At 36.8% G+C, this 72089-nt stretch overlaps 1 protein-coding gene across 1 annotated transcript; it reads right to left on the bottom strand.

The window, feature by feature from the left end:
• Positions 1 to 61352: 61352 nt before the first annotated feature.
• On the bottom strand, positions 61353 to 65073 carry ATXN7L3B (ataxin 7 like 3B). Its single transcript, XM_070600628.1, has one exon. It carries the CDS (start codon positions 64690 to 64692, stop codon positions 64399 to 64401), a length of 294 nt encoding a protein of 97 aa, XP_070456729.1. The 5' UTR covers positions 64693 to 65073; the 3' UTR covers positions 61353 to 64398.
• Positions 65074 to 72089: the final 7016 nt, after the last annotated feature.

The following is a 72089-nucleotide window of genomic DNA, read 5'->3' as shown; positions in this document are numbered from 1 at the left end:
CCTGGAATCTTTGGAAATAGAACGGGGGGCAAGAACTATTCTTATAAATATAAAATGATGCATACTTGAAGAACATTTTTGTAATAGACATGGGCATTTTTAAGCATACTTTAAAGATAATAGATTTTTTTTCCCCAAAAGTTATGCCTTTTATCTTTTAGGTATCTGGTATCCTAAAGCATAGCCATTTTAGCATTTGTATCATTTGTTTTACTGAATTATTTTAAAACATGTACTTGAAAGTCTTTTAATTATTAATATTTTTATTTGCTATATTAACATTTTATTGAGAGAACAGATATATATTATCTCCATGAAAATATAGTTTCTTAAAAGTACTACCATAAATTCCAAGTCATTATTTAAATAAATAGACTTGTATCTTTATAAGTTTAGATATGTAGACTGTAACATGTTTAAAGCAATATGTGTATATACATATATATTGTGTATATGTATAAAATATAATATACACTAGTCTGTACTAACATATCACACACATGCAAAGGTTGTATTCCTGACAATCTCTTCCCTGAGAAACACACTTGTAATCCTGTAAGTGAAACTTGAAATCAAAGAAAAGAGTTCCTCAGATACTTTTCATGTGTTCTGTGGTCCAAGCCTATCAGCATGATTGAGAGTTAGATTCACCAGGAGGCTTAAATTGCATAACATTTGTAAGACAGTTTCAAAAGTGCTCTAGATAGAGACATTTGAAAAGGTCATGGTGTGTTTAATGTACTCTACTTCAGGAGTAAAGACTAGACTACTGATTCAGAATAAAATTTGACTAATTGCACCCTGTATAGCTACTCTCAAGATCCTAATATTTAGGTAGACTTAAAGGAATAGAACTCATAATACCAAATACTGTTAGCTAATTGAAAGCAACTATCTGGAAGGACTTTCATTCATTATTGGGCAGAAAATCCTGACCATGATAAATACTTGTCTAAGCATTTCACCAAAGAGTGTCTAGTATTTTTATTATAAAATCAATACCATCCTAACTACATATAGGAAATTATTTGAAAAGTATATTACCATCAATCATTTGGTTCATAGAATAAGTATTAGTAAAAAGCATAATTTGTGCAAATGTCTTTTTATTCTGAAGTAAGTAAAACAGTAAGAGTATCAATTTCTTTCATTTCAAATATCTGTTTTACCCATACGAAGGGACAACAATTCTCAGAAAATAAATAGGCTTAATCTAGCTGATATGTGGTTGAAGACATTCTGGAAAGTGAATTATACAAAAGTTTAATACTCTAGGTAGGGGAAGAGACAGAAAATCTCAAGTTATATTGTTTCTAAGAAATGTAATTCTTAGCATGCTGCTATATACTAGATTGGGTCAGAGTTCTTAAGTATCAGAAAATTACAATTGAATAAAATCCCAAAACAAGGACAAATGTTTTCTATTGGTAACACTGAGAATGAACAAATTTATAAGAAAAGAATAAAGGGAAAGGAAATAAGTGCCTTTGAGAAATCACTGTAGGGTGAGGGGATGTATGGGGAAGAAACTAACAACCAAGAAAAAGGAAAGAAAGACGATCATAGACCTAAAAATAATCTACTGCAAAATCTAGAAGAAAAGGTCACAAGCCTGTTGGTTTGTATCCTCAACAGAATTCAGAATGGCTTGACCTCTAAACCAGGAGTAAACAATCATTAGGACAGAAGACATTGAAATGGAAATTCTGCAGATTGAGTTGAAAAGTCAACTAGATGAAGAGGGTGCTTTCAAAATGAGCTGAAACTGATTATTTAACATAAATTTGGAACTTAACATTATTATGAAAGGTTGCAAGAATACCAACAAATGCAATGACAAAATTAAATTTTTACTGAAATTAATAAAAGGTAAAATTTACATTAAAAGAAATCAAATCACTGACCTAAAGGTCAAACAGGAAAAGTTATCCAAAATTTCAGAGTGAGAAGACAGAGACAAACAAGATGTAAGAACATGTTAATATAGAAAAGGGAGACAGAAGAGCAAATGTTCTAAGGAGAAAGGAAAACAAATGAAAAATAAAATCTAGGGGCCAGCCTGGTGGCATAGTGGTTAAGTTCATGCACTCTGCTTCAGGGGCCCTGTGTTTGCCAGGTCAGATTCTGAAGGTGGACCTAGTGCTGCTTACCAAGCCACGCTGTGGTGGGCATCCCACACACAGAGATAAAGTAGAGGAAGACGGGCACAGGTGTTATCTCAGGGTCAGTCTTCCTCAGCAAAAAGAGGAGGATTGGCAGTGGATGTTAGCTCAGGGCCAATCTTCCTCAAAAAAAAATATTAAAACAAAATAAAATCTGGGCAACATAGATCTAATATTTTTGAAATTAAATAAGATCTGTGTATTCAAACTGGTATTTCATCTCAGGATAAAATCGAAAAAACATGTTTGGAAGTATTTTGGAATGATTTTGAATGACAAGCATAATAACATAAAACTTTATAAGGAAGGAGATGAAAATGAGATTACTTTGAGTATTTTTAAGGAAGAGAAATAGCAAAGTTCTCATTGCTGTCTGCTCTTTTAGATTACTTCTTTAAAGCTTTTGTTTAGGGACTTAAAACTCACTCTTAGAGTAATATCTTACTATATCATGTTTAAAGTTTCCTTCATTTCCTTTCCTTCTTTCCTCAGGTAGTCTTCAAATTCAGCATAAAATTTCTCAAGCTATTCCCTCACACAAACATTTTTATCACCTACACTGATTTTAAGAAGTAAACTCCAGCCTCCTTAGGACAGCGTTCAAACCACACTACACTGTTGGATTCAAATGTGGAATTGGCGTTATTGTGTAAGTGGGAATCATCTCAAAGTATCTTCAAGATATTTGTAGTGACTCAAAAATATTATTGAGGAATACTAGAAAATTATGTTCATAAATTGACTAATTCTAAGAATGTGAAACTTTTAGGGGAAACTTAAAGGATTAAAAGGCTCAGAAGTTAGAACTGTAGGAATGAAAAGTAGAAAAAAGCAGAGGCAAAATCACACATACATTTTTTGCATTTTTAAATATTAAAATTCAAAAATCTCCAAACAATAAACTTTATTGTTTCTTATATATGGTCAACATATATCATTAATTTGTATCAGTGTGAAAACCTGATTTTTTCCTTATAAATTAAACTGTCACTCAGGACCTGACACATACTGGATACATCAGTGGATTAAATTATTTAATGTAAGTGTTCATTCCTTTCAAATACATTAGCTCCAGTAAAGTAAACCTACATGAATTTCGAAGAACATTAAATGATTGTTTTTTCTTTCAGCTATTTTTACTGATGCTGTATATTTTTTTAAAAAATAGAAAAATGTTAGGAAATGTGGCTTAATTGGTTATTTTTCTTTATAGTATTTCCTGATTGGAAAGAGAAAATCCTGTAGCTCTTAACCATGAAGAACACTAACATAATAGCCTTTATAACTTGTAAAAGCAATTTTAAGGAAAATTTACTGAAAAAAACGTACATTAGTTCTTTCCATTAAGATGATTTCTCATGAGTTACACTTGTTAACAGAATAAGACATAACGACCTTTTTTGCCAAGTATTTGGGACAGAATCAGTTTGCGCTCTCTCTCTCTGGGTTGTGTAACTGACCTCTCAGCTACATGACTGTAGTTAATTAGATCACAATTGACCTGTGCGTCTGATCCTCACTCCTCCATTTGCACTTGCCAACCTGGACTGATAATTTCCTACTAACAGGCAAATTGCATTTTGTACTCCTTCACCATGATGCAAAAAACAAACAGAACAAAAAGCGCACATTAAAAAAACCCCACAAATGGCACTGATGATGCTAGCAAACATATATTCTATGAGGAATCTTGACAAATCCTAAGTGTGAGAAACCAAAGTGGGATTCAGGCAGAGTTTAGGAATGGAATTTTAAGGGAATTTCATAAATGACATGGTACTAACAAAATAGACAGGAAGTAAGCAAGACATTGCTGCCTAAAATAATGCAAAGTTCTACTTCAGAGTTTCAATGAATGGATACTCTTGAGTATGATGTTTTGTATTTTCAAGTAATAATTTTATCTGATTTTAAGAAAGTACATTCTCGTTTAAAATTTGGAAGCTAAAATGAAATATAAAACAAGAAGAACGACAATGCAGATTAATATTACCAGTATACCACCATGCAAATATAAACGCAGTTAAATTTTTTTGTTTCATCAAGATAATAATTACTCTATACAAACTTTTGTTTTTGTTTTTAGATGTATGTGGACCTTTATCCACTTTTGTTTTCCTTTGAACACATGCTTTTTTAATCCCTGCTCATTTTCTATCACATGGACAGACCATGAAATGGTTCAAGTTTAGCACTTAGCATAGTACTTGAATTATAGTAAGCTCTCAAGAATTATCTATTATTTTTATGAGAATTTTCATTATTCAAAATTATCTGCTGTTATAAATAATACTTTGATGAAAATTATCAATATAAATATTTGTCTGAATGTCTAATTCCTTGAGATAAATTCTTAGGGAGAATTTTTTGGAAGTGACTAATTCAAGTGTCTCAATATTGAAAGTTTATTATCACATGTCCTGCTACTTTCTATTGGTATTATTTTTATATGTCTAAATTTATCTATGAAAATATAGGAAAAATATGATTTTTGTTTAATGTCAATTTCTCATGTTATTAACAAAATTAATTATAGAAAACTCACTAATTTACATTTTTATTTTTCTATGCATTGTTCATATTTGGAGTTAACTTCTCCTTTAGAGCAATGGTTTTCAAACTATGCTTGGAGATATAAGGATCCATCTTCAGTGGCCCCATGAAGCCAGGAGAGTGGGCGAAAAAGAGCTGGAGGAGCATAGTGGGTGCTCAGACTCCAGACTTCGACTGAGCAGGTGGCCCCTACCTACTGTACAATCTGGGCTTTGTCTAAGGTTAAATGTGTAGAAGATGTTTTGGCAATGACTTTGTTTTAGTATTAGTAATTGATTACTAATTCGTAGTAGCTTTATATATTTTAGACATCTTAACCCTGTATTCTTTATAAATTTTCCTGGTTTATCTTTGCTTGTGTTTGACAGTTTGCAATGACATGAAATTGTTATTTTTAAGTAGCAAAATATATGAATTCATTTCATTCATAATAACAAAAAGTATATAATGTCTAGCTTTACAAACCAAGACCATTAGGAAGAAAAGCACAAAACGTTGCCAAGAGACTTTGGAAAGAATAGTCTTGACTAGAAGGAGAGGGATAGCGTGTTTATAAGTGGAGATAGCAGACATTGATAGATCTTAGGCTGAGTTCCATTGGAAACTCAGAGGAAGATTTGCTGGAAGGCAGGTTATTGAGGAGCAATTTTGGTAACACCACCTGTGAGGAAATGGGAAGTGGGATTAGCGAGACAGAGACTTTGAACCTTGCTCCGGTTACAACAATGTCTAAGCCAGTCCCGCGGGAAGCTCTGAACCTGGGATGGTCTTTTAGAGGCAACTTGAATTGAGGCAAGGGGTCTGGACATTTGTCCAGACACTCCATATTAACCCAGTCATTGTAAATATGTGCCCTGGAGAGGTGGCTTAACCTTGAGCAACTTTTAGGGGAGGAACCCAGATGTAAACTATTAGTAACCAGCATGCCTAGTAGCTCGGGTAATGACAACCTGGGCTCTGCGAGGGGATCTGGGCTGCACATCTTAGCATCTGCTATTTTGTAAGATATCAATTACTCTCTTATAGAACTATTGGCAATATAAATTGGTATAAATTTTCTGTAAAGACATTTTGGTAATGTAAATCAAATTTTTCCCAGTTTGCATCTAAAAACTTTTTCTAATAAAATAATCGAATATATGGCAAAGATTTATAGGCAAATATGTAAGATTTATATTCTTGCTCTCTAACTATAAATAAATATTAATACATAATTATAACCAAACTGTAATATTTATTATAATATACTATGTCCTACAATATATCTAGTATATACTATAATAGTATAATGTACAGATATAATATATGTTTATATATATTTCATATATTATACATATACACATATTTATGGAAGAAAATGTAGCAGTCTTTATATAAATTGCTCCTTGATTATGGAATTTTGACTAAGTTTTTCCCTACTACTTATATTTCTGTGTTTTCCAAATTACCTATGAAAAGTAATAGTACTTTTTAATTAGACAAAATATTAGTTAACCATGATATTTAAGCTTTAAACTGTCTCTTGGCTTCTTCATATCAAACACACAAGTAGAGAATTTTTTTTTTGTTTGATTTCAATATTGCTCTTTTCCAAGTCATAATGGAAGTCATACAAACACATGGAATATATGTCTCCCTACCCTAAGATGCCTCACCAGAGGGTGCTGTAAAGCTGTTTCTGAGATGGGAGGTCAGTTATGCAGCTATTTCCCAAATTTTGATCCAATTATCTGGAATTGGCTTGTCACTGAGTTTAATCTTGTCAGGATGGGCAGTGTTGGTCGGGGTAGGGAGCACACGCTTTAGCATTTGATATATGTGACACAGACTCAGCTCTATATTTTGCCAGCAACGAATCCTGGAGAAAGTTATTTAATGTCTCTATCCTTCAGTCTCATCATCTGCTTACCACAGAATGTCGTGCATATTGAATGAGAGCGAATATATTGAGTGATTTCTAAAATTTCAGCCAAATTTGTGGAAATATGTTGACTGATCAAAAGTGATGGCTATTTTATCATTCTATGAATTTTCTTTCTTAGAAAGTCATTGGCTGTAATTTGAATACAAACTGAAGGGAAGAACTTATGAAGAGGACTCCAAATCACAGAATTCTTAGAGTAGTTTGGCCAAATAACTCATTTTATGAGTGGCTGTCAACAGTTTACTTTATTCAAAGTAGAGGAAAATATAATTTCTATCTAGTAATTTTGAGAAAATTAGATTATCACTACTATAAATTATTAAATTTACAGTATTAAATTATGGAGGGAAAATAAATATTCTGAAAATATCCATGTATATATTTATACACGCACACTTTTCTTTTTTTACTGCCATTGGAAATATGTTGCCCTTCTTTGTTGTCAGGTGACGGAACAATGATATATTTATGCATCGAAGTGGTATAAAAGATCTTTTCACACAAAAATATAGGTTTCCAGTACTCTGTGTCCAATGACCTAAGATGAGGAAAGAGGTACATATATTGAGGGCCTGGAAAGCTGACCAAAATCTTCATTAACAGCAAGTTACCAGAATTTTGACAAGCACAGTGCCACCTGAAAATGTATTTCAGGCAATCAAGAAATCATATCAAGGGATCAAATTTGTGCCTTTCCCTTAATTATTATTTAGCAAAGCCACCAAACAATTTTAATATAATTTTATTCTTTTTTCATTTTAAACTATTTATGACTAATTAGAATCATAGTCTTGTAATTCATAATGAGTTGCACATCTGTTTTACAAACATATTCATTGGGAAACTGAATATATTAGCAATATTGTATTTCCTCAGTACTTGTGCTAGATGCTTGAGCCTTTTCATTCTGGAAAGTGATTAAAATTGAAAGATAACCTAAAAGGCAATTTCACAGAGTCCCTGAGATGGACATTAGCAAAGCGTTCTTCTTCAATTAAATCTGCAGGCTAGTGAAATGAAAGGGTACTTCATTCATTTCTGTCTACCCTTTGGCTATGACCTGAGCAAATAAATTATCTGTCAACAAATGGAGAGTACATATCACAGTTGATTTACTTATAATGTTAAATTGTGAAAAGCAATTATTTTTTCATAACCCTTCTGGAAATGGATAAGAATTCAGCTCAGATTCCTACTTTATTTTCAAAGTAGCTCTTTGTATAATGTATTGCATAATGTATTTTAATAGATCTTGATGAAAATTATTCTATGCAAATATAATAATATAACTGCTGCTTCATTCATTTCTTCTTGATGGTTTAAGTTTTAAGGCACAGCCTATGTTAAATTGATCAGGTGGCTTAGTATTTACAACTGTAATACCACAGATTTAGGTCAGATATTCAAAAAGATCTTTTTTCTTTTTCTTGAAATATAGCAGTTTATTGAAAGGGAAACATAATTGGACTGACAATGAGGAGTTATGGGCTTGAGTCCAGGCTCATTTCTTTTCCATGTAATCTTGAATAAACCACTGGTTTCTCTGGGTTGTGCATATTTTCACTTAAGAAATGTAAAATTATCTTTCAGTTGTTCTTTTTCCCCAACTCTAAAATTTAATGATGTTATGAAGTGTATCATTGAATAAGTTATGCTGAAAATGTAATACATAGCAACCTATTCACTTTCAGGAAACACAGCATAGACAAATGCTGGGTTCCATTAGAATCATCTGGGGTTGGATCCCAGAGAGAAGCCGTATTCAGGGGGCATCTCCTTCTCTCAGGCTATTTGATCTGGTGCAATTGTCAACAGGCATAGGTGTGTCTTGTAACACTTTGTTAAATTTTTGTTGTCATTGCTGACAGGCTTTTTTGGTTAATAAAGATTTAATTTTGTTATGTAAAATTTTATGGAAATTTGAGAACTGGAAAAGATGTAAAGATAAGTGAGAAGTTTTTACTTGTTTCCTTTATTGTGCAACAAGTGATACAGAAATAAAGGCATCAGAGAAGCATCATTAATATGTCGACTCCTCAGTTCCTGCTGCTTTTGGAAATCAGGAAAATTCACTCATCTTTTAATTTCAATTTCCCTTAGGAAAATAAATTGTTTTTACTCTATGTTTTTGAAAATTCTTCCCTTAGGAAAATAAATTGTTTTTACTCTATGTTTTTGAAAATTCCCTTTAAGCCTACTACAAATATAACTTAATTACCTATCGATTTTTAAACGAAAGCTACAAAGACATTCTAATCGTCTTAACTGAATTTTATTTGGATATGAATCAACTTAAAAAAGTCTCACTCAGCCAAGTCTCGTATTTCAGAAGAAGGAGTAACAGAGCATAAATAGTAAGACTTGAAAGGGATCGCAAACCTGTGGCTAACAGCCATGGGCATCAATTCTGTCAATCAAATCAGTATACAATCTTTCTAACAATGTTTTAGAAAAATTAAGTAATATAAATTGTCATGTTTTAAAACATTATGTAAGCTATGAAATATCTTGCAAAGGAAAGATGTTTTACCAAATTTAAAACATAATTCAGGCTGTGTCTCCAAAAGCCCTATGTGACCAATTCGTCAGTTGAGCAGCACCATCTCCTGTCTGCATACCTCTCGAAATGCAACATGAAAGACAGTTATGAGATTGCCCTTGTGTTTCATGTCATCCTCATACTAATCATTTAGCTTCTGATGAAAATCCATTTCCTAAATAATTGTGGATCTATTCTACACTAATGTTCTAAGCAAAGATTTTAAATGCAAATATATACTTTAAGTGTAATGATGTTTTATTGAGAAAACAAATCAAAGAAAATATGAAATGTAAGATCATAAAGTAAAATGTAAATATAAAAAGTAAAAAGAATATGAAAAACAAAAATAAATATACCAAATCTGAACAGGCTTAAAAGCAGAAATGTTAAGAGTAAAGTTTGGAGAGGAAGCCTTGGTGGCAGAGCATGTTTTCGTGTACATCGAATCGTAGGATTAGCTAGAGGAGAATCACCTTGTGGTTTGAGAGCAAGGGGAAGCAGCTTAGAGTTTCTTGTTTTCAAGGAGAACAGAGTGAGCTACAGAAAAAGACTTGGAAAGAAGGGCTAAGCAAAATACTGAGAAAGATAGGAACTACCAAGTTAAAGAAGAATTGAATCCAGAGGAAATACAATGACTCTGGTGTTCAAGAATGACATGGAACCTGAGACAGCACGACTAAGCCGCCTGAGACGAGTTTAAGATTGCTGCCCAGGAAAGAGTCCTTGCACCTGAAAAATCAGACTACAAAAGCTGCTATAAATAGCAATTAGTAGAAGGAATTCTTTTCCCATTTCTTTACTTTTGTGTAATTTGTACTTAATTTTACTTCAGAGTTAAAATAATCTACTTTGAATGACATGGATTGACTTGAAGAAGCTGGTGACTTCTTGAAGAGAAAAAAGGAAAGAAGTGCAGTCTAAGGGCTTTGTTTCTTAGAACAGAGCGTTTCTGAACCCCTGTCAGTCTTCCGTTTGTGGTGGTAACACCCCAAGGATTGCCTTTTCAGATGTTCATGTGCATCAGTCTAATGCCATCATCCTTGTGGTTTCAGTTTAATAACTTGGGAGTTAAACCATATGACAAGGATATAATCTACAATACACCAACTTGATTTTATAAACTGATAAACAGTTTTGCACCAACCCCCCCCTTATTTTGAAAGCTTATTGTTTTCTTCTGTTTTTCCTTGTTGTTTTCCTTCATACTTACCATATCCAATTCTATATGCTTCATTCATTATTTATTGAAGTTTTCAAAACACTTTCCCCAATAAATTCTCTGAATTCTGGAGCTCTTCATAGGCCGTAAAATTAATCATAAAATAGAACTAGCAGAAAACAATAGTCATCTTAAACTCCTGGAGTTTTTTTATTTTCTTCATAAATCAGTGCCAATTATTTAGGTTCAGTGAAACTGCAAAATGTTAATCTCTGCATAGTAGAAGGAAGTATTTGATTATGATCCAAGTTTTAAAGTACTAATGCCTAATTTTAAATCCGACCTAAGATTTTATATTTTACTGGCTACAGCTTCTTATAAAACCAAGTTTAAATTCCTACTAATTCCAAAATTATGATGTAGTTGAATGTTCATGATGACCTTAAAATATTAACTATGAAAAAAATATCTAATGCATGTTACAGTATTTACATTACTACCCTTCCTTAGAGAATTTACATTTTCCAGCAAGCCTAGGTTATTATTCACGGTGACAGAAAGAATTATTTTTGATTCTATCTTTTTAGTATGTGTCTTGAATTAATATATGCCAAGAGAGAACCAGTTGAAGCTATTTGGTTTTGAGAGAGAATAAAAAGTTCACAAAATATCATTGCAGACGCAGTTTTATTTCCATTGATATTGTGCTTAGAACCAATTATATTGAATACTATTACATTGACAGTTTGGGAACTTTCATTGTCTTGCTGCTAAATATTTAGATGCTTTTTGTTCTTTTGTGTAATTTTTAATCTGTCTCCTTAGTTTTCTCTTTACCATGAGGTCAGCAAATGATCTAATTTGGACATGGCAACCTTACTGTTTACGTTTTTTTCATGTAGTTCTACCAGGACAGTTTTTTTTTTAAACTGTATTAATTTGTAGCTTTCCTAAATATTCTATTACTCTACCTCGATCTGGACGCCTGCCACAGCATGGCTTGATAAGCGGTGCATAGGTCGCGCCTGGGACATGCCTGTGAACTCAGGCCGCCAAAGTGGAGTGTGCAAACTTAACTGCTATGCGACCGGGCCAGCCCCCATTAACTCCTTTAAAACTGAGGTTGACTAATTTGCACAAAGGCATGAACTAGTAAGTAGCTGAGCCAGGCTTTGGACTCAAGCAGGATTTCCAGTACCTTGGCCAAAACCACTATACTTCCTGTAATATAGTAAATTGTTTATGAGAGCCGAGACAGAGAGGCGAAGATGGAGGATGAGGTTGTTTATAAGACTTTAAACTGCATGGTTTAAGGTGTACTTAGAGTGACAAGGTCCTCCATACAGGGACTGCAAACTCAACAAAGATTCTAGTGCTCCAGTTTATCATGGAAGCAGTTTACAGCCACTGGGGACTCACCAGCTGTCCATAGGGCCTCTCAGAGTTGTAGGTTTCCAATGTAGAATAATGGATGATAGAAAAGATTAAGGTTTAAATAAGAAAGGATAGAATTTATAAAGGGATAGGAGAGGCAGAATTGCACTTCATGAGAACAAAGGAAGACGTGATTCTTGTCGTTTTCATTCTTCCCAACAAGGACAAGTTCCATTTTAGACTTATGAGGATTATTCTATTGGCATAACATCTATATGAAGATGTCAAACAGAAAGCTTTAGGGACTACGTTGGGAATGGCATGTCGGTCTGGGGAGTCTTCTCCACATAGATGAATTTTTCTTACAGAAACTTATAATTTATATGCTATTCAATGAGTGAAAAATCAAGGCTTTCTGCTATTTCAGCTCATAAAGAAACTATGTGAAATCTGGAAATTCTCAAGAATTAAAGATAATTTTCTATCTAGAAAAGTCAAGATGATCAACTGAATATCTATTAAAATTAGCAACACTAGAAATGTGGCTGGCTATATAGCTTCTTCTTGTTTTACATAAATAAAATCATATTATGCATATCCATACACTAAAATAAACTATATATAAGACCCTCACCCAAATGTTAACATGGCTTACCTTTGGTTATGAGAGTGAGAAAATGTGAGAGAAGAGTTTTCAGTTTTTTATACCTGCATATTCCTGAATTTTTAAGAATAAAAGATATATTTATTTTAAAAATGTAAAACAAAAGTAGATTTTGTGGCAAGTTATAGTTAATTTTATCTGGAACATTGAAACCTAGGCTTAAAATGCTGAATCTAATTCTGTCTCACCACTTCTGCCTCCCAGTTCCCACCTGTTTATCAGAATCTGGTCAGAGGAGCCCCAAGAATCTGTATTTTAACAAGCTTTCCTCATGCTCTTTGTCCAGACTAAATTAGAAAATCAGTGCTTTAGAGGGTAGTTTTAGTACAGATCTAAGGACAAAAACCAAACTGCAATAGGAGAATGAGTGAATAAAAGATGCAAATATTGAGGAAGAAAGTAAAGAGCAATTTGGAGAAATTTTGAAGGAAAGAGTAAAGAGACAGGGAAATGCTACTATGCTGGGTACTGTAAACTGCATTCAGGAATCTTTCACTAATTAATTAAAAACCAAAATTTCTTAGAGAATTCCATCTTTTAACTCTTGGGTACAAAGGATTTTTGTTTTAACTCTGGTTGTGTGTAATTAGTGGAATGACCCTAAGCTAACCAGTCGAAGGAGTAGTCGTCTGAGTTACACAGTGATAGAAGCACTAGGATGCAGTTTCTTTCATCTGCCATCTCTGTTTCATTGCTCCAATAGACGGACACATTTTTTTACATTGTCCACCCTACCTATAATGTCTTTAAAACTTTTCCCACAAGTGGCAATATATGTTTATTTTATCCCTATTAATTTACCAGAACCTGATATTTTTGCTCTTTTTAATATATTGGAGGAATTCACTACTTTTAATAAATCAGAACTCTGCTGATTCTCTTTGGACAGATGGCATTCGTGTTTATAGCCTTAAAGGCAATGTGTGAGCACCTGCGTCCGATGAATAACTCCCTATGTATTGTAGTTCCTTCAACATAAATTGTTCAGAGGTAGAGAGAGCTAGTGATAAATAATTAATGAACACAGAAGCAATATTCTCACTTTATTGCCAGACTTAGAGGAAACACACAGTACAAGCTGTAAACGAGGCTTTCCCTTCTCCTTTGTCTTCCCTTTGACTAGCTCTGCCATTCAGAAGACCTCCAGGCTTATAACATATCTTCATTTTATCTTGTCTTTAATTCATTTTGTCAAACGAATATCATGAATATTGAAAGCTTCTGTCCTTCAAATGCCACTGAGATGTAACTTCTAGAGGCAATAACTTAACTTGAATGTGGTGGGTGTGAGTACACCTACTTTTTATTTTTTACTTAAAATATATTTTTTTAATTTGGTAAAGCTTTTTATGGCATTAAATGAAATTAAAAATTTAAAACTTATATTGGTTAATGGAATAATTCTGTGTCACTTCTATATAAATTTTAGAACCAAAGTATGAATATATCTGGCTACACAGCAGTCCCATGGGTTGGCTCAAATTTGGAATTCTTAAAAGGGTATAGTAGTTGAAATTTAATATGAGCATTTATGGATACAGTGATACAAACATTGATAAAGAGATAATTTATTGTAAAATCTGCCAAGGGACAGATTAACAAATTAAATAACTAGAATTCACAAAAAAATATCCTTCTGCAATCCTTATTAGTTAAAAAAATCTTGATATTAATTATATTTTTAAAACTTGTACTATTGTAAAATTTGAACTTAACATATTCCCCCAAGAATGACGGTCATTGAGATGGTAAAAAACATGGGCCAGGAAAATAAAGCCTATGTAAGTTTGTTCCAGTAATAGTACATTACAAATTATCTCATTTAACCCTCCTAATAACCTATATAAAAGACCACATCTTTTTTATAGATGAAGGCGATGAGGTTAGGAGATTATATACCTTTTTCTAGTTCTCATGACCTGTGAGTGCCCTCCCCAGGATTAATATCTTGAATTGTCTTCCTCTAAAGTTCATATTCTGTCCACTCTACTGTGTCATAAAATACCTGATTTCATCTTATGTAATATTAATTCTATACACTTGGTGATGCAAGGCTGTTTCTTAGGATCACATATTCTAAGACATCTTACCATTCCCTAGTATACAGAAATGAGATAAAAATGTTGTGCATATTATAGCGCTAGTGTTATAGTTTGGAACATTACTTCTGACCATTTTCATAGTTAGCCCAGTAACTTTAATTCTCTACTATTTTCTTATACTTATCTATCTATCTTTATCTATCTACCTACCTATCCACCCATCTATCTATCTATCATCCATCTATTTATCTACTATCTCTCATCTCTGCCTGCTCTCTCTCTCCCTTTCCATCCCTCTACCTATCTGCCCAGTGTTTGTGCACTTTCTGTCTTCCTAATCATTACTGAATTTATAATGAGAAGAAGGACCATATTACATTTATCCTTGTTCCTGCTTCAATGATTAGCACAGTGGCATTAAAATTTATTCAGTGGAAAAGAATGTAATCCTTTAGTTATGACAGGATTACATTGAAAGGGAGATTGATGCCCAAAACTACTGTGAACCAGTGAAGCAACAGGGGAACTGAGGATTAAAGGGAATTTGCTGGTACAATTGTCAATTTAATGACATTTGGTAGTTATAAAGGGTGAAATACACATAAAGAAAAAGAGATATGTGGCAGAGGAAAAACATCATGATTTTCATGATTTGTCTTTTCAGATGAGAGCCATCCTTTTTACAGTGGTTTCTGCTAATACTGACTAGTTTTCCACAATACAGAACTATTAACTTAATGATTCATTCTGGTAACAAACTATATTTGTTTCTTACCTCTTCAATCAGTTTAATTCCCTTTTATTTATTTCATTTCTCCTGATAAGTGAAAGTATATGGTGCTGTGGAAGGATCAGAGGCCAGGAGTGAGAAACCCAAGTTCTAGTTCTGGCTAGAACTATTCCTGTTTGCTGCGCTTTTCTAGTCATCTTCCATAACTGACTCCCCCCACTCCCAACACCCTCCTTTGTCTTTAGCTGAGGATGGTATTTAAAATGAGAACCTCTGCCATTTCGGCAAGTTACTCAGTTTGCCTGAGTGTCTCTCATGTATACATGTTATAAAGCTTTGTTTAATCTTCTGTTGTTCTGTCTCGTGTCAGTTTAATTTGTAGTCTGGCCAGAAGGACCCAGAGGATAGAGGAAATGTTCTTCCTCCCCAACATTATATATCACTAGTCTTGCCTCTAACTTCTCTGTCTTCCTGAAAAATGTGGCTTTATTTTTTCATCTCTAATGTTCATATTCCACATGATTGCAAAGATATTGCAGTTGGTAATAATAACTTCCCATGCAATTTTTTGTAATGCCTTGGAATTTAATTTCTCCAGACAAGAAAACTTAAACTTCTCTTAGAACAGCTGGGAGCAGACCTAAAATCCTGCGCACATCTTGGGATTGAATTCCATCTTAATAATGTTTCCTCAGACTGAAAATGGTAGTGTATCATTATTCCTGAAAGATAAAAAGGTACAAAATAGGAGTTGAAAAGTGATTCTTTAATTATCATTAAGCCATTAGTTCCCACTGACTAAGATGGCCTTAATGTTCTCCTCAGCTTGACTAAATTCTAGACAGGTTTCTTGCTGACTAAAGGCCACTGACTTCCCTTTCCTTAGAGCTTTTACTTTAGAAAACTTGCAATTGTAAATTCTTTTTCTGTCCCTTTGAAATGTAAATCTTCTCTAAGCCTCTTGCCAGTTTTACAACCCCACAGTGCCTTTCTCAGGGGCCTGGGAGCCATCCCTTTGAACTGTAAAGATCAAGAAAGATAGTACAGTGCCCCGTCTGCCAGTCTCAGTGGGAGGAGTGGGAGCCGAACTTCAATAAGCCCCGGCGAGCAAACACAGAGGGCCTCATCACGCTGACCACCTCCCTGCCAATACGGGCCAGTGCTTTTGCACTCGGTCACCCCAGCAATAAACACTCTCTACTTTTTGTTTCAGGGGCGTTGATCCGAATCTCTTTCCCAGAGTGCAATAGTCTTGAATAAAGTATTCCTTGCCTATTTAACTTGTCCAGGGGAATTTTTCTTTGACGTCATTAACCTGGCCACGACTTCCTTCTAAAAAAAGTTAAAGTATTTTTGGTAAATAGTAGTAACATTTATTGTGCACTGTTTGCCAGACTGTATTTACTTCTCATATCACCTTCACAATAATACCAAAGGAAAAGTCCTAGTACTGCCCCTGATTTTAAGATCAGCAAACTAGACTCAGAGAGTTTGCCTACTTATTCAAGATTAAGTAGTAAAAGGCAAGGCTAAGATGCCAGCCCAGGCAGTCAATCTGAGAACTTATGCCTTTCACCATTAGGCTAATCTGCCTAGTTTTCAGCAGTATTTAACACGATAGATTATTTTTCAATCTAGCCTTCCTGTTTTAAAGATAATATTTGTCTTCTAGCTTTATTTGTCCTTATCCTGTCGTTTAAAATTTGTCTTAAAATCTGAGTTCAATGGAGCTAATCAGTTCATTCTTTAACTATTTCCATTCTATGGTTTGATATTCCTCTTGGGTATCAGTCCACACCCATCTTTATTCTCAACTTTTATAGTCCATCTTTCTCAAGTTTGAATTACATGTATTACATTCCCCCTTCAAGCTATCACTAACTTGAAAATGACATAGCCCCTTTCTCCAAAGGTTAAACAGCATGTGTTCATGTTCTAAATAATGTAATGAGGCATAAAAGGTAAATTGCAGTAGCAACAGCAACAAGATCAGATTGCTGATAGGGGAAGATTTTAGCAGCGATATTGATGATGCTGTCTGCAGAATTTATTCTTTGTTGGAAATGACAAAGAGAATAGCCTCCTAGCAGCCCACTGGACCTTCTCAAATATCCATGGCGTGTAAGATGATCCTTGCCCTCCCTTGGGCATTCAGGGAACATTAGGTTGCTGTTTTCTGGTTTCTTTGTTACCTTGTTTAACTCTTTCATTTTTTTAGTAATGGTGATTCTTTCCGAATGTGTCTTTTAATTTTAGGCATGATACCAGTTTATAAATTAATTTATTGATATTTTGATTTGTGTGTTATTCACTTAAAATGCTATACATGCTCTTGTTTTGTTTTACTAATTTTTTAAGGAAATGCTTGCTATTTTTCTTTCTTCTTCAAATACTTCCATCAATCGGAATAAGGATAATTTGTACTTTAGTTGGAGTTGTGACTTACAGATAAATATTTTTATAATTTTGACAAATACTGGTCAGTTAAAAAAGACATAGAGGCACACAAAGATGCACACACACAAACACTTCACTGTATACAATCCAAGGTCCACCTGCCAGCAGGCCCAACACCAGAGAGGTAAGCTGGCTTTGTTAATATATACTGCCGCATGTTCAATTTTTTGATGCCTTTCAGGAAATTTCAGTGAAAAATAATTGAGAAAGTGGAAACAAATGAAAAATTAAATGAATTTTGTTAGGAAAACTTTAACACAACCATCAACTAAAATCCTATTGGAAAGGGAAGGATGAGGTCTCATTTGAAAACAAGAAACTTTCCCTTCTCTGAATATGCAAAGTACGTTTCCTTCCGTGGAATTTAATAAGCTGATATGAATCAGTATCTTAGCATTCTGCCTAGAAGTGGAAAGCAAAATTATCCTTCTGGCGAAAATGGTGACACATAATTACTCATTCTCAAAAGAAATCATTAACACTACCACATTTTCAAATGCACATTTGCCTAGACATGATATCTATCTTGAAGAGTATTATTTAATGAAGAATATTCTGTCATCCTTTAGAATTTAACTGAATGTGCAAGTAACCAGAAACTGAGCTCTGAGTAGAGGGTCAGTATATTTACTTATGACAATGTCATATAGAACATGAGATATGGAAGGTCACTGAATGAAAAGGTACAATAATCCAGCCCAAGTATTCCTCATTTAAAAAAAATTATTTGAAATGCCAATTGCATGTATTTCATCCATATTTCCATTGACGTGGCCTATAATATAGGCAATGCCTTCTATAGAAAAGGAAGAAAAATCCTCATTGACCTAAATGGAAAATATTTGAAGGTGAAGATATGTGGATACAAACAAGTTAAGGCCTATAAGGAAGATATTTTGAATTCTATGCTAACCAAAGACGTAAATTTTTCTATAATTAAAAAAGAGAAAAATTCATCATTGTGTGACTATGTTCACTCTACAAATTTGCTTGCTCATTTTAGTCATCTCTGCATTGTTCCCAACTGGAGATAAGATGTGTCAACACGATGTTTCAGACCATAGACCATGAGTGAATCCTCACTTGAAATACCATATTATTCTGAAAACTAGTGGTATTTTTAAGCATTAATATTAATTAAGCAGAAATTCACTATGATAAATCAAAAATCTTGATTATTCAAGTCGCAGTGAACTGCAATAATCTATTATTTATTACCATTTCTGGTCTGTGGACATAGGTTACAAATTTCTGATTAATTCAATTTTAAAGCTTATCAGAAGTATATTTATTTGTAATTCAACATAAGAAATCTAGCTTTTGCCATGGATGTTAGAATCTTCATTAGTGTCTACGTGCATGAAGTATGAATGGAGATGTACAAAAAGTCTCTAATAAGAGAAATGCACCATTAAAAAGAATCCTTGTGAATAAGTGAGTACAGCATTTAAGAAATGAGTAAGATGAAGAAAGCAAAGAAATTGTTTAGAACAACCAATTTATACCTGATTTGAGAAGGATTTAATGTCTTACTCCAAGTTTCTATGTTGTTAATTGTATTAGGAATTAATATTCTATGTTTCATGAATATTCTTGTGTTTTTTTTTGTGCTTACTATTTGTTTTCTTGTTAACCTCTATGTTATTGCCTCACATTAAAATCAGCTTTCAACACAATCAGAAGGACCTACAACTAGAATATACAACTATGTACGGGGGGGCTTTGGGGAGAAGAAGAAGAAGAAGAAGAAAAGAAGAATGGCAACAGATGTTAACTCAGGTGCAAATCTTAAAAGAAGTGCTTTTTAATCAACCAGGAAAAGCCTAACATCCACAGGTTTTGGAAGGATCCAAGGCATTATCATCATACTTCATTGGCAGAAATTCCACAATTGCTTACTCCTGTATGATCGGATAATATTTTGGCAGCAGTGATGGATGGGGCAGGAAGGTGGAAAACTTGCAAACCATTGATGGAGGACCATTCACAGAGCTTATTCTAGAGTAATAATCTAGAATCAGTCTGTTGAAATGGGTTCGAAACTCATAGTTCAAATACTTATTATAAAATGACTTGTAAGGGAGACTTTTTAAACTCTGATTCTTAGTCAAATTGGGTTGATAATATGATAGTGGTATTGACTAATTGAGAAAATAATTTGAACAAAGGACTTATATATACTTAAAAGTAAAGCAAGCTCAGGAGAACTTATTTAGAAGTATTTCATCTTCCACGTAATCATTTGTTAAGTTTTGTTCATTGTTTAAAGTGTGCTGACACTGTACTAGGCACACTAGTTGTACTCATTAATTTAATTTTTACAACAGTCTTATGAGGTATGGATTGATATTAAATTCATTTTATGATGGACAAATGGAGCATAAAAAATAACTTTCCAAGGAAACACAGCTAGAAAATGATGACACCAGAATACGAACCCATTCAGCTTCACTCCAGAATACACAACTGATCTGCTAAATTGTAGTTGAACGTTCAAAAAATCAATTGAATTTCTATGTTTGAAAGAAACATTTTCTAATTTCATTGAACTATAAACCACTTAGAATATTAAACCATCTATAAAAATGAGCATAATAAAAGAGTATTTTATAAAACGATTTCTGCCTGAAGATACTTATGCAATCACTGAAGAGTAAAAACATTCTTTAGATTAAAGAAAGTGTATAGGATTTTAATAGACATGTATTGACAAAGAGGATACTTAAAAAAGACAAAGTCAAGGGTATAAGAAAAGAAAAATTTATAGTATACTTGGGGAATAATAAGATGTTTGTTTTTCTGGAGAGTAGAGTACATGGTGATAGTGATAAGAGACTGTTCTTAAAGCGGTTTGGGTCCAAATGGTACAGATCTTGAAAGCAAGTTTAAGAAAATGGGACTTGAATTCTTCGAGAACAGGATTTCTCCTGATCTTTGATTAGCAGGATGACTTAAGCATAGATTAAATATGCAATTTGTGAATATTATTTAGTAGCATCTTATAGTATAAATTGTCATATGGAAGAGATTTAGTTGAGAAAATAGCATCGTTCAAATCCAAATTCTTCATTGTGAAATAAAAATATATAAGTAATAATACAGATTAAAAGTCAGGGTTTTGAAAAGTAGAGGTTTGGCTGTATAGAACTTTTCATTTCTAGACATTCAAATTATTTTAAAAAAACAAAATCTTTGATTAAAGTAGAATATACATGGAGGGATGAGTGCTACTGACTAATTCATCAGGATATTTAGTAATTTAATAGATGTCTTGTATTTCTTATATCTTTTCACACTTCATAGAAAGTACATTAAGAATGATAGCCCTCTGAATCTACATTGATTTAGTCAATAAGGAAGAACCTTTTTAAGAGGATGAAGCTATTGCATTCAAAAGTATTTTTTTATCTCTATGAGATGCATTTAAGTCATTAATGATAATCTCATTCATAGTTAATATCTAGATTAAGAATAAAATTAAAATTCTTTTGAATATAGATTTTGTAAAACGTGCAGATATTCACAGCTTTTTTCCATTGTTCTAATTCTTGGAATTATATATTTCTTAGGAAGCAGATTTCTGAGAGTTTATAATTTTCCTCAGTACTTACTATAAGTCAGTTGAGACAGTAATTGCAAACCTTCTGTATAAGAATATTCCCCAATTCCACAAAAGGTAGCCATGAGAGTTCTTGCTAACCCATCACCACCTCCCAAAATTTGAGGTCCACAAAAATTGACTTTCCCAAATACATTACCAAGGGCTCTTCTTAGAAGATAGGGTTGAAAAGATTTATCTTGAGTTCCAACATACAAATATGCACTTTTGGATGTGGGTTTTGTGTTTGTAATTCAATGCCTCTCACTTAAGTGTCTCTCCTCTGCACGCCCAACCACTGTGTATCCATTTCACACTAGAACAAGTCTGTCTGTCCACTTGTCTTTAAAGCAGTTGTAACACTTTGAAAGAATTTCTTTTAATTTCAATATTCTTGGGGCTGAATAATGTATGCTGACCGTATGAATGAGATGGATGAGATAATTGCCTGGTTGAAAAATAAGTACAGGTGAGAAAAGCAGTGTCAATAAAGCCAAAGTAATGATTTTTCAATACACCTTGGTTTCACTAGGATTCACAGGAAAGCCAAAGACAACTTTACTAGTTAGTGAAGAATTTTATTGCTGAAACAATATTTCCTCCATCTTATATCACTGCTGCATTGAATTTTTCTATGAAATCTGTGTTCTATCTGCGTTGCTTCTGGCTAGAGTCGGGCAGTAAAGAGGGACCATAAATAGCTCCACTGCCTGCCTTTTAGTCTACTATTTCAGCCCTTACTCCTGACGGAGGACACTACAATTTGCCAGGAACGCCACTCACTCAAAAGCCTCAGGGGTACTTCTCAAACAGTATTCCAATTTCCCAAGGCTATTGTGTCCTGTAGGTACTAAGACAGTTCCAGGCGATGATTTGGAATTTGTTAACATAGGAGTATGTTTCTTGGAAAATTAAGACACTACCTGCCCATGTCAAGTGTGCGAGTAAGGAAAGACGTGAAATCATATAAATCAGATTATTAGTGCCACAAGTAAATGAGGCAAAATTAAAATAGTATTTGACCTAGAGATACAGGGATGCCCAATACTACCTGTGACCTTTCACCTCACCCCACAAGATCCTTAAAGTTAAGTATAGAATGTAACAAGGTTTTGGTCCCAAATCCTAGTGCAGAGCCCTAGTTAGGGAAGATTGACTAAGTAGGAACGCGTTTTATCTTTGCTAGAAGCAGGAAGACCTGTGAACCAGAGAGCTCTACGTAAGGTCTGAAGCAAGGCTGGCTTCATCTTAGATCTTAGGCATTGGCAGGATTGAAACAAGAGGTCTTGTACCTACTAGGAAAAAATCACACAGGAAAAATTTAGGCTGGGATTTTTTCCTCCTAGATTGGATATCTCTCTCTCTTTGACAGCTTTAGCTGCAAGGCAAATTTGACAAGAGGGTTCTATCAGCTATTTGCTCAGGCTTACCTGGGTACAGTGAGAGCTCTACCCACTTTTTGCTCCTTAGTATAGAGTAAGGTTGGACAGCCTTGAGTTGGCTTCACCCAGATCCCTAAGGTAATATTACATGGGCTGTGAAGCAATTACATCTTCAAAGTTAGGTTAAAATAGGACTCAGTCTTGAAGATAAACACTCTTTAGAATGGGAAATTCATAGAAGCCTAAAACATATTGTGGCTGTTCTGTAGAGCAAGTCAAAAGGGGAATGCACATTATGGAAAAATGCAAGTTTAACAACAAAGGGAAAATAACAAAGCTCAAAAATATTTATCTTATCAGACATCAAAACACAATCTGTGGACATTTTGTTGGTTTCGATGGTTGAAGAATTGTAAAGATGTATATTATACTCCTGTTTTATAAAGAAAAATTGAGGCTTAATTAGATAATTAGACGATGTATGTGAACTGGTATTATAGCTGTAAAATCTGTAATGGTTCCTATTTAGTTCCACAGTGTACATGTCCTTACACCAGTGTCAGTATCCTCTTGATTACCATAGCTTTATAGAAAGCCTGGAAATCAGTACAATGAGTCCTTGACATTTTTCTTCTTTTTCAAAATTGTTTCTGTGAACCCTAGGAAAAAATATTTGTAAAGCAGATATTTGATAAGCCACTTGTATCCGGAATACATAAACAAGAAAAACCTCTTACAACACAATGGTAAAAAGAAAACAACAAATAATGAACAAAATATTTGAATAGGTTCTTCACAAAAAATACATGGGTCAATAAATAGTATAAAGATGCTCAACATCATTACTTAATAAGGAAATGCAAATTAAAATGGAAAAATTGAGCTACTAAAATGAATTAACTAAGTTGCCACTGCAGATCTACTAAAACGACTAAGAAAACTACCACCACCAAGTTTAGGGAAGATGTGGAGCAACTAGAATACTCAAACACTGCTACAGGGAAAGCAAAAGTCCAAAAGCTACTTTGGAAAAGAGTTTGAGAGTTTCTTATAAAGTTAAACATATACTGGAGACCCAGGAATTCTACTTGTAGATATTTATTTACCTAAGAGAAATAAAAAAAAAGTACACACAAAGATCCGTACTCAGTGATTCAAGCAGTTGTATTCATCATAGCCCCCAAACGGAAACAACTCAAATGTCTATCAACTGGAGAATGGATAGACACATTGTAGTGTACTTATACAGTAGACAATGTTCAGCAATAAAAAGGAAGGGACTACTGATAAATGCTACAACATGGATGAATCTCAAGGGCATTATGTTAACAAGGACAGAAGACAGACAAAAAAGACTAGAAATTGTATGGTTTCCTTCATATGACATTTCAAAAAGGTAATATTGTAAACCAGAAAGTGAATCAATTTTTGCCAGGGCCTGGGTATGGGGAAATAAAGAGCATGAGGGAACTTTTTGGGTGATGAAAATAAATGTCCGTATTTGATTGCACTGATGGTTATACTCCTACACACATTTGTCAAATCTCATGAAACTGTACCCTTAAAATAATGACTATTTTGTATGTAAATTAGATATCAATAAATATATTAGAAATATTATTAATTACTCTTAAAGAATTTCTCCTACAATGTTTTTCCCCTGGGTAAACAATTGTAACTGTATCTCTCTCACACACACGCATACACACACACACACACACATACCTGCATGTTTTTTTCTTCCATTTTTCTTTCCTTCCCACCTCCCAGATTTGCCTCCCCATGACATTCAACAAAAATATATGAACTGTGAATGTGGTTTCTATTTTTTCTGAACGTGAATCTTTTAAAAGCAGGTTCCGATTGAAGCTTCTAATGGTAGGAAAATCAGTGCCTCCCTGTGATGATTATCTCCCTGTTAGTTTCCCAGGTTCTCAAACATCAGGTGGATACGATGGAATCTAGCTTGAATTCTTGCCTTGTTAATCTAGGGTTTCCGTTGGTTCTCCTAAGAAGAGGCTACCCACAGTCAATAATTGCTTCCCTCAAGTCTAAGCTCTGATGGAAGGGGAAAAGGAGACAGAAGAGTGAGCCATTAATTTTGTTTAAAGACAGTAGGTAATGTTAGCTGATTTTATAAATTGAATATCTTACTGTGAAAGATCCTCTCCCAGGAAAAATGCAAATACACAGTTTCATTTACGTGCACATTTATGGGCTTCATAGACAACATCAAGACCACGGAAAATGAGAGAGAATGCTTTCTGTGTGGCAAAGACCTTTTAACATTCCTGAAAATATCTTTATTTGGTGCCTGGCTCATCATAGAATCAAATGCATTGATAAATAGTGACGTTTAACATAAGGATAACGACAATTTCTTTCCTCAATTGTGAGGACCTTTCAAATAATTGTTTAACTTTTGGTTTCTATTTCCAAAGTAGACACATAAACAGAGGAGGAATGAGAACATCACACGATTTGAAACCCATGACGTTAGGAGATGGATGAACTCTAATGGCTCTTTCAAAGTTATTGTCTTGCTTTATTTGACTTCCGACAGATAACATTTCTTCTCAGCAAAATGTACTGCCACCCGGAAAATAACCGATGGGCAGCTGTGTGAGTTTGCATCGCCAGAGACATTTTCTTCTGAGCCTTCACTGACTTTGTAGGGCAACAAAATAGTACCACCAACGGCCTATCTTTTCTGTGACTAGCTTTCTATTTGGCCCAGAAATGTTTTTATAAATAATGCTATGAGTCAATATTAGTAATAATTAGAAGGAAGAAACATTCTTCATCTTAGAAATAGCAGAATTGATATATTTTCGTATATGGAACATACCCTCCTCTTTCAATTATCCATGACAATGATGAACAGATAGTCAACGAACTCAAATAGAGAAAAGTAAAATACAAATGGCTTTACATTTAAACAAGCCAATTTCTTTCCCAACAAGTTTTGTATCTACACTGCTAACAACAACAACCAATTCGAGCAACTAGTCAACAAAAGTAAATAATTACTGGACATATTGTTACCTCTGACACAATTTCCTGTGGAGTTGGTCATTACCTAAGATGTGAGTAAAAAGTAAGCAGAGAGAGATGGAGCATTGAAGTTTCTACAGCCCCAATAGAACAAAACAAAGTCACCTCAGCTCGGTCTTTGTTTAGGATTTCCTTTTAGCTTTGTTGAATATGCTTTACCCAATTACTGATTTTGCAGTGGAAAATTGGAGTGACAGGGCTTACCAAACAGCTCTTACTAAACCTAAGAGGGCTTACGGTCTTATTGTATTCCTCAGGATCACTGATATTCAGGCATTTGCTACAGTCCCTGAAAAGCCTCATTCCAAATTTCTGTTCTTTGTTTTTTCCTCAATAGATTCTATACCTTTTGCTTTGTAAATCAAAGAAATCACCATTTATGAGCTATATGATTTTTGGTAAGTTCTGTAACTGCTCTGTTAATCCTTAGTTTCCTCATCTCTAAATTGGGGAGAATTTATAGTATGCATCACATATGTGTCTCGTGCAGTTTAATGAAGAAGTAGATGTAGAATGTTTAGAGCAGTCTCTAGGATATTGGGCCTGTATGTTAGTTGTTGTGTTATTGATATTTCTGCCTCCCTACTCCCACTTTTGTTGGCCCTCTCAAAAATTCTAAATTTTCATCTATATTCTCTTTCTATTTTGTGGTCTTGAAAAAAGAAGATTATCTCCTCCTTTCCAATATCCTATTAAACTTAATTAAAAAATTTTTTTAAAGTCTGGTGACTTGAAGGCCCAGAACAAGCCATCCATTTGTGGCTATTTTCCAAGTATATTTTAAACTTCTTAACCTAGCATTCACCATTTTTATCTTTCTATCTGCCCCAAATTTATACTTATCGATCTTCCCAGAATAGGCTTTTTTTTACTCTCCCATCTCAGTATCATTGCTTTTTCATTTTCTGGAATGCTCTTCTCCCGTCTGCCAATCACAATCTCCCTTATTCAACATTCAAGCAGCATTCATAGAGTATTATGTTCCAGACATGTTGTGTGGCAGAAATAATTACTAACCACTTGATAACAATGTATTCCTCCACGTTTCCCTTCCTCCTGTCATTTAGATGGATCCATGTGATTTGTCCTAACCAGTAGGTTTTTGGTGAAACATAGATGAGAGTGTTTAAACTTCCATGCATACTTTATCCCACTATAGGAGCCATAGAAGTTTTGTGTTCCAAATGATCCAGCTACAAGGTGTTGGAATTTCCATTAGCCTGGGACCTTGAATAACAGTCGGGAGCAAATCTCCCACCAGTTCACACTGGACATGTACGATGAGCAAGAAATATACTTTGTAATGTCAAAACACTGATACATTGACCACACAGACTCTGGATTGTCCTGACTGATATCTAGGCACTAAAGATAAAGAAATGAAAGACAAAATTGCTACCCTTAAGGACCCATAGTGTAGAACTGTGCTGTCCAATATGGTAGCCCCATTCCAAACACATTTTAAATTTAAATTAGTCAATATCAAATACAATTTAAAGTTCAGTTCCTCTATCACACTAGCCACATTTCAAGCATTTAGTAGTTATATATGGCTAGTGGCTCTCGTAGTGGACAGTGTGTGAATATTTCCATCTGCAGAGTGTTATTGGGCAGCATTGGTCTAGAAGAATGAATAGAGATTGCAATTTGGTTTTATAAATGATAACAGGGCTATAGGTAGAGAATATTATAAGAAAAAATTTTTGGAAAATAGGAAGCTCAAAAAATGTTATTTTTGGGGCAATTAGAGAAATGGAGGGAAATGATACACCACTTTTTAATTTTTTAAAGGTATAAAATCAGCTACCGTGTTTAGGGCTTTATTGAACACGTACATGAGAACATATATGCAGTGGTGTACACAGAACTGGTGAATGCAGCCATGCTGTTTTAATACCGGATGTCTGGAAGCCCTGGAGACCACTGCATGCTCATCTATTGGGCCTGGAAATATAAATAAATTATGACACATCTATGAAATAGGATATTATGTAGTTTTCAACGTAAAATGAGTTGAGGCATCCTTGTGGTTGGGCTCCACGTGGTGAGGAAGAAAAATCCATCATCGCCACAGAGTGTGTCAGGGGGGCTGTGGCACCAGGCATGGAGCTGAGCCTGGGCTAGCTGTGAGGCTTTGGATGTTCTGGAGTTTGAATTTCTCTCAAAAAGAAACTCCAAGGGGGACTGATCAATTCTACTATCTCTAGAACTGTGGCCTATTTTCAGGGATCAATGAAGTGCAGGGATGCTGCCCTAAACGTCTCTTGGCAGGAGAAGGAATGTCTGGAGACTTCTCAGAGGGATTTGTCCAGAGATGTGCTCTTGGAAAACTAAAGTTGTACTCACTGGAGGTTTGAGTTTTCACTAAGATGAAATAAGGGCATACAATCCTGACTTCCCCACTCAATACAACAAAAACTCCTTGACAATATATGGGAAGCTATTTGAGGGCTGTGCCAAGGAAATGCTAGCAAGTGGAGTGGGAGCTCAAAGCACCAATGTATGGGTGGTGAGTTTCCTGTTTTGGTTTTGTTTTCTTTTTCTCTGTTGTCTCCAGGCTTAGAATCAAAGACAACCTCAAACCTGGACCTGCACTTCAGTTCCAGACAGAAATGTTTTCTAAACTAATTCTTTCTAGTCAGAGAAACAGGAAATGGAGCCCTATGAGACAGACGGGGAGCGGAGGAATTTCCTGTTGTTATTTGTTTATTTGTTTTCAGTTCCTGCCCACCCTAGCCCCCAGCTATGTGTGTTTCACCTGACAATTGGTGAGTTCCAAGGCAGCAGGCATTCTCTTGCCTCTGTTGTGTACCCACGATCCATAAAAGTCCCTGGACACAGGAAATATTCGATAAATATTTGTGTAAAGAAACTAAAATACAGTATGAGGAAAAAGAAGAGGCTGCATCAAAAGGAATATAGAAGGATCAGAAAGAAGACTTTTAGGATACTGTAGTCTTTGGGAAAATTTACCCGGGTCAAATAACAGGGTCAAAAGAGGAAGTCAAGTAAGATCATTTTTTTGACAGATGAGGTAGGAAATTCAAAAAGACTGCACTGGTTAGAAAGAGGAGAAAGTTCTAGTGAAAGCTTGCATTAGGCCTAATAATAAATTTCATCTTCTCTTTAATTTTACCTACATGTGAATAACACTGGCTTACAAAAGCAGTGGTGCTTCATGAGATTTAAACAACTCTCATTTTCTGTTATGAAAAGGAATCCTAAAGAGAGGCAAGCACTCACTTCAACCCACATGTATTTGTTAAGTGCTGCTTTAGTACTCTTTTTAGAGTTTAATTTACTAAGTTGAGGGAATGATTTTTCAAATACTGAGCATCAGTCATCTTTTCTAATGTTCACTGTGCACTGAGCACTCTGAAACAGGAGTGCTCAATGAACGAAGGTTGCAACCCTCTCTTGTGGACATGGGCTTTTGCTTTCATGATGTGCTATCATGAGTTTTCCTTACTTTTCTTCCTCCTTTTTTCTCTCAGACGCCTCTGATTTCAGGGTTTAGGCAATGCAATAAACTATTTCATATACTCTCTCCTGGATATCTTCCAAGCAAAATGCCCTCATTCTGCTCTTTTGTCAGTCTGTGTAGCATCTTGTGATTTTATTGGATACACCAATTGTGCAAAGCATTTGCCTGTATATGGGCCAATGTGACCACACTATTTCTCTAGTTTATCTTCTGTGTAATGTGTCCTTTAAGCAGTCTCATAAATAAACACAGCTATTTCCCCAGTTTGTCCTCACTTTGCAGCAGAATGCTGAGAGCAAAATGTGCAAAATTCTTTTTCACAATAATTGTACCCACACTGAGAAGGAGATGGGCAATTACTTCTCCCTTGGAATTTGTTTTGCACTGTGTTGTGTACAGGTTAATATTTACACACTGTTCTCATTTACCTAGACTTCAAGCCCAAGGATTAAGTCCAATCTCCTGACAAGTTCCCACCAGCCCAGCATACCTGGTCTCACCTTGAATCTCTCTGGTTTTAATTTCCCAAGCCCTTATATGGCACTTATACATTCATCCAGGAAAATCTTGGCTACTTGACACATATGGGAAACACGTCATTCTGATCAACTGAGTTTTCTGAAAAAGCTGAAGATATGCATCTAGGAGCAGCAAACTGTCAAAATTAATTTTGAATGGACGTCATTTAAAATGTATTATGCTTTTCTTTATACCTGATTGTAAGATTGTGAAATCAGTGACATGTGGGGACATAAGAACATCATTACTACACCATTAACTGGAGTGCTCTAACTGTTTTGTTTTGTTTTTTCTTCAAAATCACTTTGAGAGTAACTGAGATTCCTGGGTTTTACTGTAAACCTATTGGATCAGATTTTCCCTGAAACCACTTAAGTGTATGTGTGGGGCAGGGGAGCTGTGTGTGGGATGGAATGATGGGAGGTTGGCCCCATGCAAAATGGTGACTATTGATCTGATTTTACAGTTCTTACATCTGCTTTCTGCAGTGTTGCTGTTTTCTCTCTTGCTTTGAGGCTGGCAGCTGTCATTGTTCACTGCTGCCAGTGACCAGATAGAAACAGCCATTCCCCTGCTGTCTAATGCAGTCGTATTCTTAAAAAATGATAAATACTGCAAAAATGATAAATTTCTTTGCAAAATCAGAGTAAATATTCTCTAAGTGTAGGCCCAAGGGACTTTCTTGTGCATAGGTAACCAATTTATGTGATGGGCTGGACTATAGACACAGTTTTGTCTCTGCATTGCCTTAACCACACACTTGAAATCCCCTTTCTGTCCTTGGATGGTGTTTCAAGGATATACTATAATTTAGGGGTCGCTTTCAGATGCTAAAATGCCCAATTCAATCTAAATCAAAACTTTAATCTTATGTTCAATTTAAAGTTTCACCTGTCACCCGTTGAAGCCTAACCACGTGCCCAGCAGAGAGGAAGGGGTGGGGGTGGGGATCTGGAACTTCGTCTGTTATTCACTCCCTTTATTCCACAGGCCTCTTCTCTCATCCTCACCCCAACAGTTTCCTATTTGTGGTTCTCACTTAGTTTTGGCAGGTGTTCATATTTGATGTATTTCCTGGAACATGTTAGTGGTTTCTTTGGAGAAAACCAACAATTCACCATTTCTTTTGGTGGGGGATTTATTTTCTGGGAGATCTCACACCACCCTCATGAGCTTCTGCCCTAGCTTTACAGGTAAGGATTTCCTTGCCCTGAGAGGCAACCCTCTTAGGTATCTTCCATGGTTTTCTTTCGGGTGACCGGAAAACTTACAAATCCTTGTCCCACAAAACAGGGGACGTTCAAGTCTGCTACCACTCCCACGCTTTCTCCCTCTCTCCTCACCTTTCCTCACAGGTTCGTTCAGCCAGCTTTTGATTTGAGGATTCTTCCAGAGAAGGTCAGTACCTGTTCTTCCTTCCCTTCTAACTCATAGGAACACATGGCAAGTGTTTCGCCAAGAACTCTTTCTTTTTTTTCCTACAGGTTTCTGCAGCTCAGCTGTGTCTCTTCTATGAAAGACAACTCCACACTCTATGAGTAGTCTTGGGGGTCCCTAACTTTTGGAGTGTAGAGGAAGAACCCTCTTTCCTGCCTCCCAGGAAGAGGGAGGAGAGGAAATGCCATTCCCGTTTCCATTTCTCATGAGTCTCTAGCCTTTTTTATGTCACCTGGAGACTGCAGATGGGTACTGATAATGACCAGTTTGGCCACCTCTAATAAGCCCTCTGGAACGTGTGAGCACCTCCCTTTAGAACACAGAGCTGTACTTTCTAACACTTGTCCTGAACTTTGCAGCCTGAATCAAGCCCTCTCAATCTAGATAATAGGAATTCCCATTTAATATCCAGTTACGTGCATGTCAAGTGAACTGAGGAGCAATTGCTTTTAATATCTGTTTTAGTTTCCCAGAGGCCTTTTTCATTTTGTTATATTCCATATCCTGGTGTGTTTTAGATTTTCAAAGCTGCAGTAGTGATATGTTTCTAGTTTTTAATAAGTATAATGGTGTAGGCTGCTCTGTATCATTCTTTTTAAGTAATTTTATTGAGATCATAATAAAATCATATAACATTGTGTAATTTCAGGTGCACATTATCACTTATCAGTTTCTGAATAGACTTCATCGTACTCACCCTCAGTGGTCTAATTTTTGTCACCATACGTATGTGCCCCTTTTATCCCTTTTGGGCACCCCCAACCCCCTTCTCCTCTGGAAACCACTAATCTATTCTCTTTATCCATGTATTTGTCATCTTCCACATATGAGTGAAACCATGCAGTATTTGTCTTTGTCTGGCTTATTTTGCTTAACTTCATACCCTCAAGATCCATCCATGTTGTTGCAAATGGGATGATTTTGTCTTTTTTATGACTGAGAAGTATTCCATTGTATATATACCATATCTTCTTTACCCATTCATCCACTGATGAGCACCTGGGTTGTATCTACATCTTGGCTATTGTGAATAATGCTGCAATGAACATATGGGTGCATAAATCTCTTTGGGTCATTGCTTTCATGTTCTGTCCCAATAGTGGGATAACTGGATCATATGGTATTTCTATTTTTAATTTTTTCAGAAGTCTCCATATTGTTTTCCATAGTGATTGCACCAGTTTGCATTCCAACCAGCAGTATATGAGGGTTCCCTTTTCACTGCATCCTCTCCAACATTTGTTGTTTTTTGTCTTGGTAATTATAGCCATTCTGACCAGTGTAAGGTGATGTCTCATTGTAGTTTTGATTTGCATTTCCCTAATAATTAGTGATCTTGAACATCTTTTCATGTGTCTTTTGGCCATCTGTATATCTTCTTTTGAAAAAATGTCTCTTCAGATCCTCAGGCTATTTTTTGATCAAGTTGTTTGCTTTTTTTATTGTTGAGTTGTATGAGTTTCTTATATATTTTGTAGATCAACCCCTTGTCAGATAAATAACTTGCAAATATTTTCTCCCAGTTTATGGGTTGTCTTTTCATTTTGTTCATGGTTTCCTTTGCTTTGCAGAAGCATTTTAGTCTGATATAGTCCCATTTGTTTATTTTTTCTTTTATTTCCTTTGCCTGAGTAGACATGGTATTCGAAAAGATAGTGTTAAGAGCAATGTCAGAGAGTGTACTGCCTGTATTTTCTTTGGTGGGTTTTATGGTTTCAGATCTTACATGCAAGTCTTTAATCCATTTTGAGCTAATTTTTGTGTAGGGTGCAAGGTAATGGTCTACGTTCATTCTTTTGCATGTGGCTGTCCAGTTTTCCAAACACATTTTATTAAAGAGACATTCCTTTCTCCATTGTATGTTCTTGGCTCCTGTGTTGAATGTTAACTATCCATAGATGTGTGGTTTTATTTCTGGGCTCTCTATATGTTCCAGTGATCTCTGTGTCTGTTTTTCTGCTGGTACCATGCTGTTTTGATTGCTATAGCTTTGGCGTATATTTTGAAGTCAAGTATTGTGATGCCTCCAGCTTTGTTCTTTTTTCTCAGGATTGCTTTGGCTATGCAGGGTCTTTTGTTGTTCCATATAAATTTTAGGATTCTTTGTTCTATTTCTCTGAAGAATGTCATTGGCATTCAGATTGGGATTGCATTGAATCTGTAGATTGCTTTAGGTAACATGGACATTTTAACTATGTTTATTCTTCCTATCCATGAACATGGACTCTCTTTCCATTTCTTTATGTCTTCATCAATTTCTTTCAATAACGGCTTATAGTTTTCCGTGTACAGGTCTTCTGCTTCTTTGGTTAAGTTTGTTCCTAGATATTTTATTCTTTTTGTTGTGATTATAAATCAGATTGTATTCTTGATTTCTCCTTCTGCCAGTTTATTGTTAGTGTGTAAAAATGCAACTTATTTTTTAAAATTGATTTTGTACTCTGCAACTTTGCTGTAGTAGTTGATTAATTGTAATAGTTTTCTGGTGGATTCTTTAGGTTTTTCTGTATATAGAATCATGTCATCTGCAAACAGTGAGAGCTTCACTTCTTCCTTTCCAATTTGAATTTCTTTTATTTCTTTTTCTTGCCTAATTGCTCTGGCAAAAACCTCCAGAACTATGTTGAATAGTAGTGGCAAGAGTGGGCACCCTTGTCTTGTTTCTGTTCTCAGAGGGATGGCTTTCAGTTTTTCACCATTGGATATGATGTTGGCTGTGGGTTTGTCATATATGGCTTTTATTATGTTGAGGTACTTTCCTTCTATACCCATTTTATTGAGAGCTTTTATCATAAATGGATTGTGGATCTTCTCCAATGCTTTCTCTGCATCTGTTGAGATGGTCATGTTGTTATTCTTCGTTTTGTTAATGTGGTGTATCACGTTAATTGATTTGTGGTTGTTGAACCATCTCAGCATCCCTGGAATAAATCCCACTTGATCATGGTGTATGATCCTTTTAATGTATTGCGGTTTTTGATTTGCTAATATTTTGTTGAGGATTTTTGCATCTATGTTCATCAGTGATATTGGCCTGTAATTTTCCTTCTTTGTGTTGTCCTTGCCTAGCTTTGGTATCAGGGTGATGTTGGCCTCATAGAATGAGTTAGGAAGTGTTCCATCTTCTTCAATTTTTTGGAATAGTTTGAGAAGATAGGTATTCAATCTTCTTTGAATGTTTGCTAGAATTCTCCAGAGATGCCATCTGGTCCTGTATTTTTATTTTTAGGGAGGTTTTTGATTACTGTGTCAACCTCTTTATTTGTGATTTTTCTATTCAGATTCTATATTTCTTCTTGTTTCACTTTTGGAGTTGTTTGTATGAGTCTAAGAATTTACCCATTTTTTCCAGGTTATCCAATTTGTGGGCATATAGTCTTTCACAGTATTCTCTTATAATCTTTGTATTTCTGCAGTATCTGTTGTAATTTCTCCTCTTTCATCTCTAATTTTATTTGTTTGAGCCTTCTCTCTTTTTTTCCTTGGTATGTCTGGCTAAGGGTTTGTCAATTTTGTTTATCTTCCCAAAGAACCAGCTCTTACTTTCATTATTCCTTTCTACTGTATTTTTTTAGTCTTTGCTTCAGTTATTTCTGCTCTGATGTTTTTTATTTTCCTCCTTTTGTTGACTTTGGGCTTTGTTTGTTCTTTTTCTAGTTCTGTTACATGCATTTTAAGATTACTTACTTGAGATTTTTATTGTTTGTTGAAGTGGGCCTGTATTGCTATGAATATCCCTCTTATGGCCACTTTTGCTGTATACCATAAGAGTTAGTATGTTATATTTTCATTTTTTTTTGTCTCCAGGTAATTTTTAATTTCCCCTTTGATTCCTTCATTGATCCAATGGTTGTTCAGTAGCGTGTTGTTTAGTCTCCACATATTTCTGACTTTCCCAGTTTTTTTTCTTGTAGTTGATTTCTAGTTTCATTGCATTGTGGTCAGAAAAGATGGTTGAGATGATTTCAATCTTCTTAAGTTTATTGAGGCTTACCTTATTTCCAAAGATTATGTCCATCTCTGTGAGTGATCCATGTGTACTTGAAAAGACTGTATATTCTGCTGGAATATACAGCAGATGGAATGCTCTCAATATATCTAAGTCCATCTGACCAAGTGTTTTGATTAAATCTCCTATTTCCTTGTTGACCATTTGTCTGGATGATCTGTCCATCGGTGTAAGTGAGGTGTTGAGGTCCCGTACTATTATAGTGTTGCTATTAATTTCTCCCTTTAGGTCAGTTAATAATTATTTTATGTACTTTGGTGCCTCTATGTTAGGTGCATATGTATTCATAAGTTTTATGTCTTCTTGATAGAGTGTCCTGTTTATAATTTTATACTGTCCCTCTTTGTCTCTCATTGTCTTTTTTAACTTGAAGTCTGCTTTGTCTGATGAAAGTATGGGAACAGCTGCTTTCTTTTGTTTGCCATTAGCTTGGAGTACTGTCTTCCATCCCTTCACTCTAAGCCTATGTTTGTCTTTAGAGCTGAGATGTATTTTCTGGAGGCAGCATATGTTGGGTCTTGTTTTTTAATACATCCATCTACTCTGTGTCTTTTGATTGAAGAATTCAATCCATTTACATTTAGAGTGATTATTTATATATGAAGGCTTAATACTGCCATTGTATCTCTTGTTTTCCGGTTGTTCTATGCTTCCATTATTTCTCTTCCTTTGTATTTCTGACTGCCATTTCCTTTTGGTGGTTTGCTGAGGGAGATTTCTCAGTTTTCTTCTCTTTTTGTGAATTGTAGCTCTGCCCCGATTTTTTGTTTAGTGGCTACTGTGAGGAATGTATGAAAGATATTGGAGATGAGATAGTCCATTTTCTCATAGCCTCTTATCTCGGTTAACCTAAGTAGGTTCCTTCTTTTTCCTGTCTCCTTCTGAGTTATTGCTGTTACAAACTGTTCTGTTTCCAATGTTGTGAGTTTGTAACTAAGTTGTGTATATAGTTACTTTTGATCCTTTCTTTTCCTTTATCTTTTAGTTTAAGTGAGTCTTTGCCTTCTTGTTCTGATAGACAGCTTCAGTTTTCTGATTATGTCTGTCTATTTATCTCCTTGCTCAAAGCTTTGTAGATGTTTTCCTTTTGTTTCTGGTGTGAGGGCATCTTAATTATTTCTCGTAGGATATGTCCAATGGCAATGAACCCCTTCAGCTTTAGTTTATCTAGGAAAGCTTTTATTTCTCCATATATCTGAAGGAAAGTTTCACTGGATAGAGTATTCTTGGCTGAAAGTTCTTGTCTTTCAGTATTTTGAATACATCATTCCATTCTCTCCTAGCCTATATGGTTTCTGCTGAGAAATCCACTGAAAGTCTGATAGGGTTTCCTTTGTATGTTACTTTCTTATGTCTTACTGTCCTTAATATTTTTTCTTCATCATTGACTTTTGCCATTTTTACTATTACATGCCTTGGAGAAGGTCTTCCAGCATGGATGAAATTAGGTGTTCTATTAGCTTCACCTATTGTAAATCCATGTCCTTCTCCAGGTTTGGGAATTTCTCAGCTACTATTTCTTTGAATAGGATCTCTTCTCTTTTCTCCTGCTCTTCTGCCTCTGGAATACCTATAATCCTTATGTTGCTTTTCCTAATTGTGTAGGATATTTCTTGAAGTATTCCTTCATTTTTTAAAAATCTTGGTCATGTCTCCTCCTCCGCTTGTAGAATTTCTATATTTTTATCTTCTAAATCACTAATGTTTTCCTCCATAACATCAGCTCTATTTCTTAAGGATCCTAGGTTACTTTTTATCTCATTAATTGTGTTTTTCATATCCAAAATTTCTACTTGTTTTTTTTTTTTGTATAGTTTCAATCTCTTTGATGAAGAGATTCATTTTATTCCTGAGCTCATTGAATTGCCTTTCTGTGTTTCTTTCAAATCATTGAGTTTCTTTATGACAGCTATTTTGAATTCTCTGAAACTTAGGTTGTAAATTTCTGTGTCTTCAGGGTTGGTTTCTGGAAAATTTTCATTTTCCTTGTGGTCTGAATTGTTGCTTCAGTTTCTCATGGTGTTTGATGAACTAATCTCTTGTTGAGGCATTTGTGGTACTATTAGGTGACAGATTCCACCTGTTGTTGTTAGGCAGAAGCAGGGGCAGATTTTCTGGCTCTATCCCATCTTCCAGAAGCTATGGAGGTACTATGGGCACTAGCCCCAGCCTGGGGTGTATTCAGGAACTTGTCTGGACTGTGCTTGGTGGGTGAGGCTTCCTTGCCAGCACTGAGGTAGGGCCACTCCTTGGCACTGCAGAAGCACAGTGGGCTCCCCCTCCCTGTGGGGAAAGTGATCATGAGCAGGTTAAGGGTTGCTGCCACCTCTTCCCACAGCTTCCCCAGGACACATTCCCTCTTTCAGCCCTCAGTGTCACTATGGATGTTTGTGCAGACCTGGAGTGTGTTTGCCTGGTGCCATGTAGATCGTCTGTCATCTCTGCTTGTGGTCCACTGGGCCAATGTTCTTGGTGGTTGGGCTTCATCACCAGGACTGAGCTATGGCCATTCCTTGGCACCCGAGGGGTACGGTGGGATCCCCCTCCCCAGGAAAGCAATCACAAGTGGGATAAGGTCTGCTGCTGCCCCTTCCTACAGTCACCCCACTGTGTGTTTGCATGCACAGGGCTTCTGGAGGAGAGCAGGGATTGCTCACTTATCTCCACCAATTCCTGGGGGGCCAGTCTAACCACCCTCAGGTGCTGTAGCTGTGTGTGTCTCTCAGGCATAATGTTGTGCTGTGTAGGCTTGCTCCACTGGTCAGTGAATGTCCATTTAGTTGTAGTTCAAAAGAGGGAGAAACAAAGGGAACAGCTCACTTTGCCATGTTGCTGACGTCAATGTCTGTATCATTTTTTTAATATTTTAAATTTATATGTCACATCTCCTCAAACTAATTATGTGATTTACTGAATTCTTAAAATTTCTTACATTTTAATCAAATAAATATATACTAAGTCCTCGGTATTAAAGAAGTCACTCAGTATGCATTTGTTGATTAATCGTGGTTTTCCTAGGTAAATTTTTCTTAATCTAATGTGGGAACTTTTCAGGAGCTGTGCTTTGTGTCCCCTAAGTTAAAGAAGAAAGAGATTGGAATTTGGGTAATAAATTCAAATGCTGCTTTCCACTTACATGTGAGATTTGTGGAAATTTCTTAACTTAGTTCAGCTTCAGTTTCCATTTTTTAAAGGGAAATACCTATTTTGCCTGTTTGTAAGAATTAAATGTTGCAATGAGTATAAATTTTCTGGAACTTAGTAGGAGATTCACACATATTATTATCCTTCACTTACCTTCACAATTATTCTTCTCTTATTTAACATATTCCACTCAGAGTATCTTCTTTGAATTTGTGATAGTGATTTTTTACTCTCAGAGTAATTAATCTTTCAGAATCTGCATCCAAAAACCTACAAATCAATTCCATTAGCCGCCCTTCATTCATGTGTACTATATCATACTGAGAGCCCTTAGAGAACTATGAAAAATATAGGCACTTGCCAGGGGTGGTACTGTTGCTTATTCTAATTCCTTCTGAATTCTATGATGTAATTAATCTGAGCTTGGTGCTGTGTCAACTTCAATAATCCTGACGACCTTATTACACTCTCCAGCGGAGAGATAAGTATTAACTGAGCACCTGAGGGAATTAGATTCTATTGTCATCATTACAAGCCCAGGTTTTCAGAAACGAATTCACCCCTTTGTGTATATGAGAAATTGTATATTAAACTGAGAATGAATAGAACTGTTATGTTTGCCCACTCATTTTTATAACTCAGGGAAGGGTGGAGGAGGAGAGCTAGTAAGGATTCTAATAAGGAAAAAGAAAATTAAACCACATCTGTGTAGGTAAAACCTAGAGTCTATTTTCATTATTAAAGCTGTTTGTCATTGCAACAACCACTGGTTGTTGTCTCGCTGAAGTATTGTACGTGCCTGCAGTTTTAGAAAACAACATCTTCTCAATTTTGCTTTGCTGCTTTTGACTTGATTGCTGGGATGGTCGTGTGATTGGGTACCTGAATAATAATAAATTTTGGCATGCAAATTTTAACAGTGAAGGAAAAAGATGAGGAAAATAACGGCCGTGGTGTTAGCCCATGTTAAATTTATGCAAAAATATGGTTAGCCAAATGATGAACAGATGCAGCTGAGTATTTCCATCATTTTTGTTAAATATCCTGCAAATGATTCTGGCTGGTTATACAGGAAAATTGCACCACAATGAAGTATGTACAAGAGTAAAATATTAATGACTGGATCTCCGTCAATGAGCTATAGATAATGCAGCTGTTTTTAGCCTCCAGCTGTGGAAACATAACTTACTTTTTCTGGGGGAAAAAAGCAGACTTCTCATTTTGTTTTATTTCAATCTCATGTCCTATTTGCTTATTTTTTCTTTCTTTAGTTTTCTGACTTATCTTTCTTTTGGGAGTGTCTGCAATATCTCCACAGTCTTCTCTCAGTCATAGGAGTCAGCACTTGTAAACTTTATTTAGGCTTCTGGTATGATGTGTCCTTCATGAGCAGTGGACACCTTGGATAGGAGCCTGTTAGGGTCTCAGTGCCTGAAGTTCCCTTTACGATGGGATGCCACGTGTCTTTGCTTCCTGAGTCACAGCTGCCATGAGGTCAGCAGTGGACTGGGGAAAGTAGGACTGGCTCTGTTTCTCTTGAAAGTTTGGTGACCATGGGTGATAGTGAATAAATCAAGGCCATCTTTTTCAGGGATGAATGAAGGCATACAAGCAGTAGGGTAGGATGGGGGTAGGCAGAATCCTAAAAATGTACAGAGAAGGTAGAAAGTAAAGTCTGTGAAGCAGAAGTGACTGCAAATGAGCAGAAAACACAAGTGGAGCAAAAAAGAAGAGAGGGAAGTGAGTTGCTGATTGCAATAATGGCATAGCCAGACACTGTAAGAAGATCATTTCATATATCATCTCATTTGATTATCACAAAAATCCTACAAGTATTATGAGATCCTCCCAAATCCTACAGATGTGGAACTGAAGTACAGGAAGATTAAGAAACTCATCCAAGATAATATAGCTAGTTGAACCATACTTTAGCCCCAGAATCCATCTGCTCAAGCATTACGTTACTATAGCACTTTTAGTAATACCTGTGGTAGAAAGACAGCTGAGGAAGTAACTGAGTCAAAACAATAGCAGAAATGGAGAGTAAAGAGCAGCTACTTTCACTGAGATCAGTTCTATTTCAAAGGATCTTCTAAATCCTTAAATTATTGCTCTAGCTATGGAACTCATCCTTTTCCTCTGTGAGACCTGTTGGTTTGGTGCTGAGGCCTCTAGTATCCTTATCTACTGGAGTATTAAAAAAACAATATGAGGCCTGAAAAATGCAAAATGAGATGTGAGGACCAAATGGTCAGGCAGAGATGTCAAGGAGGGTGAATGCCCTGAGACAGAAGTGAGTTTGGCGCATTCTAATCTTAGCGAGAAGACGGCTTAGCTCTATTCCAGCAGAGATTCTTCCTGTGCGATTTCAACATTGCTAGAACTTGGAACTGTGACAGTGATATATACATGGGAAGGGCTCAACAACCACTTGTTGAATGAATAAATAAATGAAAAAATGCATGAAAGAAAACTGAACAATATTTGGGCACCGGGCATTGGTGAATGGAAGTCAAATGTTACCAAAATGGCAATAGAAGAGGAAAGACAGCTTGAGCATTTAAAATGAGAAAAATTCTTTAATTCACCAATTTGTTTTTGATTAGCCCTGCTTCTTTATTTATATTTTATTGCATGCAATAACCTCATGCTGCTTACTTGGCTTCAGAGACCTAGTGTTTTTCCACATAAACATATTGCTCATTAAAAAGACCATTTCTAGCTTTTCATGAATGGGGAATAATGCCAATATTTGACAACTTCATTTCAGCAGGCTGTTCATCTATGTAAAATTATTAGGATCATTTATCTCTAAATATATTCCAGACTGATAGCTAAGTCAAAATAAGATCATTGACAAACTGGCTACAGATAAATTTTAGTAACTTCAGTGTTCCTCATCACCAACTCTACAGATACACTCTTTGACTAACTCGTTTTATGTTAGATAATAATCCATCTTCAATATAAACTGTAATTACATGTAATTGTGCTCTCTAGGATATTAGAACTAACAAATTCATTGAAAATCTACAAATAAAACACTTGAAATCCACTTTGCCTCCTACTTGATCCTTGTCAGTTTCTCCCCTACTCTAGTCTTGTGCTTGCATTTCTTCATCGTATGGTGTGAGATCCATCGGATGACCTGAGTTCTGCTTGTAGGTCTGCTAGAGATATTAAAGCTGTCAATTGTTTGCACAAAGTGTGGTAAAAAAAAAAAAAAATCAATTTTTATTCACTTTTATTTTTCAATGTAATCAGTGAACATTGGTCATACTTCTGTAAGAATTTGACAGTATCACTCTGAGTTATAGGCACCAGGCTGTACTGAAATGATCCCTCCCTTCAGACGTTGACTTATCAACCTTAAACCAAGTCTCTTGGCTTCAATACATAGCTGTATTCTTTTGCAGGGGCTGCCATAAGAAAATACGCAGACTTGGGGGCTTAATCAACAGAAATTTGTTTTCTCACACTTCTGGGGGCTAGCTAGAAGTCCGAGATCAAGGTCTTAGCAGGTTTAATTCCTCCTGAGGCCTCTCTCTTTGGCTTGCAGATGACCGTCTTCTCACAGTGTCCTCACAGGTCGTCCCTCTGTAAGTCTGTGTCCTAATCTTTAAGGACATCAGTCATATTGGATTAGGGCCCACCCATATGACCTAATATTACCTTAATTGCCTCTTTAAAGGCCCTGTCTCGAAATACAGTCACATTCTGAGGTCCTGGGGGTTAGGGCTTCAACATACTAATTTTGAGGGGACACAATTCAGCCCATAACAATAGTATTTCCTCATGATGTATCTCCTAGAAGAATTTTGATGGCCCTGCTGTACTAAGTATCCACACATAGCTAGGGTACCTCAAATTCAAACAAGAGCCTCTGCTCAAGCAGATGACCCTGGCTGTTTCCGAGGCAGATAAAGTAAGGATGAAGTGAGGATGTGAGTGAGTAGATAGCTTTGTTGCTCCAGAGGACAGATACATCACAAGTTTTAATGAAGCCATTATGCATTGTCTGTGTGTTTGTGTGCATGTGTGTGTGTGTAATTTTTTAGCGTTACAACCAATATAAAAAGTTGTTTTTATAATCCCATTGTACAGATGAAAAAAATCAAGTGAGGCTCAGAAAAGTTATCTAATGTGTAAAATCATAAGATGAGAGGTCATAGAGCTGGGATTAAAATCCAGATTTTTGTAATTTTAAAATCTTTATACTGTTGCCCTTGCATAGTATGATCTCTCTAAAGGCTAAATTCAGTTTTGATCAAACTCATGAGAAAATTATTAAATGAGACTCTCTGAAATGTTCTTTTCTTCTTTCATATTTGTAGACAATAACCCTATGCTTTGGTTAAACTTACGAAGGTGACTCAACTGAGAGATTCAGTTCAAGTAGGCTGAGAGTCAAAAGAGATTACACAACCTAAAATCTCCCCATGGAGCAGCAGCTTAAATGGCTCGTGCTTACTACTGATGGTCACAGCCGGGCACTTACACATCTTAAAGCTGCACTAATTTAGAACCATTCACTGTACATACAATCTCTATCAAAAATGAAGGTTTTGTCCATTTGTCTGTAAATCACATCTGACAAAAAGAGCCAGATGGTTTTCCCCAAATTTTGAAAGTACATTTTTAATGGTTTGGTGTATAAAAATTCATGTGAGATCCCTGAGAGAAGTCTCCAGGAATGAGACGGTTATCCTATAGTGTAACAGAAATACAACTAGAGGTTGTGAGGCTGCCCATACAGAAAGATATGCAATACTTACTAAGATGCCATAAATAACTAACCATTATTTTATCTAGAACTCCTAGATCAATAGTCACCACAACATATTCTTAGAAATACTGATGTTGGTGACTCAAAGTGAAAGTTAAAATTGCATCCTATTTGGACAGAGGTATTTGTAGCATGAGAGGTCTAGTTCACAACAGTTAGCGTCTCATTGTGTTGTGTAGGCCATAAGCTTTAAATAAAAGGGTATGCTATGCAATTCACTGACTTCACATTGTGTTTATAACCATGTTGTGTTTATATCTTGCGCCAACACAAATGCAATCCTGACAGTTGGAAAAAAGCCTAAGACTGAAAACAGAAAGGATGACTTCTGTTATTAAACACAAAATGATGGAACAAAAACTTATTTGCAAATAAGTGGATGATTCTGTAGTATAAATCATAGTATAATGAAAACTATCATATGTATTCAATGTACAATCTTAAATGAGATGTTCTGATCCCATATTATTTCTATCCTAAGGTTTTCCTTGATTTAAATCTTAATATGAAAGGTTAAATTGAGTTTATTGAACTCCCAAAAAGTCCAAGACTAGGTAAGTGAAACATTTTTGAGAGATATCTTGCCTTGAGGTTTATTACAATTGTAGTATTTACAATTATAAAAAGTTACAATAAATGTTATGCAATATTTAACTGGATTGATTGGACAGTAGTGTAAGAAAGCATTATTTCTTAGTTTTCCAAAATGTAGTTTGTACTTTTGTATATTTTGGTCACAGGAGACCACTCACTTCTCACATTGCTAAGTGACAGTGGAATGGATTATTGATAAAAGGAATCATTACACAGCCCAAATCCAAAGAGAAAAAGAGGGAACACAGAAGGCAGAAGCTACATAAATTATGTAACTGGGGGCCGGCCTGGTGGCACAGCAGTTAAGTGCGCACTTTCTGCTTCTCAGTGGCCCGGGGTTCGCCGGTTCGGATCCCAGGTGCGAACATGGCACCGCTTGGCAAGCCATGCTGTGTCAGGCGTCCCACATATAAAGTAGAGAAAGATGGGCATGGATGTTAGCTCAGGGCCAGGCTTCCTCAGCAAAAAGAGGAGAACTGGCAGTAGTTAGCTCAGGGCTAATCTTCCTCAAAAAAAAAAAAATATGTAACTGTATGTTTTCCATGTTTAAAAAATATACATGGACAAAATGTTATGAGGAAAGAGGAAGTCAAATTGTCATATTTTGCTGAAATTCATTATTACTTTGAATCAGGCACCAAGAACAGCAGATATTGGCAATCTCCTGACAACAATGCAATGGGCATTTATCGTAAGTAAAGTACTTAATTAAGAAAAGGTCAAGTGTGATTCTTCAGTCAGCTCTCGCAGACACAAGCTGAGCTCCTTCACACATCACATGGTGAAGACTATTTTATAATTATACTTACACATTTATATACACCTTTTAAAAAAATTTTAAGAGCAAAATGAATTGGCAACTACTCTCTGAAAGATATTTTTTGTCAGACAATCTTACTATGAAACCACTGTAATACTTGGATACAGGTCTAAGTTACCAAATAAAGAAATAATGCATTATAAAGAAGTGACTCTGTCCCATGTCCCACTAGACCTCTGCTGAAGACATCAGGGAACAATGGATGCACAGTTGCAATAGTCACATGCATTGACTGGTCTGAGGCAACAAACAAGAGTAAAACACATGATGCTTAAAAAACCCTGTCGTATTCGTGTCCTTAATTAATTCTGACAACATCGTGTGAGGGTGCAATGGTAGGAAGCACTACCTGTCTCTTGGATGTGAGAAGACCTGAGTTTGAGAGATGATTTGTCAAAGATCATATGGCTCTTTTGTGGCAGGGTTAGTATTACCATCTTCTCCTTATTCCTACTCTGGGCTTTCACTCAACCCCAAAAGTTTACTTTGAAATAATCTAATAAATTGATTTGATTTCTCTTTCTGATTGCACTTGAATTCTTTTTTTAGATCAAAGGCTCTTTTCATTAAATGATGCTCAGAAGCCATTTCACTGATTCTCCAGCTGACCTGGAGAATCATCAATTGGTTGACCTATAGCAAAACCACAGAATTAAAAACAAAGAAGCAAATCATTGGGGTAGAGTGAGCGGCATTTAAAATTATAGCTTAAGTGATTTATAATCTAGTTGTTATTTTCTTGATATATGAATTGTCTTTGTTCTCAAAACTAAAAATGATGTTTCCAATGGGTGAACTCTTTTGAGAAGTAATTGTCAAAACAAATTCCCTTCAAACATGGCATTTATCAGGAGCATAGAATTATCTGCTGCTCTGAATAGACCTGAGATTTGGCCATTATTGTTTGGTCACTGAAAGAGGTTAATTAAGATTTAAAATTTTATCCAGTTTCCATCATGGCAAGAACAGATACGCCAGAGTTGATAAAAACCTTGGGATGAATTTAATTCTAGTAAGCACAACAGTAAAAACAAACAACAGGCTCCATGAGCAATGCAGATAAATGGAAAAACATTTTAAAGCCAGGGGTTCTTTCTGTTCCACTAGTTAAATTTAATTGTAGCTCTCCAAGACTTGTTAGATGCTTTTTTTGTGATGTTGGATGTTTTGTTATATACTTTTCTTTTGCTGTACGAAGCTACCAAACCATGTTTGTTTCTCTATGTAAAAAGTTAAAATGTAAATTTGTGACTAAATCATTATATAATAGTGTACCCTTGTAACTTAGCGTTTTAGCTTTTTACAGAAATTGTGATGAACTCATTAATGATACCCCAAAAAAGAGAAAATAAATTAACCAAACTTTAATTGCTAAGGTACTTCCTAGGAAACAGAAGTTATGAGATGAATATTAATCTATCTCATTTGCATATTGCAACCAAACAGGAAAACTTCACATTGCACTGTTTGGATTCACAATGCACTAGGCAAAATAGGACAAATAGTAGATTGCTATTCTTCTTAAAGATAATTTTAAAATGTCATGCTTCTTAGACATACTGAATTTGCTTAAAAATTATGAGATCTTATATTTGTAAAAAAATAAAGGAGATTGGAAACAGAAAACCTAATTCTTAAATTCTGCAAAATAAAAACCTAGAATATACGGATATGTAGAAAGATTTCATAATTGAAATAATGGTAGGAGAATTTTGTTCCTCCTTGCCCAAAACAAAATGAATCCATTGTTTTGCTCTTGGAATTAACGTAGAATGTTAATCAATTCAATATACATTTACTGCTATCATTTATTCTATCAGTATTTACTGAACGTTTATTATGTACCAGACAGTGTGCTGGGCGGTATACAAGACAATCATTGTCTGTTCGCTTGAAACTTACATTCTAATAGAAAATTCTACACTCTGTAAGGAGCTGTGTTTGGGTTAATGGCCCCTGCCTTCAGGAAGTGTGCTTACTCTGCTCATCTCCATTAGCAATGAGGAAGGTGAGAGTGACACAACTAGAGCATTTGAGACTGAGGGAGATGTTTAGAGGGGATGGTTAATGGGCACGGAAGTGATGATTCAAAAGTGCCCAAGTAAGTGCCCCAAAAAGGGGTGTTGTTCTGATTTGTTGTCATTCACATTTCACACATTACTCATAAGTTTTCCTTTTGAATGGGAATAAAAGTCACCAACCAAGATCCCTAAATAGCAGATGTTGAGTTGCTTTGATGAAAACATGGCTGAAGATCCATTGATAACACTGTTTCCATAAATACATAAACACCTGGAGAGCTCCATGATTTGGTAGATAGAGATTTTTGTGAATTATTTATACGACACCTACTCACACTGAACTTGTACAACCCAGGTCCTTGAAGAACTGACCAGAGAACAAGTAGGGAATGCCACCGTTGGAAACTCCATCCTTATCCTCATAACAGCTTAGCATCCACAGTACTTGGGAATTAAGTGAAAGTGGAGTCTATGTATGGGTGGCTTCTAAACTCCTCACCCCCCTGGTTTACACACCCTGTATAACCAACCCCTTGAAGTGGGGCGGGGGTGCGGGGCTCTGAATATGATGGGATGTCACTTCTATGATTAAGTTACTTTGGACTTTGAGTTCATAAAAAGGGAGACTACCCTGAGTAGGCCTGACCTAATCATGTCAGTACTTAAAAGAGAGTGAAGCATCAGAGATGTCCTTCTGTTGACTGTAAACTTCCATGTTGTGAGAGGAGGTGGTTACCTGGCAAGAATGGGAGAGCGGCCTCTAGAAGCTGAGAGCAGTTCCTGGTGGATGGCTAGCAAGAACACAAGGACCTCAGGTATCCAACACAGAATGAACCTGCCAGCAGCCAATGAACTTGAAAGAGGACCCAGAGCTCCAGACGAGGTAGCAGCTCTGGTTGACATCTTTATTTCTGTGAGACCCTGAGCAGATGACCCAGTTCATCCATGCCTGGAATCGTGCCTCACAGAAACTGTGAGATTATAAATTTTTGTTGTTTAAAGCTTCTAAGTTTGTGGTGATTTGTTATGTAGCAATAGAAACCAATTTATTCAATGGATGGATCGAACCTATGTGACCTTTATTAAGTTACTTGATGTCTCTGTGCCTCAGCTGTAAAGTGAAAGAGAGGTGGTTTTATTTTCATTATTGGGATGAAATTTATTCTCCCTAAGAACATGCACTTAATCCTCAAAATAATATAAAAATTAATTACAGGAAGAAAATAAACATAAATTGTGCTCCTGGCATACTATCACACAAAAATGTGTGTTACTTTCTTTTAAATACCAGAACATTTAATGAGTACCTTCCATGTACCTGTCAAGGAGAAGAACTGCAGAACATACAAACAACTCCGCAGGGTAGTAGAACGTTACTTCTTTTTCTGCATACGTGTACTAAAATGCAGATAATAATGATCATAGTTATTACAAGAAGGTTTAATTTTTATGTTGTTTCTTAACAATTTGCTGATTAGAAGTTAAAGATATTTACTCTAATGTTTATCATTGCTTTGAAGAATTAACCAATCCCTAAATTGTAAGGCCCAGACTCTATTGTAGTATCTGCAGCTGAAATATTCAGTTACACTAATTGGTATTAATAAAATCCAGCCGTTGCCAAATGTTCTTTTTCTCCATTCTGAACACAGGAAATCAGGATGAAATGGGACCAGAGAGAAAGAAAGGTGCTTTCTTGGAGTTGGAACTGGCAGAGGGGGTATCAGGACAGACTTCACGTATGCATGGAGAGATATGGAATCTACATACGACTGAAAACCTGGACATATATGTCTCAATTCTATTTCTCCTTTTTAGGGGCTAGGGGTAGAAGTGACAAAAAGGATGATCTCCTCCACAGAAGACCCGCTTCTCTATTTACACGATGCACCATTACCTCTGAAGTAGCCATCACCGATCCTGCATTCTCAGTTATCCATAGATCCAGACACAGAACTTTCCCTTTGTTACAGAAAATTTTATTGCATAGCACCAATCTAGAGTATTTTATGTCCATCAACAATAAGCAACTTTTAAGGCTTGGAACATCATCCCTATCCAAGAACCATGAAACTGAATAAAACAAATCATTCTGAATTACTCCTGTCCACTCTCTGTTTGATGATACTGCCTGTTAATACCTGTGAGTTGCTACATATTACCTGCTATATATCATTGTTTATGAGTGTCATCTCAAAGTGGGCGATTTGGTCCATATTGCAAACTGGTAGAGGTTGAAGATGGACAATTTGCTTTCACTCGCAAGTGCTCTAGAGGGAACACCCAGAGCATATAACAATGGTTTGTTGTTTCATTGTTCCAGTTCATCCCTTGTCCAATCTTTACTCCAACTCACATAAAGCGTAGAAGATCCAGCTTCAAATACCTTTCTCCCTTCAGTTTTTCCATATTTTCCAAATTGCTCCTTTAGCTAATCCACCATACATTTTTGACTGTATGTCAATACAAATCATACCTTTATTTCTAACTTCTGATTAGTTACAGACTATTATCAAAATAGTATATTACATGTAAACTTAACACTTTATTTGAATATTTGATATCACAACCTCCCTTATAATTTGGTCTTCAATCTCTTTTAGAAACATCTTTCAGTTCTTCTGTGAATAATAAGTAAGGTAACCATATAATTTATCATCCAACACATAACACTTTAAAAGGCCTAGGGGGCACTGAATGACAGTTGTAACCTGAGACCCTCCCTGGAAAACCAGGATGTGTGGTCACTCTAGTCATAACCTTTTGGACCTTGTTAAGAAAGGAGGTCTGACAAATATTTGCATACACGCACAAGATAAAGCAGCTTAATTAACTTTTTTCCATCTGAACCTAATAAATGTCCCTAATAAACCACTTTCTGGGCCTCTAGTGCCCCCTTAGGACTATCTCACAGCTTCCCCATTAGTGTAAATTATAACTGTTATAAATCACTTAGCATTACTTTCACACGGAGATTTTAGATTATACTCTAGATTATTCTTTCCCCAGTTAATAATGAACAACCTATAATTAATACTAGATAAACCAATTGGAGTCTATATGCTTTCACATATTCTTCATTCGTAGAATTACTCTAATAGAGATGGTTTAATTAATCTATTGTTCTTGTGGCCAACTGTCATTACCCAAAAGAAAACTGTTATTACAGCTAATGTTGATGATGAGAAAATCAAAGTCTTTTTAAATTTTATGAATTGTCATTAGATCTGTGGGGGGTAAATCACTGACTGCAAATATAATGCTCTTGAATCAAAATTTTAGCTGAATGGAAGTGGAAAAAGTATTGATAACAAGAGACTGGTAAATACTATCTGAGAGAAGTAAAAAATACTTTAATTGCTACACTACACATGCAACTGAGTTCATTATAGATATTAATTCTGAAGTGATAAGATGACAAATTGAACTGCTTCATATTTTCCATCTATCATTTCAAATCAGTCCTCCATTTTTATCCAAGCTACAGAGCCCTTTTAAATGAACACTAAACTAAACAAAAGGATGAATCGTTTACAACTGATCTAAGATATGCAAACAGAAGACTAGTGCCATCTACTGGAACATATATTGCCTTTAATTGCTTAGGGGCAGAGGGATGATATACTTCTCATATCATTCCACAGGTAAGGAATCTCAAGGTAATAATTTAAGGAATAAAAATTTCTAAAACTTCAGTCTTTGTAAAGGCATTACAATGTTCCTGATGTCATATCTCTAAATTCTCACTGTTTTAAATCAAATAGTTTAGATATACAGGAGCTCAGCCAAGAAACAAAAAAAAATGTCCAGGGTCTTAAATATCCCAGGGACATCTACTGAAGATTAAAAGAGAAGATGGTTATAGAGTTATTTTCTGCTTTCTCTCTAGGACAGTAGTTCTCAACAATTAGAATGCACAAAATTCACTGGGCCATGTATTGAAAATGCAGCTTCCCAGACCTCACCACTATCTATTTCTCCTTTCATGTCTGTTAATAACTGCTTTATACACTTAGGTGCTCCTACGTTGGTTGCATTGATATTTACAAGTGTTATATCCTCTTGTTGGGTTTTCCCTTTACCGTTATGTAAATAGGTAATTTTAATAATTTTGTCTGTTGACCTTCATATTATCTTCATAGGTGGTTGATCTGCTACTTTTGCTGTATTTTTGCCTTTACCAGTGATTTCATTGCTTTTTTTTCTTTTATAATTTTCTTATTCCTGTTTGTGGTCTTTTCTTTTCCACTTAAATAAGTCCCTTTAGCATTTCTTGTAAGACTGGCTTCTTGGTGTTAAACTCCTTTAGTTTTTGCTTGTCTGGGAAACTCTTTATTGCTCCTTCCATTCTGAATGATACCTTTGCTGGGTAGAATATTCTTGGATGTAGGTTTTTTTTCCTTTCAGCACTTTAAATATATCATGCCACTCCCTTCTAGCCTGTAAGGTTTCTGCTGAGAAGTCAGCTGATAGCCTTATGGGGTTTCCTTTGTATGTAACTTGTTGCCTTTCCCTTTCAGGTTTTAGGATTCTCTCTTTAATTCTTGACAATTCAATTGTAACATGTCTTGGTGAGGGCCTCTTTGGGTTTATCTTGTTTGGTGCTCTCTGTGCTTCCTGTATCTCGATATCTGTTTCCTTCCTTAGGTTACGAAAGTTTTCAGCTATTATTTTTTCAAATAGATTCTCTGTGCCTTTGTCTCTCTTTTCTCCTTCTGGGACACCTATAATATGAATGTTAGTGTGCTTGATGTTGTCCCAGAGGTAGCTTAGATTGTTCTCATTCTTTTTAATTCTTTTATCTGTTCAGCTTGGGTGATTTCCTCTCGTCTTTCATCCAGCTCACTGATCCATTCTTCTGTATCATCTATTCTGCTATCGAGTCCTTCTAGTGAATTTTTCATTTCCACTATTGTATTTTTCATTTCTGATTGGTTCTTTTTTATATTTTCCAATTCTTTGATGAAGTTCTCACTGAGTTCATCCATTCTTCTCCCAAGATCAGTGAGCATCCTTATGCTTTTTGTTTGAACTCTTTGTCAGATAGATTGCTTATTTCTCTTTCATTTAGTTCTTTTTCTGGGGTTTTGTCCTGTTCCCTTACTTGGAACGTATTCCTTTGTCTCCTCATTTTGCCTCTTTCTCTGTGCCTATATCTGCGTATTAGGTGGGTCAGCTATGTCTCCTGATCTTGGAGAAGTGGCCTTATGTAAGAGATGCCTTATGAGGCCCAGCAGTGTGCTTCCCTCTTTGTTACCAGTTCCAAATGTTCCAGAGGTGTCCTCTGTGTGGGTTACATGTGCCCTTCTGTTGTGGCAGGGTTGCTTTTGCTGCAGGTGCCCAGAGAGGCTAGGCTGTCCCCCTGGCTGGCTTGTTGTAATGTTCAGCTGCATGTGGCTGCTATGGGCTCTTCACCCACTTTATTGGGTGTGGGGAGCCCCAGCACAGTTGGCTGCAAATTCCAATAGCACACTCCTATTGCAGTTTTTCTGTTAAGTGAGCAGGCCCGCAGCATGGTTGGTTGCTAGGCTCAGGGGCTTAAATTGCTGTAGGCCTCTGGCTGGCAAGGCTGTTATCAGCTCTCTCAGGATTGCAGCTGAGTGAGGCTGGCCCCAGGCTATTGGGAACACCTAATTGTTTCAGGCTTTGGATAGTGGGACAGATGCCCTACGAGGATGTTTGAGAAACACAAGTCTTCTGTGGCTGACCAGCCCCACCTCCCACAGGGCCACACACACTGTCAACATAGCCATGCCCCATGTGCATGCCCTGACTTCCTGAAATGGATCCAGTTGCCCCGCTGCAGAGGCCCCACACATTCCACCAATGTCCCACACACTCCACCTACTCCTCACACATACCCTGCCCTGCAGAGGCAGACCCACTCACCCAGCTGTAGAGGATTGAAACTCCAAGCCTATGCAGGCCCAAAAGTTGCCCAAGGACTTCCTATTGGGTGGGGCCAGTCCCTAGGGCAGGCTGCCCGCCCTGGCTGAGCTGGATTAAATTGGTGCTCTAGTGGGTGGGGCAGACCCTGGGCTAACAGACCAGGGGATGAACTTCAATGGCATCTGCCAGTGTCTGTATCAGTATGCCTGTACTAGGTCACAATAATGGCTGCCACCAATGTCTCAGTCCCTGGAGAGGTCTCATCTCTCACTGAGATGCACCCAGAGCCTATCAAGTGAGTTTCTTTTCACTAAAGGACTGTGCACCTTTCTTTCTGGTGACTTTAGGTTGCTTTCCAAACTGGGCAAGTTTGTGCATGGGTCCTTTAAGAATCAGCTTGTTTTCTCTTATATCTGACAGATTTTTGGGGGGTAATCCCTGTTGTTGTTAGTAGTCAGGAAAGCCAGATATTATGACACTCATCTTGGTTGTGCTGAGCCCAAAGGATGCTTATAGCAGTATTGTGCCCCTGCTCAGGTCCCCCACTCCTGCAGGGAAAGCTGCATACATTAGCATTACTCTCAGCTGGCCATGGAATGCTGTGGCTCAAGAAAGTGGGGTTTTTTTTCTTTCCAAAAAGGAATTTCTGCCTGTCCTACCTCAGTCAGCACTGTCCCTCGTTGTGGGGGTTCTTTTTATCTAGCTTTCAGTTCCTTCTGAGGGGTAATTGTCCCCAGAGTAGTTGTAAATTTGTTGTGTCCATGAGAGGAGGTAAGTTCAGAGTCCACCTATGCCCCTATCTTGAAACCTCTCCAGCACTGTTTATTCAAAAAGAAAATTTAGCTGTAAAGGACTTATTTAAGAGGTCAACACTAATCTACCTTCAAACGTTAGAAGTGGCTGGTCTGCAAGTAAGGACTTGAACTGTAATCATTCATACAGCCTCAAGAGCAAAAGCAGATCAGCTAAACTTACTCTGAACTGGGCTTGATTTAAAGTAGTAACACGTGCATGCACATGTGTATCTGCATACGTGTGTGTGTGTTTGCAAACAAGGAGCTGGAGGACTGAGGAGAATGCAGTGGGAGAAGAGTAAGTTGCGGAGATAAGAACACATTAATAGTGGAGAGGTCACTGTGTATTTAAAACAGCACTGCCTCTTCCAGATGTAAGGTTAACCTTGCTAGTGTAAGATGTTATTATGTTAATGAGAGTTTTGTTTTCTTAGAGCTCTGTGGGATTGTACTCCTAATTAAGCTGTATCTATTTATCTGATAAAATCCAAGTAAAGGGTTTATACCATCCTGAAACCTCTAGATGGAAGTGGATGGGATATATGGTTTTATACTAATAACAGATTTTTTTCCATCTGCAAAAGGCACAAAATGATGATTTCTCCAGAGCTTTAAACTTGCCATTTGAATGGTTTTCTCTCTTTAACATACCAGCTCCAACTGCTTTTCCCCATCTTCACCACCCCCCCCCAGCTACCCACCCTTAATTATTCTTCATCTACTCTGACAAAGTTATCCCAGGTAACTCACTGAACTCTAGGCTCAGTTTAAATATTGCTTTCTCAGGAAAGCCTTACTTTACTCCTCCTGTCTGTCATCACCCATTACCCCAACTAGCTTAAGACTCACACCTTTAGTTTTCATAACTGTGAAATGCTCTTGCTGTTCTTGTTGTTAGTGCCACCCATGATTCAAACTCCTAGCGACCCTGTGTACAGCAGAGCAGAACCCTGCCTGGTCTTTTTGCAGCATCCTCTCACCTTCTGGTGCTATATCATAGGGGTTTCAGTCCAATTTTTAGGAAGTGGGTGGCCATGTCCTCCTCCCTACCCTGTTTTAGTCTGGAAGCTCCACTGAAACCTGTCCACCATGGGTGACTCTGCTGGTATGTCAAATACCGGTGGCACAGCTTTCAGCATCACAGCAACACACAGCTGCTACAGTAGCAGAACTAACAGACAGAAGATATGGTTTCCTGAACAGAAATGAACCCTGGCTGTGGTGGTGAGATTGACAAATCTGAACCACAAGACCCTCAGGGCTGGCTGCTATTGCTATATCTATTAATACAAATAGAAATTCAAGTTCATAAAGAATACATTACCTTCCCAAATTCACTCTACTAATAATGAGTGAAGATTAAGAGACAAATATCTGAGTATAATGCTTGTAAACTTTCCTCTCCGTATACTTTTCATTCTTTCTCATTCATGCAATTCACTTTGGTATTTGTCATTAATGCAGATAGCACCTTCCTCCTCCCCTTGATTCTTGTTTAAATAGTCCCTATTTCATCAACCTATATTCCTTTTTCTCTCCTTTTGCCAAACCGCTTTCCTTGTTTTTCTTCTTCTTCTGTCAGTCTTATAAAGCTTTGCCAAATTGCTGTCTGGGGAACTCACATCTTTTGTGTTTTAGGCTAAATTTTCTAAGTTATCTGTAGAAAGTCAATGTGTGATTTCTCAATAGCTAATTTTTTGAATTTGGAATACATTTTTAGAAAAGACGCAACATTAACATCTCTGAAAATTTGTAAGAAAATAAATGATAGCAATTCAGATAGTGCCACCTTTGCACAATTGTGCAGACTGTGAAATTGACTATGCAAGCTGAAATAATGCAAAGCAATCTTAACAATAAATGAGAAAAATTAAGATCATCTGATGACCTTTAAAAAATTTCTCTAAAAAAATTAAAAACTCTTTTATTGTCACTGAGTAAATATATGAGGATATAAAAAATGGTAAAACGAGTATTTATTTTGTACACTGTAAATTTAAACATTAGAAACAATGAAAATAAATGTGTTTTATTTGTATAAAACTTACCAAGAGTAGTTTGAACAGTTTGTCTTATTCTCATATGTAAATCATTATTCAGAGCGAGCATCTTTTCTATGCCTTAGTGAATTGTCATAAATCAGTGAATTGTCTTTCTAAACTTCGATCAGTTTATGACCGTAGAAGTCTTTTACTGTCGTGTAACTACTGATAAAAAACTAGCTGCTTAAAACAGTTCTCACTTAGAAGCTCACAGTGCTCTGGGTGAGAAGTCAGGCTTGTTTAACTGAGTGTCTGCTTAGGTCTCGCAAGCCAGAGTGTCAGCTGGGCTGGGCTCTCATCTGGAGGCTTTGAGGAAGAATCAGCTTCTGAGATCACTCACGTTGTTTGTAGAGTTCCATTTCTGTGGCTGTAGGTCTGAGACACCCATTTCCTTGCTAGCTGTCAGCCGAGGGCCACTCTCAGCTCCAGGATGCATCCACATTCCTTCTTACACGTCCCCCTTCAACTTCAAAGCCAGCGATGCTGCATCAAATTCTTCCCACCCTTCAAATCTCTGATGTCTCCTTCTACCAGATGGAGAATACTCTCTGTTCTTAAAGTGTTCACACTCTGGGTGAAGTACAGCCAAATAATCTCCATATCTTAAGGTCAACTGACTTGGGACTTTATATCTGCAAAATCCCTTCACAGTAATATTTAGATTATTGTTTGATGGAGTAACCAGGAGACAAGAAGCTCCAGAGACCATCTTTAGAATTCTGCCTACAATACATTTTACCCTTTGCACTTTCATATTTTGAAATATCTGACAGATCTCTTAATGTCAAGTTTACTGGCAGCTTCACTTCCTCTGAAACATATTTATCCTTTTTGCCACAACCAGTTTCCTCATTTATATTGATAACCTCACCTTCAGTAAGATCCTCTGGCTGCATATCTTGGGTCCCTAGAATGTTGACAGTGTCACCATTCCCATGGTCAGCCACCTTCCAATCACATCCTATCGCACTTTCCATATTATCACTTTTTTTCTTTACTGCACTTTCACATTTTGATTACTTATCAAAAAAATAAATAATGGTCTGTGGGTCTATCAATGAAGACAAGGAGGCAACACAAAAATACACACGTACTCTGCTGCCTGAGTAACTAAACATAGAGACTAGTGACCAGTAGACTATGCTTCATGCTGATTCTTTCTCTTTTTCCCAGTTGGAGTAAACTGAGGTTTTACCTATACATTGAGTTTTTAATTTTATTGAAATACTTTTTTTCATTTTCAAAAGTTCTATTACTTTTGATTTTGTAAATGCATGACCATTCTTTCCTGTTTCTTGTTCATGTTTAAAATTCCATCTATTAACTCAAAGATTTAATTGATAGCTACTATATTCTGCAGCTAATCATTCTGTTTACAAGAAAGGAGTACTAATTCTGTAGAGAGTCAGCAGAAATACTAATCTACAGAATTAGAATTCCTTTCTTATAAATACAATGATTAGATGCAGAATATGATAGCTATAACTGAAATCTTTAAAGAAATAGATGTTTATTTGATTGCAAGCTCATATTTGTGAGAGTGTTGGGGGACCCAAGTTCTGCCAGGTACTCACGAAGTATACTATCATCTTGGACACATTGTATGATTTTCAGGTAGAGGTTTCTCTGAGTAGCAGGGTAGGGTAATCAAGTAAAAACAAAGGCATGGGTACAAATTCCCAAAGGGAAATGACAGTGATGATAACGATGATAATATTGGTATTATTTTAATTAATTACCTTGGGTCATGGCAGAGGCTTTCTCGTCTGTTCTCTCTGTAGTCAGGAAGGTCTCTGTTTGCCTGTCTCTCTCTCCTTTTACTCTGCCCATACTTTCATCAAGGATGTAAAGATTATTTCAGGTGTCTTGTATTTATGTGGTGAATAAGAGTTTCATTCTGTGATGATCAAGGCCTAATCTCCCATTCCCATCTGGAAGATTTTGGTATCTTTATTCCCCCCAGTGCAATCCCACTTTATGTTTTCACTTGTATCTCTGGTTTGTGCTTATTGTGTCTGTGCATCTGTGTGTGTGTGTGTCTATTTAGAAGAGAGAGCTGGGTATTCCCCTTACTTTCTTGAGAGGAGAGCAAGGCACTTAGTAGTATCTCTGTTGCAATTTATTCAGCATCCAATGTTTTCCATCGTTTTTTTCCAATGTCTAGACCACCATGCACACGGAAGTGGAAGTCTAGTTTAACGTGTTTGGTACACTTTTTATTACATATTCATATATCTCTAAACAATATATAGCATTGATTTGTATATTGTTAAGCTCCAAAGGTGAGGTAGCAAAGTATAAGAATACATGTTTTACTAAACATTTATTTTATTTGTGCAGCCCTGGTTATTTTCACCTCTGTATAGTTACTATATATTTTTTAATGGTTATTTATACGGCTTTCAATTTTTTCCCATTACAAATAATGCTGAAAGAGGTGCAAATATTGGAGTATTGGTTGTGCTTATCAACTGCCATAGATATTTCCAAATAGCTTTCCAAAATATTTTTATCAATTTACAGTGAACCGGCACTGTACAAGAGTTTTAATTGCTGTATATAACTGTCAGAGTCGATATCATCACCCATTTTTATTTTAGCCATACTGAGTGGTATAAATTGATGTTTCATTTGTTTCTAGTTTGCATTTCTCTGAACATAAGTGAACTTTTCACATCTTTTTTGGGGTGTATGTGAGGAAGATTGGCCCTGAGCTAACATCTGTGCCAACCTTCCTCCATTTTGTATGTGGGACACTGCCATAGTATGGCCTAATGAGTGGAGCATAGGTCTGCACCCGGGATCTGAACCTGCGAACCTCGGGCTGCTGAAGCAGAGCACGTAAACTTAACCACTGTACCACCAGGCCAGCCCCTCACATCTTTTTGCATTTGAATTTCTTCTTCTCAGATAAGCTGTTCTTTTACTTTGTCCATTTGTCAATTGTGTAATTGTTAATAATCTTTTACTAAGAACTGCAACACTTCTACGAGCATATCCTGGGATTTTGTGGTGGTGGTGGTTTGTTTGTCTCTAGTATGACAAAGCACAGAAAGTTTTATTTTTATTATGGTCCAATATATCAATTTTTTTCTTTATGTTTGGTGCTTTTATTTCCTTAAGAATTTTTCCTTTGCCTACAATTATAAACATACCCTCCTATATTTCTCTATACAGGTTTGATGTTTTACTTTTCCCAATAAGTCTTAAATCCACATAGGAATTAACTTTTGTGTCTGGAGTAGTTTTATTACTTATTTATGGATAATCTATTCCAGAACAATATACTGGTTTATAATCTGCTGACCATAACACCAATTTAGTCATACATCAGGATGACATAAATTTGCGTGTTTTTCCACCTAATTCTAAACTGTTCTATTTCACTGTTTTTTCCTGCATCAAAACCACACTATGTAACATACATTCACCAAAAAGATCTTGTCTATTCTTGTATCTTGCTTTTCATATAAATCTTAAAATTAGCTTGTCAAGTTTCATGAAAACGTCCATTTGGACTTTAGTCAAGATTACTTCCAATTCATACATCTGGAGTGATGTTATTGAGCTTCCTATCCATGAACATCCTACCACTCTCCATTTATTTGAGTTTTCTTCAATATACCAGAAGAAAATTTTATCACTTTCTCCATAAAATCTTACACTGATATTGTTACATTAATTCATAGGAGCATTATAATTTTTGATGCATTACATTATAAATGCAACATTTAAAATATTTTAGTATTCTGATTTTGGATATTGACACAATATGCAGCAAATTGACTGTATTCTATCATTACTTCCAGTGGTATGTTCACAGATGTCATAAAGTTGTCGATTTAGATATCATCTGAGAATGAAGATTTTGTTTTTTCCTCTCTTGATTATAAAAGGCTTGCTTCCAAGTATTCAACATTAAGTACAGCATTTGTCATAGGTTTTTGATACATACTTTATTAGCATATGGAAGTTCTTTAGCCCTTGTTCCTATACGGTTAACAGGTATTTTCAAACCAATAATGGTATTGAATTTTATCAAACTATTTTTCTTTTATCTATGGAAATTTTCACATTTTTTCTCTAATAGTGATGCAATGATTCTCTGAGTCAAAATCTTAACTTTCCTGGTGTTAACCCAACTTGTTGATAATGTTTACTTTCGATATTTTAAAGGAGTCGGTTTGCTAAAATCTTCATTTTTTTCATCTATTTTCACAATAACCTATCATGATTTTTGTTTTTTGCTGTATTGTCTGTAAAATTCCAAGTGTCTAGTGCTTTTATGTGTATACTGGAGTAGAGATGGGATGAGGTTTTTTTTTTAAGTTCTGGATATATTCATTTATTAAAAAAATAAGCCTTCCTGAATCATTTTTGATGTTACATTTTTAAATATATTTTCCATCTTTTTAATGGTTTCAAATTCATTGCCTTAAAATTTTCACTAGCATCACAATCTTTTCATTCTACTTTAACTGGTTTGTCTTTTTTAACATTAGTCCTTTCACCTATTAAAAATTCTGTTGTTTCAACAAAGAGCAGTGGCCTAGCACCAGCATTCTACTTCTGCACTTTGGTTTCTGAACTGTGGGCAAATCACTGCCACTGGACATACTTCGTCATCTCTAAAATGAATGTAGTATTTTCTTTTTAGCTCACATATTTTCGTGAGGCTCAAGTAATACATGATTGAAAATGTTTTCAAAATAAAAAACAAAAACACCCACCTAAGGATTTACAGGTTTATCTGCAATATCTTTTTCAATAAGTGCATCACTTGTAACAAATGTTTTCCTCCAAAGCATCATGGGCATCTTTTGGAACACAAACAAAACTCAAAGAGCTTGTGCCCTCCACAGCAGAGTAAACCTTCCAAAGTCTGATGCTAAAAGTCATCTCTAGCTAATCTGAGAACTGCAATTCACTAACCATGATAATTACTTTAGAGACTAATGTGAAAAGATGTTTAATGAAGTATAAATGTTCTTTTAGCATACAATATATTCCCTTCGTTTCATAAAACTTGTAAAAATCATAGAACTCTTTTAAAGTACCTCAGGTCCTAATGGAAGGCAAAACTGTGTGCAAAGAAAGTTCTTCCTAAATCCTTAACTACTTGAGCATACTGCATTTTCTCTGTCAAAATCAAGTAAGCATTTATTAGGTTCCTGACCTCATACTATATACTGCAGTTAAAACGCAGTATCTAGGCAGTTATACAGTTAAAAGGTATGCAATGTTTTTTTTTTCTTTTTAAATATAAAGATTAATTAGAAAACATGAAGAGAAATAATCTTTAAAAAAGTCCTAACATCTAGTGGGTTGAGTAAGGCACTGAGGTCTTGCAAATATCTCATTTCAGAAAACTCACTAGGTTAACCCTAAATATATTAATTCAAATCTAAACATACGAAAATAGCATTGAAAGTATTTGCTGCAGCTGGATTTGAGCGTTACGTGACTCAATACCATGTGACATGTCTATAAGGTTCCCTGAAGTATCCTACTGACTGTTTCCTCTGGCCCCCTTTCTATGATAATTTTTATTCATCTAAATATTATTTCCAATTTGGACTATTTCTTTAATGAACTAGAACATTTAGCAAACAAGTGATTTGGATCAGTACTAAGGAGCCATATGTACAATTTCCAAGGGAAGTGTTCTAACTCTGGATTAAGAAGGGGAAGAAATGAGAAATCTCAGAATTATTATAAAAACAAAATGAAAGACCAAGAGTTGAGGTAAATTAAAAAGTATTGGGAAAAAGCTATCTTTAGAAAGGCTGATTTGCCTTTTGAGAGCAAGAATATTGGCTTGAAATGGTTATATACATCAATACCTTGACTTCCATTCAAACTGAACTATCTTTCACATTGAACTTTTAGTAATAGGCTTGGGTTATACATATTTTACCACCTTCTTACCTCCTATGGAAACGGGAAGATTGTATACAGTTTGTTTCTTTTACTGGATGTTGCAGAACGCTAAATCTGCAGGACTAGATGGAAAAACAAAGTTGGGCAGAGCTTCTCCATCTAGTCTGATAAAACTTCCTATTCAAGAGAAAGTGACTAAGGGTCAACAGCAATTACTTCAAAACTTATTTTACTATGTCAATACCTGAAAAACATATATTTTAAAAGATGAACATACAAAGTCCAAATAAAGTCATTTTTTAAAACTTTATTATTGTTTACCAATGGGGAGATGCAGTTTATTTACACCAGCAGCCATAGGGGCAAGGGGAATACACAGTTAAGTCAGCAATCTGTATAGGATGGACTACTTATGCAAAAATAAGAATCTCCAAAACAAAGGACAGTGGTGGGCTTCACTACACTTCCCCAATGATCCCAGCATGCGACAATGCCAGGCAATGGCCCCAGGCATGCGGTGGTGGAAAGTAACGTATGGAAGAAAAAGCCACAAACCACAGAAATTTGTAAAGAACCCCTTTCCCCCCATACACACACACACTCAGATACATAATAGAATTACACGGTGATCAATACACTAATTGAAGAGGGAGGGAGAGAAATTCTGCTGTTAGAGGGAAGATAGGTAGGCAAAGGGAGAGTTCCTAACCACTGTCAACTACATGGTAGGGAGTATTCTCTCCCCAAAAAGACTTTGTCCCCTCAGGGCACCTGTTGGACCTAGCACACCTTACACCCATCCAGGGCAGGAGGCTACTGCCCTAATAGTGGGGGGCAAAAAAATAAAAACTAAAACCAAGAGGGAGGTAACGTGAACCAACCATTACTCAAAACTACTCCCCACTTCTTCCTCCTCTAACAGGAGAAAAGGCCAGAAAGGAAACAGTAATGTCACAGTCTGCACTCCCTCTCTGAAGGAAGAGTGGACCATGGTCCTATCTTCAGCCTGTTTCTCAGACATTATTTAAAATTAGGCCAGTCTCATTTAAAACCTCCTTACTTTCTGTATCCCCTTAGAATGAGATGTTTACAAAAAGGGCAGATAACCCCAAAAAAGCAAGATATTTTAGCTCTTGCTTTTTTTTTTAAAGTTATCACAATTCTTGGATTGAAGACCAATCTGGAACTAGGTCCTGACCCTAAGCACGACAACTCTGGGGGAGAATGCAGTAACAGATAGTCTTGAGGCCTTATTACTATGGTTCCCTTAATCCTCTAAAGTATGTAACCCAAATCAGTCCACATGGTCCAAACGGTTCCTTCTGGGACAAGGAAGGATACATGCACAGCAAGGGTTAAAGAAAACGCATCAGGACCAACTCCATCCCTGTGTGTGTCAGCCAGCCTTGACTGCTCTTCTGCCTAAGTCCTAAGAGGCGGTATCCAAGTGGAGGCGGGGAGATATGACTCCTCAGGAAGTAAGACAGAGCAGGAAGGCATACTAGCAAGGCAGTCCTATAGGAGAAATGCTTAGGTGTGACACTGCCTTTCATATACAAAAACTTAGGCTCCTTTCTCATCCTAAGCCTAACACAGAAAGCCATAAGAAAGATTCTTCTGAGTCTCCCACAAAAACAAGAAGAAAAAAACATAAGAAACTTAAAAGAAGCCAAGGAAAGGGAAACTGGGCAGGCTTCAGAAGCAGGAGCATCAAGAGATGAAATGAAACTGGTCAATGTGAAAGCAGGGTGGCAGGCAGCACCTGGGGTCATGAGCTGCACCAAATAGGCAGTGGAGCAGGGACGTGTGGCCAAGCCAGAGAGATGAGGCTGGGTCCCTTACTAGGGCACAGAATGAGGTAAGAAAACATTTCAAATAGAGCAGCACCGTTCCTGCTCACCTTGGGGCTCCCATCCCTCTACACTTCATAAACCCTCCATCAGGGAGTAAAGTGGAGGGTAATTCTGATATGCGGCTCACACTTCCCATCCTCCCCATCCCATTCCCTGAAACCAGGGCATTTCTGGAGGCCCTTTCCTGACTTCCAACAACAAAAGGACAGCTCTTGTAAAGAAGGTCCAAAGGGGACCCAGTGGAGAGGGCTGCCCCTTGTGAGAGGCAGAGAGTGACGTGTCTAGATGTTCACCACAGCAGAGCTTTGTGACTGCCCAACCCAAGGAACAGGGGCATTCAACAGGATACTGCACAGTCAGATGAGATGACCCAGTCCTGCTCCTTGGCTCCTAGCACTAACCCATTCACATTACTGAGGGCAGCTGGAAGAGGTCCTCTCCGGGCTTAGCTTTCAAACCACAACCTCCTGCACAGCCATGATGCTCTTCTACAGTTCAGTCTTGCCCCTGGGGTGGAAGGCAGTTAGTGACCTGGCATAAGGACCAAGTCAGGCTCACAAACTGGCTAGATAACTAGTAACAGAGTAGGAAAATGACTGCCCCACCAAACGCTTGTCCACAGCATAATGGATCCAGATATGAATCTTGCAGTTTGAGAGATCGTGCATAGTTGCAGAGGCCCCCACTACTTCCCCAAGAGATCATAACTAAATTCTCAGCCTGCCTGGATAACCAAGGGGTCCATTTGCCAAGCCTATGCCACAAGGTGGGGTGCCAGAAAGAGGGATCTGTTCAGCAGAAGGCTAGACTTTGTCCCCAAGACCGCTGTAGTCACTGTAAATGCTGGACCTCTGGGAAACTGGTGGCTTTGACCTTTTCTCTCGTTGGAGCCAAGACCACAGAGCTTCGCCTACCAGATTCAGCCGGGAATTCTCTCTCTTGGTTTTCCCAAATTGTAATTGCTAACATCCAGACCTCATACCTGACCTTCATTTGTCTCGGCGAAGGCCAAATCAGAGGCTCAGAACTCAGAGGAGCAGTGCCACTGAGGCCCAACCATCGAGGCCTGACCATCAGTTCTGTCCACACTGTCAGTTATCCAGGAAGCCCTTGACATCGGGCAGACAAAGGCTGAGGAACCAAAGGATTTTATATGCTGGGCACACAGCCACACACCTGTGCACTGGGGACAGTACTGGGATCTTGCGCACTTCCTGGTGTGTTTACAGATCAACCTGTATTGCATGGCGCGCGGGACGCACAGCTCCTCCTGCCCGGGATTTCAAAGCCGACCCCAAGTAACAGACTTATAAAAGGATCCTAATTCCTAAATTCTCCACTTTGGGTTTATAAAGGCTAGGATCTTCAATGGGAATTGGGACTGTTGTCTGAGTTTTTTTTCCTACTCAGCTACCTAAATTCTCCAATCCACAAGACCAGTCTGCGTCCCTGTCCTGGTCACCCCCAGACTCGCTCATGCTGCAGCTACTGGAATTCTGGGGGTGAGCGCTGCAGCTGCTGATCCGGCCCGCTCCCGGCCTCCGCGGGGAGGGAGCACAGCGGGAGGCGGCACGCTCCCTTCTCCTCCACGGGCTGGATGCCAAAATCCTTCACGTTCCCGGTCTCCGCGAACTCCAGGTAGAAGTAGCCACACTTGACGGCCCGGTGCACCTCAAAGCAGAAGCCCAAGCAGGAATCCTCTATCAGGTCTACGTATATCTCCTGCGCGATGGCCTCCAGCTTGTTGGTGTCCAGGTTGGCCAGGGAGATCTCCTCCATCTTAACCCGGGGGTGGCGGCGGGTCCCGGCGGGAGGGTCTGGGACGCGGAGGCCCGGCTGGGGGGCTCGGCCGCGGGGCCCGGCCGGGGGGTGCGGCTCGGCCGCGGGCGCTCTCAGTACTCACGGCGGGCTCCGCGGGCCGCGCTAGGCCTCAGGCCTCCGGGCCGCACCTCGGGCAGGCGGGCGGGGGCGTCCGCGGCGGCGGCGGGGCAGCAACAGCCAGCGGCGCCGGCTCCGGACCCCCGAGTCCTTCCGTGACTTTCTGCGTCTCCGGGACCTGTGCTCTGCGCTCGGGCCGGCCCGGACTCACCGCCGACGGCCGCGCCTCACCCAGCACCCGGTCGCTTCCGCTCCTGTCTGGTTTAGCCCCGCCTCCCTGCTTCCGCTCCCAGCCCGCATGCGCACTGGCCTCCGCAGACTCCAGGGCAGTTCCTGGCGCGCAGCTGCCGGGAAAGCCTCGGAGTGTGTGAAACTGGGAAGAGCTACAGTGTATGCGGCTTTCATTATCTCTAATTGTGAAAAGATTGCGGGGATGCTATTTTATATTACTTTATTTGTAGATGTAAACGTTCACTAATGAATTCAGCACCTATGCCTAATTGATTCCCTCATGAAGAAGGAAAAAATAGTTATGTGCAAGTTTGTGATATGATCTGAAATACAGTTTTAGGAACAGTTCTCCTGTTAATCCATTTTGACTTGTACAATTGACTTGTAATCATTTGTAGTACTGCTGCAGTTGTCATTTAAATCCACTAGATGGTGCAAGGGAACAAATTACAGTATAGTTTATCTTTCAGTCCTTTTTTGAGTGAAAGACTAGGCGCTAAAGGCATAGTTCATATATATTGATCACATGAACCTAAGGCATTTGTCTCATGTATAAGACCGTTAAGTTGGAGTGACTATAACTAGATCATCATATACATCTCTGAAATAATTCAAGGAGAAATTTATATGTGTTTTCTCTATTGCAGAGCAAGGAATTCTGAAATGTGTTAACTATACTGGAAGAAAAAGGAAGCTTTTCCTACAATTGTGCAGCATGAATTGAGAGAGCGAAAGCCAGTCTACCTGGGTTTAAATCCTAGATCCAACATTTAGTAGTTCTGTGGTTCCTCATCTGCATAAAGCTAGTCCGTGTTTCACAGTTCAGATTAAATGTTTCAAAAAAGTTCTCTTGTGACAGGGCCTTACATGTAAGCAAGCATTCAATAACTGTCAAGCTTTTAAAATCATATTAGTTATGGACTTGAATATAAGAAAATCACTGTAGTATTCTCTTTAGTTCTTTGCCAGTTTTTTAGTCCCCACAGTCAGCACCATGAAATAGAGAACACTTTGTATCTTTATAATTTATCAAAAAATAGATGTAACCAGAGAAAGGAAATTGAAAGAAACCACATATTTATATCTGTATCTTTCCAGAATAGAGGAAATTATAGATGTGTATCTTTCCAGACAGATACAAATAAGAATTTTCTAATGTATGTGATCATTAGAGCACTCAAATAGTTTTAGAATTCATTCTCAATATCTCACTCTATATTTTTATGGGTAGAGGGTTAAGGACCAATTAAACTTATTTGGTTTATGAGTAATTAGCCAATACTTGTACCCATGCAAATTTTTTTATTTTGTATTTTGTTGTCTTAAAAACCACACAGTGGCCGATATGGAGGATTTTGAAAGCCTACGCTGTTTGACTCATATACAATAAGAATTTTTTTATCTGGGCAGAATTTTTTTTCCATTGCAGACTTCGTATAATTTATATGTTCTCCATTTGAAAATCGGCATCATGTTTTGATATAAGTTGGAATCTGCAGATAGCCATACGCTAATTCATAAAATATGATTAAGTGCACACATTCTTGCGTCAGAGTGGCTCCTCCCAGTTATTATCTGTGTGAACTTGCCCTATCTACTTGTGTAAATGTCAGTTTTCTCATCGTATAATGTTAATAACAGTTCCCATCACATAGGTTTGTTGTGATATTTAAACATGACAGTGTATATAAAAGTCTTCACAAATTATCTGACAAATAGTATATAATATTGTATCGTATACCTACTGGTGTAAAATGTCCGGTTGGATAAGAAAATGCAAATATAAATATAATCGTTTCCATTAACTCCTTCTCTCCCATGCTTTCTATAAATTTAATTTAAAGCAATGCTTCTCAAACCTTAACGTGCATGTGAATCACTCAGAGTTCCTTTCAAAATGTACATTATGATTCAGTAGGTCTAGAGTAGGACCTGGATTTCTGCATTTCTAACCTATTTTTATGCAGCTGGTTCATGGACCACACTTTGAGTAGCAAGGAACTTGAAGGGCTTGTTAATGGACAACTGTTCTTCATAGTGATTGTCTCCCATGTAATGTGTTCTGGCCAAATTATCATGAGAACCTTTGCATACTTGATTTTGACAAAAGAGAATAAGAGATTGTTTTCCTTCCACTTAAATCCTCCTTATATTGTGAGAGTTGGAACTCAAATCCTCAATTTATTTAATGAATAGAGGCCTTCAGTAAAATTTACTTCAAAATATATACGGGTAGACCATCATATTGATTGAAATTCAAATAATCAGGACCATCACGAGGTTTAGATTTCCTGTCAATATTTTATCTCATTCACTCTTATAAAAGGATCATGATGTCAAAAATTTGCACTGATGCCCATTGTCAGCTTGTCACCCTTCTTCTACTTGTATCATTTAACTAGATTGCCTTACATTTTTCTTTCTTCTTCTCCCCAAAGCCCTCCCCGCCCAGTACATAGTTGTATATTCTTGTTGTACGTGCATGTGGGATGCCGCCTCAGCATGGCTTTATGAGTGGTGCCATGTCCGTGCCCGGGGTCGCAACTGGAAAAACCCTGGGACACTGAAGCGGAGCTCGCAAACTTAGCCACTTGGCCCCGGCTTACTTCTTATTAAAGTGTACCAAAACTCTTTATGTTAAATCAACGATATGCCACAAAAAGAAGTTAGAAAGAATTCCTTAGTTCTGTTGCAATTAGTAGGGTTGAAGATATTTAAGCCTTTGGTATAAAAATAAAATAAAAAATAGAAATTTCATTATCTAAATCATTTTCTCAATACAAAGCAAATAACAGGGATTAGTTCTTCATAAATAAGTGATCTTCAAAGTATATGCACACCATATAGGCTTAAAATATTTAGTGCGTAAATTAAGGTAAGTAAAAGGAATGTATTGTGAAATTTTAATAGTCTGTCGTTATTCTCCTCCTATTCAATAATTGTAATATATGCACTGGGAGAATCAACTCTTTCAAAGAGGAATTTGTTTAAGTTGTTATTTAAAGGTTTTTAGTAAAGACTGAAATTCCATAAAACAGATATTTTTAAGAGTCGTACACTTTTTGCGTTCACATAAAGAAGAAGAGTGAGACAGTAGAGTGCATGAGGGAGAGACCCGGGAGCCAGAAGACCTGAGTTGCTGTCTTGTTTCTGCTGCTAACTTACCAGGTGACCTTGGTCAAGAAGGGAAATTCATATTTGTAAAAACACAGACAGCTGAGCTCATGGTTTCTGAGTGTTTCTTTTAAAGCTAGATTTCTGGGGGCTGGCTCGTGGCTGAGTGGCTAAGTTTGCGCTCGGCTTCGGCAGCCCAGGGTTTTGCTGGTTCAGATCCCAGGCGTGGACATGGCACTGCTCATCAAGCCAATCTGAGGCAGCATCCACATGGAACAACCAGCAGGACCCACAACTAAAATATACACCTATGTATCCGGGGAACTTTGGGGAGAAGGAGAAAAAAAAAAAAAACAACTAAATTTCTATGAATTGAGGAATCTGAGGACATAGGTTTCACCAAGTTAAGGATCAAGTAAATTGTTATGTATTGGGCCACAGAGTTCAAATGTTGGATCTTAAACTGGACACCTGAGGGTTTTCTTATCACAAACTAATCTGTTTTACTTCCTAGGGCATCTTGCCGCTTCTCCACATTTTACAGTTAAGGAAGGACCTTATCATCGACTGAATACCAGCTGGGTGTGGTGGTTATCTTGCCTCACATCTGAAGATCTTGCTTGTAGATAGTCATTTTTAGTTGAGAATTTTAATTTGTCTAGTGATTTTTGACTCCTATGAAATCCATTTTCACTTATAAAGTATTCATTAAAATGTTACCTGTTTTTCTTCACTTACCCAGGTATTTTAAGATGTCAATAGTAAATCAAAGGGAGGGAACATTTGGCCATATTTTTTCCTCTTATAAATAGTACTTTCATTGGACCATGATTTATGTCAAAAATAAGATATGTAGTATTACGCCTTTTTGTCAATAATTTTCTAAAAGAAATATATATGTCTCATCTCTCAACAGTAAACAGCCACGTGTCCTCCCGGGCTTGGCCAGCTTGAAGTTTCAAATTCATCCTCTGCTGAAATCCATTTTTAAGATTTGCATTTAAAAACTGATTGTCATGCCTTGCTTGAGACTCTGAGATGGCACAATTTGATATTAAATAGGGATGTCATGCTAAAATTACAATGCCTAAAATAAATTTACGATTTTAATCTGCCCTACTAAACTGTGAAATTAAGGTGATTTAGTGAATTTTGGCATTTATGACAACTCTAGCTTATGACCTACTGAAAAGAAAGACACTGTAATCCTGAGCTAACTATAGTTTGTGAGCAGTGTGGTACACTAATCTAAAGGAACAATTTTAGTACTTCGTATAAGATGGCCTTTTTTAGAAAGTTGATCTTTCGATATATCCGTTGTTCCGAACCACTTGATTTATGCAAGGGCCGCAGAGGGTCTTGGGAACTCTTCTGCATATTGTATATACAGGTATATAGTTTTAAAAATAGTTTTTAAAGTGTTTGTGACACTGCCCTTGAAGGTTATAAGATACTCGTAAATAAAAATAGAGTAATTATTGTTGGCCCCTCCGTTTGTGAGACAGTCTACGTGGGGTGCTTCCCTTATGTGGATAGAAGGACGCACCCAGAAAAATGCAAACTCGAACACTGGAAACAATTTGTGATTAGGCAATATGAATGTGGCAACAGATTATTTTTTTTTAAAAAAAATACTTATTTTAAAGGAATTTCAAACTTATAGAAGAATTGCAGGAATATTACAAATATCTTCTATATTTCTACCCTTCACCCCAATTTACTCATTAACATTTTGCTGCCTTTACTTTATCTCTTTCCCCCAAGTTTCATTACCACAAACTAATCTGATCTATTGTTTTTCCTAATCTATTTGACAGTAAATTACAAACATCATGCCCTGTTATCCCTAAATATTTCGGGGTGTGTGTGCCTAATGAACAGAGTATTCTCTTATATCACCACAGTACACTGATTCAATTTAGGATTTTGACTAGTTTAGGGTTTGGCTAATACTATTGTCTAATGCATAGTCCATATTAAAATATTTCCAATTAAAATATTACCTAACAATGTCCTTTTTGACATTTTTTTTACCCTGGATCCAACCAGGACCACATATTGCATTTACTTGTCGTGTCTATTTAGTCTGTTTTAATCTGGAACAGTTTCATAGCAGAGAATTTTGAAAATAAAACAATGATGTACACGACTTCAAAGACATTCAATTTCAATGTAATATGGGCGGAATAAAAAATATGTTAATGACATGCAATTTCCCTAATTAAAGCCTTAATTATGGGAAAAATTTATCTTGGCAGATCAGGAGGCTACAACAATGTTGCTTAAAAATGAAGATGATTCTGAAGAAAGCTTATCTACCAGAGTCAGTTTACAACGCTGACAGCCAGTTTTCTTTTAGACATGGATGCCTTTCTGGAGTTTGTACTGCATCAGTTTTTAATATGTTTAATGGCAGTAGCATTGATTCGTTTTCGTCCCCTGCTAGCCCTGTATTTAAGAGATCTTGGTCTTGCTGACTCTGGTTTTGCCAAGCACAATACTTTTCAGAAATCTAGCCCTCAAAGTTGGCGAGGAGTTTCTATGACATGTAAACTGTTGCGTGAGCCTGGCCTGTTTAGTCAACATGCCTTTTGATTGCTAGTCCACATCAGAGTAAACCAGTGGCAAGGGGCATCTGCACACAGAGTCGCTGAGGAAAGGTCATGGCCTTTTTTACATAACCAGTCTAACAGAAAAAGTAGGAAACTGAAATAATATCTTCATTTCTGATATAAAAAAAAAAACAACTAGGGCCCAAAAGGTTAAATGCAGAGTTAGGACTACACATCAGGGCTTCTGACTCCTAATTTTCTTTCTGTTACACAATGGCGTCTCCTATATTTACTTTTTTATTGCAAAATCATCAGTAATGACTACTTCCTAGAATGCATTTCATAAAAATGCTTTGGAATCAGCATTAATATGTAGTACATCAAAATCTTACTGCCAATGTAGCTTTTTATGTTAGAGCTTCAAAAGGAGCATTTTTCATATTAACAAACCATGCATTCCACAAAAAGATGATCAACAACTTAGAAATGTATTTTGAGAGAGTTTTAAGAATCAGTTCTTCACACAAAAGATCTTACTGCCTAAAAGCAGTATCATTTTTAGAACTTCTCCACCAAATTGCTTTTAAATTGTTTGGTGCAAAATTAAATTTCTATCTTTCTTTTTTTCTTTCTTTTTCCATAGTTCTTTGCTTTGAGGTTATAAAGAAGTTTTCATGTAATTAATTGAACATACTTTTTTTTTCGTAACTTGACTAATGTCCATTAGGTTTGTTTTTGTTTGTCTTCTCCCATCAAGAGCTGTCTCATATTTTCTTAAGTCAATCTGTTAAACTGGTGGGTGGGATGCTTTTCCTTCTTGTGTTCCACAGACAGGCATCTGGCAGTTGCCACCAAGTGAGAGATTAATTTTCTTGCAAAAATCTTGGTAAATGTAAAACTAAGAGCAAATTTAGATACTAACATAGGGTATCTCAGAATCTCTCACAGAGTAATTACGGATTTTTTTAATTAAAGTAACTCTGGTTTCTCTTTTTGGACTTCACCTCATAAGGTGCTATCTCTTCTTTTCCTTCGTTTACCTGAAACTGCTTTTTGTTTTTCAATTCCCAAAGGAATTCCAGATCCTTGATTTGTCCCCATATTCAGAGATTGTTAGTTGTCTCCTTGTCTCACTTTTTTTTATATTTCCTAAAACTCCCTTCTTAGTTTTCTTACTCCAACTTTACCAGTCCTCACTCTTTATGAGCATCAATACGTACTTTTGCCACTCATTTTCTTAGCCAACCCCCTGCTATTAAAAATTTATTTTAGTCAACTATAATTAAATCCCTAACATAACCCTCAGATGTTTTTCTCCTATTTCCTGATTTGTGTGATTCTCATTTGCTTCAGGTGCCTAGGCCTTGTAGTCTGAGGACAAATACACATAAATGAGTGCAC

This window comes from Equus przewalskii, chromosome 29, assembly GCF_037783145.1.
Source record: "Equus przewalskii isolate Varuska chromosome 29, EquPr2, whole genome shotgun sequence".
In the NCBI taxonomy this organism is placed as follows: Eukaryota; Metazoa; Chordata; class Mammalia; order Perissodactyla; family Equidae; genus Equus; species Equus przewalskii.
This window is presented reverse-complemented; position numbering and strand designations above follow the sequence as displayed.

Coding starts and splice junctions, on each gene's coding strand:
- ATXN7L3B (XM_070600628.1), bottom strand. CDS start 64,692: ATGGAGGAGATCTCCCTGGCCAACCTGGACACCAACAAGCTGGAGGCC.